The sequence below is a fragment of the Nycticebus coucang genome, chromosome 6, assembly GCF_027406575.1.
Source record: "Nycticebus coucang isolate mNycCou1 chromosome 6, mNycCou1.pri, whole genome shotgun sequence".
NCBI lineage: Eukaryota > Metazoa > Chordata > Mammalia > Primates > Lorisidae > Nycticebus > Nycticebus coucang.
Window position 1 is genome coordinate 100,914,530 of NC_069785.1, and position 72,089 is coordinate 100,986,618.

Here is a 72,089-nt window from a genome sequence, read left to right on the forward strand (position 1 = left end):
GAAGAAAATTAAAGGCTGCTCCTGAGATGAGCACAGTCATTTGGATGAAAGAAAACACATGGTTGCATTTAGAGATCAGATCTCAACAAGACAGGGCACCACCTCCTGCCCAGAGAGGAATGGGCCACAGGACGCAAACTGGGATTTATGTGAGAATGCTTTGCCCTCGTTACAGCACCTCTAGCAGAGAATCTTGATCCGTGTCTCTGGTGCTAATTAGTTCTCACATCTGGGTGCACATTGTGCCCATTTTCCTGACGGGAGAACTGATGAGAGGATTGGCAGAGATGTTCTCAGAGGAGTGGTGCCAAGCCTGCTGAAGAAGTATTTACTCAGGGAGAACTTCACCTTGTTTCTATTACCCGGGGTCATTGTTTGCCTGCCTGCTGAGCTCAGAGTCTCTGCCCTCCAGAGTTTGGTTTCATAATCTGTTTCTCAATTTGGAATAAAAATGGCAAAGCCCAAAGCTAAATGCTCATCAGATAACTGCTTCTGAATAGCAGTTCAGTGGTTAAAAGCATGACCTTCTGAGCCAGGCTGCTTGGGCTTAGGCTCCTACCAGCTGTGTGAACTTGGTGAGATTCTCAAATAAGAAATTGTGCTTCCATTTCTTCAGCTGTAATGTGGACTTGATAATAATAATTCCTTTCTCATAAGGGTCACCAGGAGGATTAGCTGAGTCTGTATACAGCTTTTGAAATAACACCCGACCCATGGGAGGAGTTAATCGTTACGTGGCTCCGTGAGAAATTACCGTCACCTGAATTGCTTTTGACTTACAAAAGCAGAAAGTTCAGATGCCTCCTTCTGATATTTGTTTAATACTAAAAGCATTTTATTTAAATATTTATACATTTATCATATTTATGATAATTTAGCATTTGTATTATTCAATTTATGACTTTATAATAATAAATATATTTATAATATTGGTTTGTAATCTGTTTTACATTCATCTACCTATGCTAATATACTTGGAAAGCAATGTGTAAATTGCCTGTTTTAGAAAAAATAGTTATATATCATAGGACAGTGTTGGGTATCAAGTAGGTAAATCAGTAACCAGAGCCTGCAGCTAAGAAAGGGATCCCTGTTATCTAGGGTCAGGGAATTGTGGCATGAGGATCCTGGGGGAACCACTTTTTAGAACCCGTTGGCATCACCTCACCAGCCCCAACCCCTCAACACTGGCTGTAAGAGGAGGAAGGAGAGAAAACTTGGCCTGTTGGTGTAATGGAGGGAGTTCCTAGGGAGCGACACCTCAGAGGATAGTCTTGTAAAGTTGACAGAATGTGAGTTCCATATATTCCTGGTTCATTTAAGAACAATGAACTCCTCTACTCAGCCTGACACAGCAACGCCCAGGGTATAGGGGAGCAGCCCTGGGGGGGCATGGGGGTAGCTGGGGGTAGAGAAGGGGCAGGATCCATCTTCCCATCCCTGGCCCCTGTCCTGGAATTTTGGTCCTTCCTTCTGCAGATGCCCAGGGGCCTAATAGTTGGCTACTGAGGAAAGGTACATTTGGGAGGCAGTGATCACCCCTGAGTTGGGCATCAGAGTCAAGAAGATATAGCCCAAGAGTCTAAAGGGACCACCAGTGGCTCAGAGAGGCACAGAGAAGGGAGCTCCGGTTGGCATGCACCGTTTTCTGATGTCAAGCCCATGGATGGGTGGGAATGTCTCCTGGTTTGGCCAATTGGGAGGATAGGTGTATTTTACCACTTTCTCCAGGCCTCAATTTTGGCCTCATTCTGGAAAGAGGGAGAGAGAAGAAAGGGTGACTCGGAAGAACACTAGAACCTAGAGCGCCAGAACAGAAGCACAGGTTTGCCCTCGCCTGCGGGAGGGAAGGGGAGGACTATGCCTTGGGGGCAATAACAGCAAACTGGTCTTAGCACTTGCTTCAAGTGCCTGTCCCCCTTCTAAGCACTTTAATCATGTGGACTCACTTAGCCCTAGCAGTGTTCCTATGAGGTAGCTGATATTATCATCTCCATTTCACAGATGAGGAAACTGGGGCACACAGGTTAAGTAACTTAAGATTCTCAGCTAAGCCAGGCAGCCAGCTCCAGAATCTGTAGTTTTTCAATGAATAAGACTTAATCTGAAAAACTGAAATAAGCCTATTTAAAGCAACAACAATAACAACAACCAAATTGAGCAAACGAAAAATAGCTAAGTTATAAACCAGAATGAAATACCATTAAGGGTGCTGCTATCTAATAGGAAAGGGGAGTTGGTAAGCCACTTCCCCACAGCCTTCCTCATTCCCTTCCCGGTCAGTCTGTCCTCATCAGACCCTGGGTCAGCTTCTGAAGCTCCTCCGGATGACCCCCCACCCATCCAGGGCCTGGCCTGCCCATCTCTGCAGCCTCAGTCTCTGCTCTTCTCCCCTGTTTCTTTCCACTCCAGTTCTGCTGTACTTTTTTTTGTTTTAAGTTTTTGAAACTTCATCATAGTGGCTCTCCCTCACAGGATTTTGCATCATGCCTTTCCAGACAGAAGACCCTTTTGATTCTTCCCAGCTGGCTCATGTTACATATCCTTTAAATTAAAGTTTACATGTCTCCTCTTCAGGAAGGTCTTCCTGACCCTGTGGGTTAGGCGTTTGTTCCTTTGTCCTGATGCCCTGCACGTGCCCTATTATACCAGCTGTTTCTTGTTGATGTGTCAACTTATTTAACACATCTTTTCTGTGAAGACCAAGTTGTCCTGCCCACAAGGATACTTAGTGACTGAATGGACATATGAACGGAGAGATGAAGGAAAAGTCTGGAAAGACAAGGTGTCTCTGGGGGCTCTAGCAGGGAATTTGGGGAGGAAAGTGGTGAGAGGGTCTTGAGCAGGATAGGCCTTGGGTGCCCCTTCTTCTCTGGGCCATCCCTGAAGAACAGTGGGGTAGGGAAGGCTGCCACCTTCCCATGGCAAAACTTCAAGCATGCAACTGGTTGTTCACTTTGCCTGGAAGGAGAAATGGCCAGACATGTGTTTACATATGGATTCATGACTATGGTGATGGTTTTGGTGGATGATCAGGGACTTGGAAGAACATGGTTGGAAAACTGGTGACAAGAAAGTCTGGGGAAGAGGTATGTGGATGGACCTCTCGGGGTAAAAGTGTAAAGACACTTGCAATCTATATTAATGCCTATCAAAGGGTGATCTCAGCTGGGGAGGATTTTAATAACTAAGAGGACAGGATGATGCCTTTTTGGATATCAGCCAGCCTCTTTCCCCAGTCACCCTGTCTATGCCCAAAGGCTTATGAATGGATTGGCCACAGTGGCAGGGAGGTGGGGGTTATGCCTGGGCGAGGCTGTCTCGGCTATGGGTGCCACTGAGTGCCCAGCCTGCCAGCAGAAGAGACCAGCACTGAGTCCCCAAGAGGCACAATTCCCCAGACTGGCCAGTCAGGTACCCCGGGGCAAAGTGATTTCACACTGGACTGCTTCCACCACAAAAGGGCAGTGTTTTTCCCTTCTGGAATAGACTCTTACTCTAGATATGGGTTTGTCCTTCCTGTATACAATGCTTTCCACAAAACTACCATCTGTGGACTTACAGGAGGATGCCTTATCCAGTGTCATGTCATGTCACACAGCATTGCTGTGAGATTAAGGGCCTCGAGTCACAAAACAGAATGTGTGGTAATGAGCCCTTTTGTATGGAATTCACCATGTTCCCCACCATCCTGTGACAGGGGCCTTGATGGACCAGCTGGGATGGCCTTGGAAGACCCTTTCAGCAATGAGGTGGCTATTCTTTGTGGCATTGGGGCGAGGTTCTCTAGGAGGTAGGACATGTTCTGAATCAGCACTCAAAATATGGGAACGTAGCTAGAATTCACATGTCTAGGAATCAAGAGGTGGAAATGAGGGTGGCACCATAACTATCACCCCTACTCACCCATAAGCAAAATTTTTCTTCTGTTCCTGTGATTGTATGCTCTGCTGGCCAAAGTGACTGAGTTCCAAAGGGAAGAATGCCTTTATCAGGAGTCACAGAAATGTTTCCATGCAACATAAACACTGCCACACTTTAGGCTCCTCATGCCTCCAAGCTCGAAGGCAAATAAGAGAGTTACTGTGCTTGCTAAGATGGGCAATCTTGATTACCAAGGAGAAATTACACTGCTGCTCCATGATGGAAGCAAGGGAGAGTATGTCAGGGATACATTTCTCCAGGCATCTCTCAGTGGTACCATACCCTGTGATTAAAGTCAACGGGAAATTATAGACAGGCCCTGATTTGTGATGGTTCAACTTATGATTTTTCAACTTTACATTGGTGCAAAAGCAGTTAGTGTTCAGGCACTCCTTAACTTATGGTGGGGCTCCATCCAGATAACCCTGTCATAAATGGGGTTTATCGGAATATAGCCCCTTTATAAGGCGAGGAACATCCATACAAAACCTAATGCAGGCAGGACTACTAATGGCTCAGACCATACAGGAACAAAGGTTGAGTCACAGCCACCAGGTAAAGAACTATGGTCATCTGAGGTGCTTGCTGAGGGCAAAGGGAATATGGAATGGACACTTGAAGAAAGTGGTTATGATTACCAGGTATGACCACTCACCCAGTCAGAGGGAAGGCTTACAATTGTCATGAGTATTTCCTTGTTTCCTGTTATTAATAAGTTTGTGTGTCTGTGCATACAAATATCTTTGTTCCTTTCCTCTCTTATCCATCTATTTTATAACATAAGATATACTGACTTTATAGCACAGTATTTAAGTATTGTTAACTTTACATCATAATATTTAAGTTACAGGATTCCAGGGGGAGGAGTAAATATCGCTCAAATCCTCTTCCGCGGAAAGGGTTAGTGTATTTCAGTTACACATAGGATAGTTGCATCAGTTACAACTGGTAGTTACTGTCTCTATTTGGAGATTAAGTATGGCTTAAGGATATATAGATGGATGCCAAGTTGACAGAAGGTAGATTTTTGTGGTTAATTTTATGTATTTCAATTTGGTTGAGCCATGGGGCCCAAGCATTTGATCAAACATTATTCCAGGTATTTCTGTGAGGGTGTTTTTTGAATGAGATTGACATTTAAATCATACTCTGTAACAAGTGGGACTCATCCAATCCATTGAAGGCCTTAGTAGAACAAAGACGACCCCCACCCCTACCCCCAAGAAGGAATTCTACCAGCAAATGGACCTTGGACTTGAGCTGCAACACTGGCTTTTCGTTCAGTCTCTAGTCTGCCAGCCCACCCTGCAGACTTTGGACTTACCAGCCTCCATAATTCATGAACTGATTCCTTTAAATCTCTCTACTTCCCGTTCATACCTTATGTATTCTGTTTCTCTGGAGAACCCTTAAACTATAGGACAGCTTGACTAAGAGACAAGCTGATCTTTTCCTCACCGTACTGAACTCAGCATTCTCAAGTAGACAAATGGAGTGGGGTGAGGAGGCTTTGGAATTACCTGATGCCACTGCCGCACATGAGGGTATTTACAAGAATATAGAGAGAGGGGTCCTCACACACCCCCAATCTACCCACCTAAGACCAGGGCTCACAAGGGGCCAGCCTAGGGAGTGAGCCCATGCTGCTTCCTCATCAAGAGAGGATGTGCCTCTCAGATGAGGAAACTGAGGCCCAGCAGGGAAGGGACATCCTCAAGTTCACACAGTTAATGTGATATCAATGTAGGAATGGCCAAATGGATGAATAAACAAAACAGGGGGTCCATATCCTCTGTAAAAAGGAACTTATTTTATAATAATTGTGGTAATTGCAATTTGTGGGAGGCAACTGGCTATCAATTTTAGGGGAAAAATGTTATATCCTATCATACACAAAAATTCTAGGAGGTTTAAAGAACAAAATGTTTTTAAAGCCCCTAAGTAAGAAGCAAATATGCAAACGTATTTTAAAGATCTTGAGTTGGGGTAGACCTTTCTAAGGAAGACTAACCCTAAAAGCCAAAGAAAAGCTTCAGGTACTGTACAGATAAGCATTTCTCTATGAGCAACAGATTAACAGATAAACATTTAAATCTTTAGTAGTATTAAAGAAACGTAAATAATAAAAGGCAAATGGCCAACTGAGAGAAATTATTTGCAACTTAAGCAAAGAGCAAAAGATTAATATTCATAATATATAAAGAACTCCCATAAATCAACAACTGAAAGACATAAACCCAATGGAAATAGACCAACTGTAAGATGAAATTGATTCACCAAAGTAAAGATTACAACTTGTTAATAAACACACAAAATGACAACTTCACTAACAACACTGGGAACACAAATTTAAAACAATAAGTTCTTTTTTTGTCTTTTGGTTTGATAGAATTTGATAAAATTTGCTGATTGCTAGTGTTGATAAAAGGGGGTAAAGGGATTCAAACTGGTTCAGAATGGGGGTAAGAGTGAAAATGGATATCAGTTTGTGGTGAGAACAAAAAAGTTCACAGGTGTGCAGAAAAGTATACCTGTGAACTTTAAAGACACTTCAGAACCATTTAGAATTGCAAAGGCAATGGAAATAACTTAAATGTTCATCAATAAAGGATGGTTGGATTAAAAAAAAATAAAACTAAGTTTATGACACAGTAGAACTAAAACCTAATTGCTGGGTTCTCCTCCAGTGTACTCAACACAAATGCACCATCTTGATCACTTATTTTACCTCAGTTCATTTACTATCTGGTTTCCCTCAGAATGGGCAAAACGCTAAAAAGCAGAGAGCTAGAAGGGGCCTGGTACAGTCCTTTTCACTCAAGAGGTGAGCTTTTAAAATATTCAGAGTATGGTTACTGAACTAAAGAGCTTTACATCCCAGCAAGATAAACAGCTGAGTTAACAGTGTGATTATGGGATGTAATTCACAATGTCAGGAGCCTGTTAACAAAAATTTGAGCCATACTCTGTGGCAAGTACTCTTAAAATGGTTATAAATCTAAACACAGTGCTTAGTTTTGTGCTCAAATTGTAGAAGTGTTCAAAATTAGCCACATAGAATAAACAAAATGTGGTCCACATATACCGTGGAGTAGTATCCAGCCGTCAAAGAAATGAAATAATGCCTTTTGCAGCAACTTGGATGGAACTAGAGACCAGTATCTTAAACGAAGTATCTCAGGAATAGAATAAAAAGCACCACATGTTCTCCCTAATAAGTGAGAACTAAAAGATGTGTACACACAGGTACAAAGAGATGTAAGGGACATTGGAAATAAAGAAGATGGGAGAGAGAGAAGGAATAAAAACTTATTTATTTGGTACATTGAATATTATTCTGGTGACAAACTCACTAAAAGCCCTGCCTTCAGCATGATTCAATGTATTCATGTAACAAAAACATTCATACTCCTTTAATATTTTGAAATTAAAAAAAATTAGTCATATAGCACAGCAAAGATTTAATGCTATAGTGGCTATCACTAGAAATACATATGAAAAATTACAAGGCTATACTGACAGTTCAACTGGTGATCAAGGAAGTTTGGAGTTCTATAGCCTCTCCCAAATATTTTCAGGTACAGTTTACCTTAAAGATAAGGTCTAAATAAGAAGTTCTCTTGAGCTTCTTGGGCTTTTATAATGTATAATTTTGGAGATTTTCAATCTTTTATGAAATCTAACTGCTAAAATGCCAAGTTTACCAGATATTATATGCTGTGAGAATTGTATCAAGTTCTTTGTTAAGCCAGGGTTAATGAGGTATAATTAAAATTTATGTGTCTAGGATCCCATCTTAAAAAAAAAAAAAACCTATTGATGTCTTCAAATGATTCTACCATTTTTATTTCTGTTTAAAAAGTTTTGAAATTTAGTATTATTATCCTATATCATTAGATTGAGAAATTCCCTTGTCCAGAAATTTCTGGCCTGTGGGGACTGTAATGATGTATCCTTTTTCATTCCTGATATTGGCTTATTTGTGTCTTTACATTCCTGATTAATCTTGTCAAGGATTTTGCTATTTTATTGTTCTTTGTACAGACCCAACTTGTTCTCATTCTGTTAATCCTCTCAACTCTTGCTTCTTTATTACGTGAATTTCTATTCATATCTTTATTCTTTTCTTTCTTTTTTCTTTTCTTTTTCTTTCTTTCTTTTTTTTGAGACAGGGTTTTACCCTGCTGCCCCAGGCTAGAGTGCCATGCAGTCATAGCTCACAGCAACCTCAAATTCCTGGGCTTAACCATCCCCTGGCCTTAGGCTCTTGAGTAGCTGAGACTATAGGCACCTGCCACAAAACCCCACTATTTTTTCCATTTTTAGTAGAGACAGGGTCTTGCTCTTGCTCAGGCTGATGTTGAACTCCTGAGCTCAGGTGATTTACCTGCCTTGGCCTCCCAGAATGCTAGGAGGCATGAGCCACTGTGTCAGCCTTCATTATTTTCTTTCTTTAGTTTATTTGACCTCACCTCTTTCTAGCTTTGGCCTTTGGAAGGATGGTATTGGTAAGTGCTCACTGTTAAACACTACTGATTTTTTTCTATATTTGACAGAGGTGAGGTCTTGCTTTTGCTAAGGCTGGCAAAGGGCTCCTGCCCTCAAGAGACTCACCCATCCCCATTCCAGCCCCTACCAGAGTCCTGGAATTTCTGATATGGGTAAAATCACCCTGTTGAACAACACTACTACCCTTATCTCTCTCTTTCTGTCCTTCTGCTTGACTTTTTTTCATTTCACACCCCCCTTATCTTTGTCTTTTTCATTCTTTTCTCCCTTCTTGCTCTTTTCTCTTCTTTTTGGCCCTATACCCAAAGGACACTCCAACATCTAAGCCAAGAAACAAGATGACTTAAGAGAAGCAGGAAGTGAGAGGAAAAAGTAGAGGAAGGAAGTGAACAAGAAGAAAACATGCATGAGGAGGAAATAGAAAAATTCTGCCAATGTGAAAAACCAGAACAGATCATACACACCCTGCCTCCCCCATGACAAAGGATCATGAGCTAGCTACCACAGAAGATTCCACCTACAAAGAAGTTATGGAAATGACGAGAAAGGAAATTTAAATATGGATGGCAAAAAACAAAACAAAACAAAACAAAGGGAACTGAAGGGAAAATGGAAAACAACCAAAAGAAAATCTAAAAACGGACCTAAATAATGAATGAAAGACATGAAGAAACTAGAAAGGATATATCAGAGCTTAAGGAATTGAAGGAGTCAGGGCACTAAAGATGCAGTAAAGAGTATCAATAACAGATTAGACCGTAGAGAAGAAAGAACCTCAGAGTTAGAGGACAAGTCTCTTGAGCTAACCCAGGCTGTTAAAGAGGCAGAAAAGAGGAGAGAGAGCAGAGCAATTGCTCAGAAATTTATGGGACTTCACAAAGCACTCATACGAGTTATAGGAATCTGTGAAGGAAGAAGAATGACCCAAAGCAATTGAAGCTCTACTGGAGGATATCATAAACAAAAATTTCCCAAGCATCACCAAAAATTCCAACACACTCCTTTTAGAGGGGTATCCGACACCTGATTTTCTCAACACAAACAGAGCATCTCCTATACCCATTGTAATGAACCAGGCCAACGTCAAGACAAAAGAGAAAATTCTGCAAGCAGACAGAAGTAAGCACCAATTGACCTATGGGGCAGATCCATCAGAGTAACAGCTGACTTTTTGGCTGCAACTTTTCAAGCCAGAGGAGAGTAACCATCTACCTCTGACCTTCTTAAACAAAACAAGTTTCAGTCCAGAATTCTCTGTCCTGCTAAACTAAGCTTCAAATTCAATGGAGAAATCAAATGGTTTACTGACATACAAACATTAAGGAAATTCACCACACCACAACAAGACCAGCTCTGCAGGAAATACTCAGACTTGTTCTCCACACTGACCATCACAATGGACAATCAGCAAAGTAAACATCCAGAAACTTAAGGACAAAACATAGCTTCCACAATGGCACAAAGGATAAAACTAAGCATCGGGCTAAGGAAGCAAAGCTAGCCTATTTCCTTTCTCCCTTTTTCCTAGAGTCATGGTCCTTCAGGGACTCCAGATGAAACCCTGGGTGTTTACTGTGTCCACTCTCTGGTGGGGGGAATGTTAGTTCCTCTTCAGCCCTGAGCCTGCTGTGAGCTCTGCTGGGCTTCTCAGCTGCTCCCTCCCAGGTCTCCATGGAGCACCACAGCCTCCCATCTGCTCCCTTATTTTTTTTATTTTTATTTTTTGTAGAGGCAGTCTCACTTTACTGCCCTCGGTAGAGTGCCATGGCATCACATGGCTCACAGCAACCTCCAGCTCTTGGGCTTATGTGATTCTCTTGCCTCAGCCTCCCAAGTAACTGGGACTACAGGCACCCGCCACAACACCCAGCTATTTTTTGGTTGCAGTTTTGGCCGGGGCTGGGTTTGAACCCGCCACCCTCGGTATATGGGGCCTGCGCCCTACTCACTGAGCCACAGGCGCCGCCCCCAGCTGCTCCCTTATAATTGGCAAATGCCTAAAGGCCAGAGTGGTGTCCCCACCAGGCTGACCCTCTGCCTCCTTCATCTCCGGGATTCTGGTTTCTCCGTCCGCTGCCTACATAGCTCTTGCCTGACTTCAAACAGGTTTTATTTTCCTTAGTATTTATCCAGTTTTTCCAAGTGATTTTGGCATTAGTTGGCAACAAGCTAGTGTCCCCTTATTAGAACTGAAAATCTTTATTCAGAGATTCTTTCTCTGTTAAAAAAAAATGTGATAATTTAAAAATTCAGAAGATTCTGAAAGGATATCGGCCCTAGGTGGAAAGAAGTGTCTTTTTTACCTGGTTCAGCTGAGAGCATAAACCACAGATACGGTCAACTGATAATGCCTTTAGTGAGACTTCTCGCTTGTGTCCCTCCTTCCCAATTTTATTTATTACACAACCAACAGGTAATAAAATAAAAAGCAGTTAATTACCTGTGATCTCATTTTTCCATATAAAAACATACCTTTTTTTAAATTTTTATTTTGGGAGTATGTAGTCTTATAATACATCCTTTGTTCATGCATAAATTCTGCCTATGGTATCACAGTCTGTCTATCTATCTATCTTACTTAGCATCACTTCATAAAAATATTTTGCCAGTCCATGAAATCCTAATTTTAACAGCTATATTATGTAGCCTAATTGCCTTATATATTTGTTTCAAGACTCATATTTCCTATGTAAATTTCTTGTGTATCTACTTATTTGACAGAAGTCTTTTTTTTAAATTGAGCCTATTATAAATGGCTTCATTTTAAAATCCATGCTATTTTATTTCTCAAGGTTTTTTATTCATACAGTAGAATGTCAATCTCTCCTCCTTGTGATTTCTTTGATTATAGAGAAACCAAACCACTGCTGGCTCCTTGCATTTGCTGAGGATGTATTTTAGAGTTCCCACATAGCAAGAAAGTCTATGATTATTGAACTAAACTAGACCTAGTAAGTAAGAGGCAGGGGCAGGGAGGAAACAAAGATGAAAACATGCTCTTGCCATGGGAAGGCTTGTCCTCTAAAGGGAATGATGAATGTTCCTCGCTTCTGTTAATTTAACTGTGATGGGGGAAGTAACAGGGTCATTGAGAAAGGACCAGGCAAAAAGAGTGCACGAAGTCTTTAGGGGAAAACAAAGTGTCCTCCTTCCTAACAAGTCCTTTACATGTGGGGGAATCAAGAAAGACTTTGCTGAGAAGTTGAGTGAATAGGAATTGTTAGTAGAGAAGACAACTCTTGGCAGAGGGAAGAGTGTGTGTCACAGAACAGCAACAGCGCTTGCTCAAAGCACGGGGTGGGGGTGGCATAGAGTGGGGGTAAAGGCGCCAAATGATAGGGTGATGCTTTCTTATTTCTTTGCCCAATCAAAATTCTTATTCTGCAAATGCTGACATCAGCTAAGGATAAACTGAAATGAGGTTTGATTCTGTCTAAGGGCTTTTGAATTTTTGTTCAGATTAACCACCAGCTCCTTTGCTCTGGAGGAAAACCATCTCCATCCTTTCCTTTCTTTTGTAATTTGGATTCAGTAAAAAAAAAAAAAAAAAAAAAAAAAATTATTGCTAAATTGGCACAGAGAACCATGAACATTTTCATCAGCCAGTTAATGAGAACTTCTGAATACCTCTTCATTAAGAGAACTGAAATTATATATTAACTCAGATCAGTGTTCTCAAGTTGCATGTGGCTGTTGCAAGAACTCAAACCTCAGCATTACACTTCTATGCTACATAGTGCGGAGCATATAGAACTCGTTTGATTACTGTCAGTTACAGTAGTGAACTCTAATTTAGAGTTATAATAGCTGAGAATCATTTATTTATTTTGGACAAAATAAATTTATTTTTATAAATCATTTATTTATTATGGACAAAATTTTAAATACAACAACATTGCATTTTTTACCTTAAAGGTGAGCTTTTGTCATCCTTAGTTCTTGCTTCTTTCTCTTCACTGGTATACTACATATGTGTGTTCTCCTTTCCTGTGTTCCTGGAGGACATTACTAGTTGATTTTCAGGACTTCATAGTTGAACCACTGTGGCCTTAAGGGCTCCAGGCATGATGATCTGTGGGTTATATATGTTTGTGAGAGGAAGCCCAATTACGCTATCATTTTTGCATTTTCCTTATTTAATTGATGTTAGACACCTTATGCTTTGAACACAAATCTCCAGCTCTGTGGCATTCATAAATTCCTTCACAGTTGATGCCACATTTATAATCTCATTTTCTTCCCCAATCTTTAGTGGAGGACTCTGCTAACATCCACCTAACAGAAAGATTGGTGGCAAAATAACTAGGTTAGTAATTCCTACACCAGCAATGAATCATCTGCACAGCAGTCTCTTCCAACTCAGGAGAAATTTAAAAAGTAACTTGTAGAAATAAGCCCCTTTCCCAAAACATTTCTTAGATGTGAGATTCCCTGAAAGATCTTTTTAAGTATAAACGACGGTACAGAGATGGCCCTGAAATGCCCCCAGCCTTCTGGCACAGAAAGCTTTACTTTATAAAACTTTCATTTGAGCTCACATAAGACATTTACATTACAAAAATAGTGTCTGCTTGTTTATTATAAAAACATTCACAAAATACAAAGTAAAATGTGGAAGTCCCCACTTTCCTTTCCAACTCCCTAAAGGTAATCAGTGTTGAAAGATCTTTAAGACAGTCTTCTGTGCACATATAAACATATATGTGTCTTTCTCTGCATGTAATAGGGGCATTTTTAAAAAAAACAAGAAGGAGCTTAGATTAGCCTGAGCAACAGTGAGATTCTGTCTAATAAAAATAGAAAAATTGGCCAGGTGTGGCACACACCTGTATCCCAGCTACTTTTGAAGCTGAGGCAGAAAAATCGCTTGAGCCCAGGAGTTTGAGGTTGCTGTGAGCTAGGCCAATCCTTGGCACTCTAGCCTGGAGCAATAAAGTGAGACTATGTCTCAAAAAAACAAAAAGAGATTATACCAGACATACTATTCTGTGATTTGGCTTATTCCCTCCCTGATAAAACACTAGATTTAAGTGCTTACTTTTTTTTTTTGAGACAGAGTTTCACTTTGTCACCCTCGGTAGAGTGCTGTGGCATCTCAGCTTACCGCAACCTCCAACTCCTGGGCTTAGGTGATTCTCTTGCCTCAGCCTCCTGAGTAGCTGGGACTACAAGCCCTCACCATAATGCTTGGCTATTTTTTGTTGCAATTTGGCCAGGGCCAGGTTTGAACCTACCACCCTCGGGATACGGGGCTGGCGCCCTACCCACTGAGCCATAGGCGCTACCCTTAAGTGCTTACTTTTTATTGAAGCAAATTAATTATAGCTTTTTAATATATTTTGGTAGAGAGATACCATATACACCCAATAGCACACGCGTATATGAGCAGCTGTGCACTGGCTAATGCCTGGGTAAGGCCGGGGTATTGTAAAAGTTGTATAGGTGGTGGTCTCACTCTGCTTAGGTCGCCATGATGAAATCCACAGACTGGGTGGCTTAAACAACAAAACTTATTTTCTGACAGTTTCAGAGGCTGAGTTCAAGATCAAAGCCTGGCAGGGTTTGGCTTCCGATAAGGTCCCTCTGCCCAGCATGAAGACCCCTGCCTTCTCACTGTGATCTCACAGCAGAGAGTGCTCAAGTTCTGGCCTCTCTTCCTTTTCTTGTGAGGATACTAATCCTGTTATGGAGGCCCTACTCTCATGACCCCATCTAAACTTAATTTCTTCCCAAAGGTTTCACTTCCAAATACCATCACACTGGGGATTAAGGCTTCAGTATATGAATTTTGGGGAGACACAAACATTCAGTCTGTAGCAGTGGGAGTCCTGCTGTCACTTGCGTGGACTGTCTCTCTGTCTCGACCCTGGCTGGGTTTTGCCCTGGCAATCTTTCCGCTGTTCTGAGTTTTGCTGTGTCATCTTCCCGCTGTTCTGTTCCGTTCTCGTCTGTTCTGCATGTTCGCTTCACTTCTTCTCTGTTTTCATAGTCACATCAAGACACAAGTTCAGAGGGCAGCAAGATCTCATTCTTCCGTGTTTATCCCCAAATTAAGAGTATAAATCCCTCTCTGGTCATTGGAGATTATTGGATAAAATGCTTTTATGCTGTTTATTCATAGGCACTCTCAGTAAGTCTATCCAGTATCTAATTTTTTGGACAATGTTTTGGGGCAGCAAAGATAGGTAGAAACAACCAGTTTTGAACTGGAGGCAGGTGTGCATGCCCTGGAAGCAAAGGACAGCCTCTTATCTGACAAGTGCTTCACAATTTGATCCAAATGCCACAGGCTGAAGGCAAGAAGGCCCAGTGCAGAGGCTACATGGGGAAGTGGTATGCATGCTGCACAGAAAACTGAAGCTGGAGGGTCAGCCCAGCCCAGCCTTGCCACCAACTTGCCAAGGGGCCCTGGGCCAGTGCTGCCTGCCTTGGACTATTGACCGTTCTCACTGGGAATGAAAGGGGCTGTAGGGATCTCTGAAGTTTCTTCCAGCCCAACGTGCCCTTAACCAGGAGAACAAAATTAACCCAAAACTTATATTTGGAATTTAATTGTCCCTCAATATAGTAAAGTTTCCATAGGTATCTACTCCCTAGTTTATAGTTGTTTTTTTCCCTCAATTAAATCCTTCAGTCAGGAGAAGAAAATTAGAAAAATTGGGCCTAATGTATGTAAAGCTTCTACATCTTGATGTCTGTTTGAGGTCCCAGCCGGGAAAAATTTTCCAGAGTAACCACTTTGTTGAATGGTGTTTTACCCTGCAATGGGGTTTAAAGTGCAGAGTGGTTTTTAAATATGAATAGTAAAGGATCTATGATATATACATATGGCATATAGTTTTAGAATATTTAAAGGAAAGAAAGATTTTGTGATACCAAAATTCATTCCTGAATTTCTTGCCTTCCATTCTTCTTTCCCTCCTTTCACAGACACATGAACATTTCCATGTGCCAGTGGGATGACCAGCATCTATGTTGCCGGCTTTAGCACTGGAAGCCCCTGTTCCAGGCACCCTCTAGTTCTCAAGTTTTGTCAGGCATTGTATGAGGTACTGAGTATATAGTGGGAAACAAATAAAAACTGAACTTACAACTGCACATATATTCCAGTTATTATTTTAAAGATAAGATCTGTAAGTGAGAGAAATCATCCTTTACTATATCAAAAGCTTTTCCACAGGACCTTCTAAATTTCACTTCAAATGCCAGTTCCCAGATTACCAAAAGATTATTCTATTATATATGAATGTGGTAAAATAAAAATACTGATAATTAGCTTGGTGCCTGTAGCTCAGCGGCTAGGGCACCAGCCACATATACTGGAGCTGGTGGGTTCAAACCTATCCTGGCCCTGCCAAACAACAATGACAACTACAACCAAAAAGTAGCCGGACATTGTGGCGCCGGTAGTCCCAGCTACCTGGGAGGCTGAGGCAAGAAATCACTTATGCCGAAGAGTAGAAGGTTGCTGTGAGCTGCGACACCAAAGCACTCTACTGAAGGGGACATAGTGAGACTCCGTCTCAAAATAAATAAATAGAACACTGATAATTATGAAGTAGTGATTAATAAAGATGGAGTTGTCTCAATACACCGAAATGGCTAGTTCCTAAAAAGTCAACCTCTATTCAAGACTGTGTTAATAATTAAAGCCAACCTTAAATTATTTTTTCACTTTTTTCTTCAGCAGGCAGTTTAATAACAATACATTTGGAAATGTCTGTAGAAAGCATTAGCTAATAAAAGAATCTTATACCAAAGTATGATATACATACACATCTTAACTGTACAACCCAATAGTTTTCAAACGATGGAAACACTGAACTATTTTCAAGTACTTGAACGTGCGTCATCTCGTTTAAGTGGAGCAGTCACCTTGGAGGTCAGCAGGATGTGTAATTTCCAGTTCCCAGCAGAGTCAACGTCTATGCAGGACCACTCGGCTAGCAAGAGGCATAGCTGGGGTTGAACCCTGGTTTCCGGGCTCTCACTTACTTCTCTCACAAACTTTTAGTCTGTTTTCTATGCTTGAATAATATATAAAATAGAAAGAAAGAGGGAGTAAGGGAAGATGGAAGAACATTACTAAATCTCATTTGTAGGTGAGGGGCACTGAGGAGAATTACTCTGCTTATTTGCCTTCAGTAAAGAAAAAGTTTTGGATTTCAGCACAGTTGGACTTGACATGAACACCTCTTTCATTAGATTTCATCATGTTCTATAGACAGTAATTCGTCCTCAAATATTCTCAGGTTGGTGTAGACACAGAACAGACACATACAGAGTCCCTCTTCAGGCTAAGAAGGCACTGTCTTTCCAGGCAGGACTTTGCAATTTGTAGGTGAGACAATAAATACAGGAATGGAGGGTCATTTCCACCGTGACCCTCTGTAGAGCTATGGCTCTAGAAAGGAGGAGAATTTACTTCCAGAGAACATGTTGAGAGCAGCCCCCACGGAGGTGAGCTGGCAAGTGAGCAGGGCCTAGAGGCATTTCACTGAGTGGGTGGGAAATGGGTGCTCAGAAGGGGCAAGGAAAGGACATTTGGTAGAGAACAGTGACTCCTTAGTGTCACTGGGCAGCTGGGCCGAAGGAAGACCACACTTTGTTTCTTCAGCACTTCATAATCCTTTGCCTAGTGCTCCAGATAAATTGAAGCTGCCACTACACACATCTTTGTTATGGCAATCTACCTTCTCCCAGGAAGCTACCTGGGAGAATCAGGAATTACATACCTGCCAGTTTGAGAACAAAGGTAAACAAAGGGCAGACACAGCCTGAGGTCATAGAGTGAGCTGGCAGTAACATCACACATTCCTAAAGGGAAGGGTAGTCTGGTTGCTGCTCCGAAAGCCTCCAGGGAGGAGGTGGCCACTTATGGGTCCCAGCACACTCCATCTTCTCTGCCCGCTCTGGCCACAGCAGCAGGTCTGGGTTCCAGGTACCCAGGTTTGAGTTCTCAGTCAAGAACTGAAGCTTCTACAAGGAGATTCCTCTCAGGGACCCACAGCACTTATAAATTGTCAAAGTCAGGGGCAAACAGGCTTCTTTCTGCACTTTATATACCCGGAAACAGTTGCTGACTCTGCGTCCCTTTAGCAGATAACAAAGTTTGGGAACCAAATTTGAGGATATCTGTACAGACAGAAATCTAAATAACCATACGTGCAAGAGAGATGATGATGTACATGTGTATCAGACAATGCATATTTAATTTTAAAAACAGAAACTAATACAGAACCCAGAGTTTGGTAATGCGGCCCATAAGAAAATGCTAATGAGTCTAATGGCTAGGGAATTTTAATAGAATAGGAAACCACATGCTATAGCTTAAGCTTCAAGAGCACATTCTTTGCTATATCCCCAAATGCTTAATTCTTGCTTAAACTACTGAATAATTCTAAGTAGTGGAAATGAACACAAGGGCGCTGGGCCTTTCCTGACTCCTGAGGCTTCTCAGAACTTTTTGGTTACGATGGAACACATTCCATTATGCCTTTCACTTCTGTTTTAAAACTCCGTGGTTCACAGGCTTTTCCATGAGAAAACTAGTGTTTTAGGGACGTAAAAAAACATGGTCACATGAGGATACAGATTCACACACTCTCAGGAGTGTTTCAAAGACTGGTGACAATGGAATCACTTTGCTCAGTGGTTCCATCGGATTCTTGACCACTCCTTGAGGGAGTGTGGATGGGATTCGTGCGCACTCCAGCTTCAGACAGCCTGATCCCAGGCTGACAACCAGCAGGTCCTCTGTGCTCTCCTCAGCGAAAGACAAAGGAGCTAGTGCATGCCAATTCCTCATGACAGTCTCCCAGACCCAAGAAGTCCCCCTGCTCCTTATTTTAAAAGTCTAAAAAATATATTTTCCATTATTTTTCTAAAATAAATTTGCAATTTGAGTTTGTGCACATGGCACAGAATAATTAAAACTAACCCAGGCAAGTCACATTGCTCCAAATCATCATCCCAGAACTTCCTCTGGTAAAGAATCCACCACTGAGGAGGGCTGAGGCTGGAAGATGGAGGAGGCAGGTCTGGCGGAGCCTCACAATCAAAGCCTCCTCCAGGATCACCCTCTCTTCCCTCCTCTACCACCCTCTTCTCTGGTAGGGATGCTCTTAAAGCAATCATGTCTTCTATGAAAGGCAAGCCTGTTAGGACATGAACCAGACACAGAAGGTCCTCCAGGCAAGACTTCCCAAAGACAATTTGGCCAAATTCATAAATTAAGCTGAAAATTTGATCTTGCTTGCTGCCAAGTGTGGCTAATTAATTTCTGTAGAGACTGATGAACAGGAAGCACACTATTCATATTATTTCATCAACAATTAATTCACTAAGCTCAGATTCATTAGTTTCCTGGCATTCACCATCCTAAACAGTGTTGGGAAGGTGTTTGTGGAGGGAGCCCTGCTATTTTAAGCCTCCTGGAGAACACAGGCTCAGCTCCCTCCTTGCAGGTGACTTCACCCTCCCCTGGAGACGACTCATTAGGGATTGTTTTGCAGCCTGGGAGGCAGGCCTGGGTGGTGCACCATTCCTCCCTGAGATGTTCTGGAACTTTGTAGCCTCCCTGGCAGGGGCAAGCATGCTCTGGGCCCCACACTGATGGCTGCTCTGCTAATGAGCTTCACAAATGCCCCAGGGCACTCCCAAGGACAGGAAGCTAGAGGGAATGGAGCTCAGTCTACTTCAGCCCAGTCTCCTTAAACCCCTCCTGTCCTCCTCAGATCCCCTCCAGACCAGAGGCCCTGTGTTCTACTGCCCAAGGTTCCAGGTCAGAGTTGTTCATGGACTGGTCAGTCAGCCAGCACCTGATGCAGTCAGGGGCACAGTCAGGGAAGGCTTCCTGAAGGAAGAGCAATATGCACACTCCACCAGGGCAGGGCAGAGACCCTGTGTGCTTTGTTACAACTGCATACCCAGCTCCTAGCACAGGACCTGACACACAGTGACAACAAACGTGAGAGACAGGGAAAAAGGGAAGGAAGAAAGGAGGGAGGACAGAAGGAAAAGTAGTGGCTAAGCTGAAAACTGAGATGATTAGGAGCATCCCCCCGGTAGGAGCAGTGGGGTGGAGGTGGAGGCCTGTAGTTGTACAAGTTGTGTACTGCACATCTCTAAGGACACTATACACATGCATGTAAATAGATCTGGGAATTCTGCAGCATGAAGCTTGCACAGCTGCACACAGCAGTCCTCGCAACAGGGAGCACTTCAGGCTGAAGGCACAGCATGTGTAAAGGCCTGAAAGTAAGCAAGAAAAACGAGGAATGTTCAGTAATTAAAAGAAGCTCAGATAAGCTAGAAATCTAGAGGGAAGAGGCTATATTTTCTATTTCCATGTGTCCTCCAAGAGTTTCCTCCTGTATACCAACTAGGCCTTGAATTCAAGTGAGCCTCAGATGTTCTGCCAGCTCCAAGGGTGCCCAGGCCTCCAGGCTAACATGGGGGCCCGTGAGCACAACCAGCACCAAGGGAACCCAGGTCTCTGTGCTAACGTGGGGGCCCATGAGCACACTCAGCACCAAGGGAGCCCAGGCCTCCAGGCTAACGTGGGGACCCGTGAGCACACCCAGCACTAAGAGAGCCCACACCTCTGTGCTAATGTGGGGGCCCATGAGCACACCCAGCACCAAGGGAACCCAGGTCTCTGTGCTAACTTGGGGGCCCGTGAGTGCACCCAGCACCAAGGGAGCCCAGGCCTCAGGCTAACGTGGGGGCTCGTGAGCACACCCAGCACCAAGAGAGCCCACACCTCTGTGCTAATGTGGGGGCCCATGAGCACACCCAGCACCAAGGGAACCCAGGTCTCTGTGCTAACTTGGGGGCCCGTGAGTGCACCCAGCACCAAGGGAGCCCAGGCCTCCAGGCTAACGTGGGGGCTCGTGAGCACACCCAGCACCACAAGGAAGGTGCTCACTCTGGCGGGGCATGCAGAGGTGGGGGAAGAGATATATGTCACTTCTAGCATTGTGTAAGGGCTCTAGAGGAGAATAAAGACTTTCATCAAGGCCGAGTTTTGACACATCCTCATAGAACATTGATTTTGAGGTAACTGTGGCCCGAATTTATATTCACAATACCATTTCAGTATATTAGAAGCATGAAAGGCCACAGAAATTGTCTGGATCAGTTCCAACTTTACTCTTGAGGAGACTGTGGCCCACACTGTTAGTAAAGCAGTCAGGGCTCCAACATTGTCCTTTGAAAGTAGCCACACAGCAGCCAGGCACAGCAGCTCAGACCCGTAACCCTGCCACTCTGGAGTGGCTGAGGCAGGAGGATCCCTTGAGCTCAGGCGTTGGAGACCAACCTGAGCAAGAACAAGACTCCATCTCTACTAAAAATAGAAAAACTAGCCGAGCATGGTGGCAAGTGCTTGTAGTCCCAACTAGCTTAGGGCAGGAGCATCACTTGAGCCCAGGAGTTTGAGGTTGTTGTGAGCTATGATGCCACAGCACTCCCCCTAGAGCAACAGAGTGAGACTGCCTCAAAAACATACAAATAAACAAAAACAAACAAACCCCTCTCCTAAAGAAAAAAGACATGTTCCTGCACATCGAAAGACCCCCACAAACATTTCTCCTTTCTGGGGCCTGCCTTCCTGCATCAGTGTGTGGTTAGCCTAGAAGTTGGTCCTGCTCAGCTCTGAGTGTAAGGCAAGAGGTGCTGACTGCTCTTGAGCCCTAAGTGGTGCTGTGTGGTGCCACCCAAGTCATGAATCTTCCCCAGCAAGCCTCTTGACCTCAATGAACATATGCAGTGCAGACTGGCTGGCTGAGCATCACAGGGAAAAAGAAGGTAAAATGGTTTGAAAAGAGCCATGTCCAACCTCCTATGCTCTCCCAAGGAAGGCGCATGTATCACGTCTGCACGAGACCAGGACTTTGCCTGCAAATCTGGGTGGGACACAGCATGTTCACAGCTCTGTGACAATGGGTATCCCACAGAGAGGTGGTCAGGTCAGTTCACCTGGCTGGGCTTTGCCCTGGTGAAGGAGGGAGGCCCAGGCCTGATCAGGAGACTCTGGCTCTGAGTCCTGGCAGCAGCCAGACAGCTGATAGTCTCTCTGTTCATGTTCATGAATTTCCTTTTTTGTCTGGGTGTAGTAAACCAGGTGCCTAAGGCGCCTTGGCCCATGAGGCGGGCAAGTCAGGGCCCTTGACGGCAGCCTCTCTCAGAAGCCCCGACTTGCTTGGACCCTGCCTCATGGAGGAGAAGCCCTCAGGAGGGTTTTGCTCGTGACTGCTTTCCCATTTCCCCAGGTATTGCCAGAAACAGGATTTTACTGAGTCTCCAATATTTGATACGTTTGGCAAAAAGTGTTAAATTTTGCACTATCTCACAACTGCACACAGAAAGAGAAGCTGCGTTTCCAAACAGAAATATTTCATGTAATAAAAGTTTCCAGGTTGAATAAGCAAAAATGGTAGACTCCATTTTCAGGGTAATGTGGCCCTTCCTCCCAAAGCTAAATGAAATTATGGAATATACATTAATATAGACTATGCTATAGACTATGTCTAGATTGGTGTCCACAGCTGAATAAGAGTGCCAGGCAAGTATCAGAAGAATTCTGTTAGATTGAAAGGAAGATGCCCATTCACAACTAGTAACTCAACTTCCTGAGAAAGTAGCAAAGACCTTCTTTCTAATCTGTGGGGTTTCCCTTTTATCAAGTCATATACATGGGTCCAGTGAAAAGTCAGATGTGAGGGAGAGTAATGTTTCCAGGAGACAGGACTCTCAGATCTAGCTGCCATTCTTCTTAAAGATAACAGTTGAGTACCCTGCCTTTTCTGCAGGGCCCATGTCTCTCCCACCGTCAGCCCACGTGCTTTGGATGGGCTTCCTTGCACACTCCTTACCTCCGTCTCCGGCTCCCAGGGTGGGCATCGGTTGTCTTCAATTCCCTCTTTATGGTGGGATTTAAGCTGAGCTGCACCAGCCGCCTCCTGACCCCAGGTGGAGATATTGTCTGAGCGCCAAGTCAATACATTGGAAGAACAGAGCCAGGCTGAGTACTAACGACATTGTTTGACACCTGCTGTAAGTTGCAACTGACACTTAGCCCTACTCCAGAACTATCTGGTCATATGAGCCAATAAATTCTCTTTTTGTTTAAGCCAACTTGAGTTGGGTTTTCTGTCATTTATAACCAAGAGAACTCCAACCACTTTGGTTAGGCAGTTTGAAGGCAACATTGCTTCTCTGAGAAGCTGCACGCATCGAAGATAGCATTAATTTTAACATCTGTGCTCACGAGAACTTTCTATCTTTATGACAGTTTAAGAACAACCAACAGAAGGGAAATCGATGAGGTGCACGTAGATGGCCTGTACATAAACAAGTCTTCCCTGGCGAGTGCAGTTAGTATGTTAATCTTCCTGAGACGGCTCACAACCAGGTTACTGACCAGGCCTCAGTGACCAAAGGCAATAGGAGGAAGAACCAACTGAAGGTGATGTGATGTGTTTCCTGCCCATTGACAAGCCCACCCAGTCTGAAGATGAACCTTTTGGTTTCCTGAAGGGCAGAAACACTCCATGTCCCATAAGGCATCCCATGACTGTGTTAAGGGAGGGAGAGAAAAAATGAGAAGACATTTTCTGTTCACTTGACCATGTTCTTCTGCTCTCTCACAGAGGTGCCACACTGCCTCCTTCCAGCTCCTGCCTCCAGCATGCTTTTCGCTTTCTTCACATCTGGTTATTTCATAGCATCTACCACTATAGGTCATAAAATGCTCACAGATATGTTAATTTGTGGACTATCAGACTCTTCTCAACTGTAGGTCCTGCCCGGCAGCAGCCAGGCTGGTTTCAGCCTGTTCCGTGTGCTCAGAGGGCGGCCTGAAGAAATGACTGCTGAGTGTGTGGGCCAGTGCTTGTCACTTCCTTGGGGGTAAGAGGGATGAAGGAGTAGGTTTCTTCATACACTATTCCTGTCTCAGATATTTCTTTCTTCTAAGGCTTTTTCTTTAATAAAAGGATGATATTTTTGTCAATCAATTTTGATCATAATATTTTCAGGGAAGGGGAGGAGAGCCCAGTGGAAGAACGAAAAAGGGTCTTGGTACTACCTAGAAACTGGTCCTGTGAGTTTATCTTTCTTTGGATGTGGGAGTGGGCTCTTTAGAGGAGGAAATGAAAGCTGTGTTGATCCACCTCTGGAAGGGAATTTAACAGCTTCCACCGTGAGTCATGCAGGTAAAGGGTTCTGGCTGATGGTTCAAATTCTGATTTGGGGTAAAAAAACATGAATATATCTGTCTTGTTATAAACAGCCACCTTTCCAGTTTGCTGTTACTTGAAGAACTTAGAGAACTATAAGGGGAGTGAAGTAGAGAAAAACAGGCTTAAAAAAATAGTCTGAGTAGATTCAAGTCAACAAGAGGGGAATACTTAAGTCAAAGAGGCCTCGTCAGTGGAAACATAGTCCTTAAAATACTTTACAGTAATGTAAAACATAACAGTGCCATAGTGTTAAGTTCAGACCCCAAAACAAAATATGACTCAAGACTGAAAAGTTGCAGCTATAGAATAAATAGTAACTGGGTTGATAAGCACCCTGCCTAGGGGGCCTGGTTTATCTGCCCAGAAACATCTCTTATCATCCCGCCTCAGCTCTGCCCTGCAGCCACCCTAAACCCACACCCACTCACACACCCCCACCCTTTCCCTCTCCTTCCTCTTCCTCCTCTCATCTTAGCAGTCTCCTCTTCTGGAAACCCTTCCCTAAAGCCAGAGTCCTCAGAACTGTGCTGAGGTCAAGTCTACATACTTTTCGTACTTCCAGGTCATCCCACAAAACAAAGCACCCTCCCCCACCCCAGGCTGTGAGCTGGGACGGTGGATGGAGTCATTCTACACAGGGTCCCCAGCAGCCCACACAGGGGCTGGTACATGATCTCAACAAGTAAATGTTGGATATGGACCGAAATCGGCCAAAACGTTGCCAGCAGTTGCCTCAAAGTGACACAACTCATGTTGATTTTTTTTTGTATATATATACATAGTTTGAGGCAGAGACTCACGCTGTCACCTTGGGTAGAGTACTATGGCGTCATAGCTCACAGCAACCTCCAACTCTTGTGCTTAAGTGATCCCCTTGCCTAGTTTTTCTCTTTTTAGTAGAGCCTGGGGTCTTGCTTTTGCTCAGATTGGTCTCGAACTTCTGAGCTCAAGCAATACACGCGTCTCAGCCTCCCATATAGCTGGGTTTACAGGTGTGAGCCACCATGTCCAGCCTTCATGTTGATTTTTATTCTCTTATTTCTAGTTTTCTGTATTTTTCAAATTGTCTATAATAAGCTTATATAATGCTTTGATAGAAAATAATAGCAATCCTTTAATTATAAAGTATCTGGAGAGGGCATGGATAGTGGCGACCTCAAACATGTTTCCTTTTTTTCACAAAAAAACATAGGATTTCACCTGTACTTTGTAGGTCTTTATCTGGGGAAAAACATGGACCAAATCCACCAAATCTGCAAGTGAGTACAGGGAAGCCAGCAGGCCCTGGAGGCTGTGTCTGCCATCATCCCTGTGAGCCGTGTACTGGAGACCCTCACTTTGGCAGAGACCAGGCTTTTCATCTCTGTATTTCCGGCAACCCACCCAGGGCTGGAACAGAGCAGGTACCTACTTAATAAAGTGTGCTGAATTCCTCGATTCTGGTTTTAGAAACAAAGCCAATTTAAACTGATGCACAGAAAGGCAGAATGTGTTTTGTGCCATTATTCTGAAAATTTAGGCATGTACAGTAGGGGAAAGTTGCCTCATTCTCAGAAATAGCAGCACAGTGGGCAGGGGTGTGTGTGTGTGTGTGTGTGCGCGCGCGCATTTACAGTCTGTTTACCTAGAGGCGAGGTCTAAAGCAACTTCTATCTTCCAGACTGTAAGTAAAAACAAAAACAAGGAAAGAAAGAAAGAGAAAAGGAAAAGAAGGGAAGAGAGAGGGAGGTGGGAGAGAGACAGAAGGGAAGAAAGAAGGAGGAAGCGAGGGAGGGAGGACAGAAGCCTTTGAGAATCCTAGTAAGTTGACAAAGGCCATGATCTCAAGCTCATGTCTGGGAATCTCCAAGAGCTTTGCAGAACCTCCCTCAGAGCCTATTTACAGGTGCCTTTGGTACAATTCTAACAAGCATGATCTGGAGTCTGACAAAGGTCCCAAGTCATCACATACTAGGGTGTTTTTCACAGGGCACATGCCTTCCACCTTTCCATAGGCACAGGGACTTTACTAACCGTACAATACAGGGAACGAAACACTGAAACTCGGGCAGCCTTTAAAGGGTCTGGTGAGGTGCACAGCTTCCTCTCACAGACGCAGAAGCACAATGAAAGAGATTACGGGGCCTGCCCCAGATCACACAGAAATAAGGATAAAACTGTGACGTACAATAAACAGGCGGATAAACAAAAACTCCCTGGCTTCTGACTCCCTGTACCAGAACAACTGTAACAGGGGCCATGATGGCCAAATGAGAGAAGGAAATGCAGAGGAGTAAGCCCCATATTTTAGAGTGATTTCTTGCAAAAAAATTTTTTTTTAGCCAGGGCTGGGTTTGAACCCACCACCTATGGTATATGATACCGCCTCCCTGCAAAAATTCTTTTACAGTTTTTTAATTGATTCTTAAGAGTGATTATCCTCAGTTCTCTGAAATACTGACTTCTGGGCAAAGTTTCACTGCCCAATATTGTTGGACAGGAAAAAAAAACAAAAACTCCTTAATATTTCTTTCCATCTATGGTTGCAAAACAGGACTCAGTGCTCTAGCTGGCTACACATCCCCCCCTACACACATCACCCCACTGGGTGGACGGTATGCTTTGTGAAGGCAGGCAGGCTTCTCACTGCTGTACAGGGCCTGGGGCAGCAGTCTTTCCAGATGAATGAACAAATGAATGGACAGACGCTGAACCTTGAGGTTTAGTAGTCAAGTTGTCATATTTAACTCTTGACACAGCACGCCCATATCTTGAGGCCAATTCTTAAAATCCATATTGTAGATGCATTTGATATGACGGGAAGTAATTAAAACAAACCATAAAAGCATTGAGGGAACAGTTGTCAACACTTATTTCCATAACCAACAAACAATGTGGAAACTGCCTTTTCCCCTGCAAATGGGGAAAAGCAAACATGTGGAAAAGCAAAAAAAGAGAGAGAGAGAGAGAAACCAACACATTACTCATTATGTAAAACCTAGTAAGGAGGGAAAAAAAGCACACAAAGCAGTGATCTTTCATTTTTGTGATGCAAAATTTACACAGATGTAGCCCCTGTGTTTCTTTTGCTGGGGCACCTTTTCCTCCGTGGATAACTGTTTAAATCATTCTCCCACTTAGTTCCCTTATTTAGCACCTCCTTAAAATTCAAGCTATTATTTCTTTTAATGAGCAAAATTTGGGGATATTATCCTGCCCATCTGAATCTTCTCTGAGACTACAAATTATCAGGATGTACCTCATGTCTAGACACCCACAGGTGTCTGTCATTTGAATCCCTGATTTAAGCTGTTTACAGCCCACGTTGTTTTATTTATCCTTCAACATCAGGTCTCTGTTTAATTAAAATTTAACTTTGGTCCTCCCACCATTCCTGCTGCAGCACAGAAGTGGTTTTACTGTTACTGAATCCCCCTTCGCCTCTGTCCTCTCCAAACCCAGAACACTCTGCTGGCCCAGATCCCCAGCTTGCTTTCCTTGAATGTTGGAGTCAAAACCACAGGCCAGGGCCAAGGATGCCTCCCTCCAAGCTGTTCTCCAGGCTAACGCTGATCTTCCCCAGACGCTAAATCATAATCTTCGTGTTTTTCGTATTTCACATTCTAGCCACAATTTCAACATCCCATCCCCGTGACATTAGGGAATGATAAATCAGCAGGCGGGACAGCTCCCCTGTACAGACTGGTACGGGCAGACCGGGCCCTGCCAACGCCCTCACTCCTGCCAGATGTCTGCGCCCGTGGGGTTAACCCTTTCCTGAGGCTCTGCCTTCCCCAGACCCGCCACGGCATCTCCAGGCAGCAATTTTTAAAAACATCAAATAGCTTTTACTTCTTTCCTTCTTCAGCTTTCCTCCTTTCCCCCTTTCCTCTCTCCCTCCTCATTTCCTTGCCTTGCCAGGCCTGAGAGTACTTTAAGGCAAATAAAAATGATATTTATTCACCAATGGAAATATATTATATTATTAATACTTTTCTTAAACATGTGAGTCTGCATTCATTAAAACCATTTTGGGTCTTCCTCTTCACTGGATATTACTGGAGGAGGATGAGGTGGAGACGTTGTTTTAAAGTGGAGATATATTTAATGTCTTTTTATTATTTTAAAATAGCTTGGAGGTATAATTTACATGTCAATGAATTCATCCATTTCACCAGTACTGTTCAATGGTTTTGCATATATTTATAGAGTTGTGCCACCATGGGAATAATCTAATTTTAGGACATTACTACCCCCCCCCCTTAGTGCCCATTTCTAAGAAAAGAAAAGTCATTTCTTTTCCCCACCCCCCCAGCCCCAGGTATCTGTTAATCTACCTTCTATATCCAGAGATGTGCCTTTTCTGGCCATTTTATACAAATGGATCAGACAATAGGTGGTCTTTCAAACTGGCTTCTTTCACTTAGCCTAATGTCTTTGAAGTTCAGCACTAATGGTTTTCGTTATTATGGCAAAGTCCAGGAGACTGTGGAGCCTAAAGTGTACAAGCTGAGTGGGTGCTCAGAGTACCCACTGCATAGCCCTGTGCCCAGCGACAGGGTGAGAACCATTGAGGGTCAGTTCTGAGATGTGGCTGAGAGCCATAAGCAAATAAACACAAAGCATCTAAATTGGTGTTGCATTGTTTTGGAGAAAAATCCAAAACCTCCAATTCACATGTTATTGAAATGTTACATCAAAGCCATGAAACTTCATTTGAGAAATACAAGGGCATTTAAACTCTCCTTTTCATATTATTTGATAAAATTATATTTTAAAACTGAATAAAACTGATCCTTGCACCACATAGGTATCGCCAGCATCTACTCCAGCATGGTCAAAAATTCGAGTGTATCTCTTGACTGCTCCCAAACTTGACTACTGCTGACCAGAAGCCTTACTGACAACATGAGCAGCTGATTAACACATACTCTGTGTGCTGTCCTCTTACAATAAATTAAGCCAGAGAGAAGAAATTATTATTAAGAAAATTGCAAGGAAAGCCAGACATGATGGCTCACACCTGTAATCCCAACACTCTGGGAGGCCGAGGCTGGAAGATCCCTTGAGCTCAGGAGCTGGGGACCAGCCTGAGCAAGAGAGAGATCCCATCTCTTAAAAATAAGAAAAATTAGTTGGGCATTGTGGTAGGCACCTGTTGCCCCAGCTGCCTGAGGGGCTGAGGCAGACGGACGGCTAGAACCCAGGAGTTGGAGGTTGGTGTGAGCTAGGAAATGCCATGATACTTGCCTGGGGGACAGAGTGAAACTCTGTCTCAAAAAAGGAAAAAAAAAAAAAAGAAAGAAAAAGAAAATGATAAGGAAGACAGAATGCGTTTGCTAGTGGTTAAATGGAGGTGGACCATCATAAAGGTCTCCATCCTCATCATCTTGTGTGTAGGTGAGGAGGAGGAAGAGGAGGGGCTTATTTTGCTATTCAGGGGTGACTGAGGCAGAGGAAAATCTATGCGTGGACCCTCACAGTTCACACTCTTACATAGTTTATGTACTGAAACCATATGCTCATGTGGAAAGTATTTTTTATGTTAACTCATATTGTGATTAATATATAGTTATATAATTACAACTTATTATTATATAATTTTTATATTAACTAATACTTTTATGTTAATTACCATTGTATATTATTAAGAGAGAGAGAAAGGGAAACTAAAAGACAGAATAAGAGGTCTAAGGCAAGGTAAAGGAAGAGATTTGTGAGGTGAGGGGCGAAGCCGAGCTAGGAGAGTAACCTTTCTGCCCCAACCGGCTCTGCTCTCAGCAGTTAGGGTTGACTTGGTCTGCAAAGCACCATACGGTCACCTGGGGAGCTTTGAAACTGCACCCAGGCCCAGGCTTAATCCTGAATCAATTACCTTAAGGAAGGACCTGGGCATAAATATTTTTGAAAAGCCTCTCGAGGTGATTCTAATGCTGGGGTCAGGGCCGAGAACCATGGCCTAGACACAGCTGTGCTCCTCAGACTCACGTGTATGAGGATTGCCTGGAAATTTCAGTAACCCACAGATTCTGGCTCAACAGGTCTGAGGTGGGGGCCTGAGAGTCTGCTTTCTTAACAAGCTCCCAGGAGTGCTGATGCTGCTGCCCTCTGAGATGTATTTGGAAAGGCGAGAAGCCAGAGGAAATCCCAACGTTTTTTATGGCATGGCATAGGTGCAGGGGTCCTCAAACTATGGCCTGTCTGATAGTATTTGTTCCTGTTTTGTTTTTTCACTTCAAAATAAGATAGGTGCAGTGTGCATAGGAATTTGTCCATAGTTTTGTTTTTTTTTTTTTAAACTATAGTCTGGCCCTCCAACGGTTTGAGGGACAGTGAACTGGCCCCCTGTTTAAGAAGTTTGAGGACCTCTGGTAGGGTGTTCCATCATCTACTTCTGTGGTTCTTAAAGTGGGGTCCCTAAACTAGCAGCATCAGCGTCATCTGAGAACTTGTTAGAGCTGCAAATCCATGGATCCTAAGTCAGGTTCTCTGGGGGCAGGGCCCAGCAGCTGGTACTTTGACAAGCCCTGCTGTGATATTGATGTTTGAGAACCACCAGGCTGCTTATATTCCCTAAACAAGCTATGCCTCCATATATGTTCCTTCTGTCTAGCACCCTTTTCTCACTGCTACCTCCCCATCCAAATCTCTGCATCAAACTCCTATCCATCCTTCAAAACTCATCTTTTCTCCGTTGCCTTCTATCCAGTAGTGAGCTGGTGTTCAATAACTGGCCTTTCCAGAGCCCTGAATTACAGCATATGCTGATTTCCATGGTGTGACTATTCCCATCATAGCCATTTTCAAGCTATCAATGTGAAGACACTGACAGTAAAGCTGGGGAGAGATGGTGCTTACTAAAAGAGATGACCTATTGTTAGCTGGTCCCAGCACCTCACTGCTTCTATATTATGTATTTGGATGTGTGTCTGTTTTGTGGTGAGATGGTGAGTTTCTGAGGATGACTCCGTGTCCTTCCTCTCTGCTTTCCACCAATCTAGTGTGGGCTTACACATAGAAAGGACTTCATACGTCTTTACCGAATTGTACCCAACCTCTGTTATGCCAACTGCACTTTGCAAAATGAAAATTGTTCAGTAATAAGTATTTTGGTCTTAAAAATTTCAATTTTGCCTAAGCAAAATAAAATATACCATCTACATTTTATTTCCAGGAATAGGGCACGTGTTAAACTTAATTCTGATGGTATCCATTAAGAGTTAGAAGCACTGGTTTTGTTCAGTTTAAAAACGTACACAGAAATAGAAGGCTCCAGATGGTGGCCTCATGCAGTGAGGAGCAGGCAGCCCAGGCAGGTATTCCCAGCTCTGCCTCTTCCCTGGGTTCACGGTCCCCCAACTCCACTCTGGTCTGTAAAGGAGGGTGCTATACTAGATGGCAAGTCTTAAGCATGTAGTCTATCTTTAACTGTTAAACTACAATATAGGATTCCAAATGCTCTTTTAACTGAGATGAAAGCATGAAGGCAGAAATGTTTTCTCCATTAAGATGCAGCGCATCTATTCTGTGTCTATGAAGCGTTGAGGCCTTGTGTGCCTGGAGAGCCACGGGCTTGTCTTGGCGTCTTGTCCTCTTTTCTCCTGATGAATTGCCCAACACTTCTCTGATCCCATAGCTCTTTTCTTTAGAAAATAACATTTGGTTCTGGTCATGGCAGAAGCCTAGGCTTTGCTGATTTAAGGCCATAAGGAATGTGACGGCAAATTTAAATACTTTCATATCTATAAAAGCAAGGACCCTGAAATATAAATGTTAACATGAAACACTCAGCACTGGCTCTTTATATACAATAGAGTTTTCTTTAATCATCAGTGGTTCAGTTACTATTTATCTCTAATTCTCTTTTGGAACTGTAAACCTTGCATTCAGTTATAATTTTCTATATTGCTGGACTGTGTTGAGACTGAAGTATAATTTAGGGTTCATATTTCAATGGATTAACTTTACAGTATAAACAATTAGGAAACAGATACTTTTTTATAGAAACATTGAATGTTTTTCATAATTCAGCTCATTGATTTATTTCTCATAATTCAGCTTTTATAACAGAATATGATTTTTTAACTGTTTAATGCTTTATTTCTTTTTTCTTTTTTTTAAATTTCACATTATTATGCGGGTACACACAATTAGGTTACATTGTTTGCATTTATAAGGTAAAGTCCAAGCTGCAGTTGTCTCCTTTACCCAGGAGCGTGCCATATACCCACACATTGTTCTCAGTGGGTAAGACCACCCCAAACCTTCCCCCCTTGAATTTAATTGTTTTTTTTTTTTCATATGTGAGCATGTAATTGTTAATGTGCAAGTTTCAAATGAGTATTGAGGACATGTGATGCTTGTTTCCCCATTCTTGTGATACTTAGGAGAGTATTCTCCAATCTTTTTACAAAAGACAGAAAATTTCCATGGTATACATATACCACAGTTTATTAATCCATTTATGTGTTGAAGGGCATTTGGGTTGTTTCCACATCTTGACGACTGTGAATTGAGCTGCTATAAACATTTCAGTGAAATGTCCTTATGGTAAAAATGTCCTTTTTGGGAGAAGGGTAGACACCTACTAATTGGATTGCAGATCAAATCAAAGGTCCTTTTAGTTTTTAGGGACTGTCCATACTTCTTTTCATAAAGACTGTACTAGTTTGCAGTCCCACCAGCAGCACATGTGTGTTCCCTTCTCTGAGGAAACAGACGCTTTTCCCCTAATCTTGTATTTCAGTTATCATTCACACTGATTCTATAGAAGTAGAATTTATTAGTAGATTGGATTGTGTTATTTTAAAATACAAATAAACAGCTGCGTCAATACAAGAGACCATTTTCAACAAACTTGTCAAGAAGGCTTAAATATTTTTGGGAAGTGAGAGGTGAGAGTTCATGGGTAACTATTCCTTTTGCAATTCAGAAATATAAATTAGTATAATTGTTTTAGAGAATATTTTATATGCTGATAAGTTTGTGCTCTAATCAAGTAGCTTCTTTTTCAGTTTGTGCTTTAACTTAAACCCAGACACATTCCTCTTTGCTTGTCAACACTGACATGAACCTATTTACATCAAGATCATTGGTATCATTCCTTCAGGTGTATTTAGAAAGTGAGTTTTAATAGTAGACAAAGGAAAAGAATAAAAGACAGTTTTGAATTTAAACAAATAATTTTAGAAAGGACCTCAGCTGTGCTTTTTATTCATTTCCTACTCAGGCCTCCTTAGCCTGTCAAACTAAAAGTATCACAATTGAAAGTTACTGGTTTTACCCACGAAAATAATTTCAGGGTTCCTATTGTTCACTTGCTGGTATGTCATTCTCCCAGTCTCAGATTCCAGAGGGCTGTTCTTTCTTCCCTGTCTCCCACATTTCATATCCAGACAAATGTACAATCCTGCCACAGTTACTTGTACAGCATTTAGAAGATATCTTCCTTTTCTCTTTGGTTCATTCTCAACTTGAGAGTGCTTTGTAATCACTTACAGGAGCTTTGTAAAAATGTACAATTCCAAAGCCTTTCCCCCCAAATTTGGGCTCAGGATGTTCAGGGTGGGTACCAAGAAATATTCATTTCTAACAAGGAAGATAGGTGATTTTGAGGGCTTTCCGAAAGGATGCCTGAGAGGTTGAGAAATAGAGAGAAAGCATGTTTCCGGCAGTGAGGCCACTAGGTGAGAGCTGAGGGCAAAGAAAGTGGAGGAAGCAGGCTGGAAGGCTGGGGAACAGAGGCCAGAGGAGGCCTGAGGTGCCAATGTGCAGGGCTTCCAGGCCCTGTGAAAAGCTTTGCTTTGGACAGGTGGAATCTGAGGTGCTCATGAGTCTGCTGAAAGTAGGAAATGGGGGTCAACAGCTGAGGAGAGAGATCTGGGCTGGATTTGACCATTAGCTCTCTCAGAAAGTAGCTGCCAGTTGAGATGAGGAGGGACTCGAGATGGAAAGCCCATTTAAACAGGCCAGGCATGGTGGCTCACATCTATAATCCTAGTACTCTGGGAGGCTGAGGCAGGTGGATTGCTTGATCTCAGAAGTTTAAGAGCAAGAGTGAGACCCTGTCTCTACTGAAGAAAAAACAAATAGAAAAATTAACCAGGGATTGTGGTGGTGCCTGTAGACTGGCTACTCAGGAGGCTGGGGCAGGAGGATCACTTGAGCCCAGAGTTTGAGGTTGTGAGCTATGACACTAGGGCACTCTTAGAGCGTAACAAAGTGAAAGTCTGTCTCAGAAGAACAAAAACAAAAACAAAATTAAAAAACCCAGTGACTGGAGAAGATGAGCCAGCCAAAGAGACAGGAGAGAGAAAAGAACGTGCGGAAAACACCAAGAAGAAAGAGAAAGTGGTCGCCCCTGTCACAGTCACCCAGATTTCCTGTGTCCTAAACAGAGCAGGTATATGACAAATATTCTCTGAACTGAACAGAAATGCTGCCCAGGCCACGGCAAGTGAGAGCTGGGTATGGGGAGGCTGTGGGCTCCACCGTGGAGGGTGGGCAGGGAGTGGTTGGTTGAGAGGGGACTACGTGGTGAGGTGTGTAGGGGGCAGGTGTGGGCACTGAATAAACTTCACTGAACTAAGTAAGGGGAGAGACAGGCGGGTACCTGGATGGGGAGGGTGAGTTTGAAGGTGAGCTTGTAGCAAAGAAGACAAATGCAGATTGTTCCATTTTCCTCGTGTCTGTGGCTCCCTCTGTGTGTGGGAGGGACTTGAGCGCAGGAGACAACTTCCCTGCCCGTTAGGGGCGTTCAGAATGTTTCCCTTAGGATTTCCCTTCTCAAGAAACATTTCCTTTTAGGTAAAGCCACGGTTCAACCTGTTGTTTCCAAAGTGTTTGGCATCTGCTTTCCTGACCTACCGTCACCTGAGGTAGGCTCACAGGTGTTTCTGCACGTGTGGCTCATGGGCTGTGTCTCCCGAGGAGCCCTAAGGGAGGCGTTGATATCCTCTGCCTCCAGTGAGGACACCAACCTGCAACGTCTCTCAGCTAAAATCCTCCTCACCCCGCCCAGGCCGCACTTGCTTCCACTGTATAAATTCCACAATGACTTGATTGCTTTCCCCCAAAGTTCCTGACTTTCCCACATTCCAGTTCTTTTTAATTGAGGAGTAGTTTCTTCAGTTGCTGAAGGCAAAACCCTTGTAGTTCTGCCCTAGCTCCCTCTCCTGCCTCACCCTCCTCACATACCACATGAAGATCCAAGGTAAGGTGGGAGGAGCTGCCTGCTACACACCTTCCAGAACCAGTGTCTGCCCACCCCGCGCCATCTGCTGCTCTGCCTCCCCCACACAGAAGTGTACAGCCCCCATGAAGCCCCTTCCAGCTCAGAAAGAAATCATGTCTACTTTGCACCCTTGCTGAATGATGGGCAGTTGGTGGGTGCCAGCAGATGGTGTCTCATGGAAGCCAGACAGGGCTGCGAGGTCCATACTGTCATTCCCACCACACATCTGAAGCCACTGTGCCTCCGAGAGGGGAGGTGACCTTCAGCAAAGCCCACCTGGGGGGAGGGTGTTGGAGCTCAGCAAAGGTCTGCCTGCACCTTAAGGCCACCTTGTTACACCATCTCCCGGTACAAGGGTGAGGTCACAGCAGTGGCCTTTTCAGGCTCACAGCTGGGCTATTTCCAGGGACGATCGGGAAAAGCAACTTGTTCAGAGACTCTGTTGTTGTTTCACATGCTTTGGCAAGCATTTAATGATTCAAACAACCTACTGAACCCACATTCCCAGCAGTAGGTACCCCATTCAGTGGCGTGTCTTCGTGCCTCATTATGTTGGCATTTAGCCAGTTAGGGATTAAAAAATATGTATTTCTAATGGGAAATGTGATTGGTAGCTTTCACTTCCAAACACATTTGGACAGGAAACAAGGAGCAGAAAACTTTGGCTTAAAGAGAGGACAGAAGTGAAACAATTGGAGGAAGAGAAAATTCTACAGGGCAGCACAGCTGGTCCCCTGGACGACCCTCAGCCTGGTTCGTGGTAGATTCAGAGAGCTGCATGGCCCACAGCTTCTGCAGGCACAAACCTAGGTGAAGGTGCAGCTCACAGTGGATTGAAAGTGTGCTCGTGACCCCTTCTTCTGGGGGCTCCAGCATACTTGGTCCTAGGTGCCCTGCCAGCCCAGCAGCCTTCTTTCAGCCAGTGGAGCAGGCGCTACTGAGAGTATACTGAATGCCGGCGGCTGCTGGGGGCCAGAGGGAATCATCTCAGTCCATGTCGCCAGGGCGATGGGGCTGGGGCTCAGCTGTGTCACCCCAGTGTCCAATTGGGAATGAATTCCCAAATTTTTCCTTCCCTAGAAAGTCCAGTGGATTTTAAAATGGAAAGTAGACTAAGTTTGTGGGTTTGATAAAGCTTCCATAGGCTTTTTTCGAGTGGTGAAGTAGTTTCTTAAGAATCTCCCAGACAATGTGTATTAAGTCACCTCTGGAAGCAGGCACTCCAAGACACCCCTTTTCTTGCAGTAGTTCCACAGTCATGAGTGCTAGCCCTGAGGTCAGGGTTCTCTGAGCCCCCTTTGAATATAGGTAACTTGTGCCTCTGGGTTTTGTATCCAATGTTCACTTCTGTCACCAGATTCTCCAGGCAGCCTTGGACAAAGGAACAAAATACCACTTGCCCTTGTGTTTCTAAGTCAGCCAGTTAGGATTGTTTGGTGAGGGGGAAAAGGAAACTTTCAAAAGACATTTAGATTTCAATACAAAGTGTGATACGTTTTTGCTCTGTCTTCCCTCTACTGGGAGCAAGGAGGCTGGCAGAGGGTGCTTTTTCTGGGCACATTTTGATAAGCTGATTTTACTTACATTTTAGGTGCTGGGGAGGGAAGAAGATTAGAAAAATGCCAGTTGCCCCGAGTAATCCTGCTCCCTTTCTCCCTTCACAACAAAGGTGGACCCTTTCCACTTCTGCTCCCTCATTCTCCTCTAACCTGCAGAGATCTGGCCTCTCCTCCCACCAGTCCTGGGAAACTGCCCTCTCCCATGTCGACAGTGACTGCTGTCTGAAATATATCCTAAAGATGCTTTTCAGCTTCTGCCCTGCTTGGCTGTAGTTCTTTACATGGACTTAAATAATTAATCTTGATCTATCTTAGTCAAAGCATGCTTTATCTACAACACTATAAGCTATCATTAATACACTCTCTAGGAAAAGCAAGGAACTGTAACCACTGATTCTGGCACTGCTAAATAAGCTTGATATCAACATTTATAGATTGCTTAAGTATTTATTAAGAAACTGGTGGGTGCCTATCCCCCTGCTGGTTCCTGATGTTGCAAGGCGGGCTGGTCTATGCCAGCACGGTGGCTTTCTATATGCTATAGGAAAGGAAGGCGTGAGGCCCAGGAGCTTTTAGGATAATTACTGTGGTTAGAATTTCAGTTGCTCCTACTGGAAGAACCATATTATTCATCTGGGCTGGCCTAGGGTCCCTGGAGAATTTAGTCCTTCACAAAGTTGAGACAATCAAAAAGTACTTCCCTAACATACACATATAGTCAGCAGCTATTCCAAAGCTAAAATAATCAGCAGGGCAGCAGCAATTTTCTAAAGTGGGGGTTAGCAAACCCTAGGTTCTATATGTATGTATATGTGTATGTGTGTGTGTGTGTGTGTACAGATATACACACACACGCATACACATATTCATATACTTGTATATATATGAAATTTGGCCTCAAGTGCTACAATAATCAGAAAACATAGTTGCCTCTCCAACTTACAAGGTCTCTAATTTGGCAAGGAGAGAAACTGAACGCGTAGCCAGTGAGGGCTGAATATGTACCCACAGGCACAAGGCAATGACAGGGTGAGAGAGGGATTTTCCTGATGCTTGGAAATTCAGTTAGGTTAGTAAGTAGCTCAATTTTGAGAGTCCAAGGGGGCTGCTTACAAGAGTGGCCACTACTGGCAAGGCTTGGTGGGAGGTACAAGAACCAGTCCTCCTCCCAGAGACCCACCTCCTCCATGAGAAGGTTGCTGGCCACAGGGTAGTGTGGCACACAGGGCTATAACTTCCATTCTCCAAGTGGAAGAGGCATTAGTGCCTCCCCACTAATGACAATAGAGAGCCACCAATGTGACTGCAGGTTCCAGGAAAAGGGGAGAGATTGGAGATCCTGGGGCTGAGCTGCAGAAGCAGCAGGGGGCAAGTGGGGAGGAAAGATCCAGGAGTGGAGGGGGAGAAGGTCCTTTGGAAGCATCCTGGGAATCTCAGAGGTTAGAATTTTTCAGATCCTATAAACCCACTTTTTTTTGAGACAGAGTCTCACTTTATCGCCCTTGATTGAGTGCTGTAGCGTCACAGCTCACAGCAACCTTCAACTCCCGGACTTAGGCGATTCTGTTGCCTCAGCCTCCTAAGTAGCTGGGACTACAGGCACCTGCCATAACGCCCAGCCATTTTTTTGTTGCAGTTTGGCTGGGGTCAGGTTTGAACCCGCCATCCTCAGTATATGGGGCCAGAACCCTACCCACTGAGCCACAGGCACCGCACCCATACAACACTTTTCAAAGTCCTCAAGGCTTTAAGACCCCGTTCCCTGTCAGCTAGCCCAGTTGACAGAAATCCATACTACATAACTTCTGAGGTTTTTCTGCACAGACTTTGTGACCTGTATAACATGGTAGCCCTGCCCATTGTGCCGGTTAAGATGTGTTCAGCTGGAAGTAACAGTAAACTCACCAGTGGTTTAATCCAAGGTGACATTTAATCTCAGCACTCTGGGAGGCTGAGAGTGGTGGATCCCTTGAGCTCAGGAGTTCGAGACCAACCTGAGCAAGAATGAGGCCCTGTCTCTACTAAAAATAGAAAAAGTAGCTGGGCATTGTGGTACACACCTATAGTTCCAGCTACTTGGGAGGCTGAGGCAAGAGGATCGCTTCAACCCAGGACTTTGTGGTTGCAGTGAGTTACGCTGAGGTCAGGCACTATAGCCTGGGGCACAGAGTGAGACTCTGTCTCGAAAACAAAGTGTAGAGCTCAGTAGTGCCCTGGACTGATGCAGCTCGGCTGTGCCATCCAGGACCCATCCTCGGCATGTTGGATTTTTGTCCATTGCTTATCTCCTCGTGATTGCAACTGGGCTGCTGCTGTTCCAGATATCATATTTTGACACAATGGCCCAAGTTAGGGGAGAGCAGGCCAAAAAAGCCGTGTCTTTTGCCTGTAAATGGCCAGGCTCTAGAATGTCTCATAGACCAAAATAAAGAACAGGATTACAGGATCTGAAAGGTTTGATCTGAGGTCAAGGGAGCAGTGGGGCCCTCTCCTAGTGAGTAGTAGGCACTGACCAGAGTCTCGGCTCTGTCCCCAGTGGTTCTAGAGCACAGGCTCCCATCATGGTCCCCTTCATTAGTGCAGTCACTAATTATGGGGTGACCCTACATGCCAGACTTTGTGCCAAGGCCTGAAACTGGGGGCCAGTCCCTTTAAAAACACAGGGTTCTCTCTCCTGGTACTGAGGCCTTCTCAGCACCTCCTGACCAGCTCTGCTTCCAGAATAGGCCCATTATCCTATTACTGGCCTCCTTCCTTCACTCCTGATCAGAACATTATCAACTGGCCTATTAAAACATTTGCTTTTTGGCCTAATATTTGGAATCTTGACAGATTCCACTAATTCTTATGCTTTCCTGGGGTTGTTTTCTCTCCCATCTCACCCATTCAAACCTCATATTATTCTCATAGAATATTTTCTCTTCCCTTCCTAGGACACAGGCCATGAATGATATTCTTAGTTACTAAAACGTCACTCATAATCGCCAAAGTTTCTCTCCACCCCATCTTTTAAACCTATGTTGCTTTCTCTTTAAAACCTTAACAATAGTACCATCACTATGATTATTAAATAACTGGCCCTGGGCATCTAACATGAACTGTATCAATTTCATCCTCACACCAAGTCATCTATCTTGTCCATTTGATAGTTAGGAAAGGTTAAGTACCTTTCCAGCCCAGACCTGTTTGGAGCTTACAAAGCCCTGCTCCTAAGCACTGGGTGGTATTTCCCTTCATATAGCCCCTGTCACTTGTGTCCCCCTGTGCGCAACACATCCTCTCCCCAAGGAACTCACCCCATGGATGACATCTGTCTCTTGTTCATTTTCTCCTTTGGACTGGGAGTTCTCAGAGGGCTGAGATTCTGTCTGATTCATGTCCCTCCCCTGCCATTCCTGCTGAGTGGGAGCCCTCAGTGGAGTTTTACTAATGGCTGAAGGGATGAGAAGGAGTGACAGCAGCAGGGAGCCAGGCTGAGGTGGGACTGGTTCACCATGAGGTGGTTACTCTACTGAGATGGAAACTGGCAGGTTTAGAAGTTTGACTCCCTACCTCACTTAATAAATAGTTACTGGGAGTCTTTTATGTGCCAAGCACTATTCCAGCTGCTGAAGACACAGCAGTGGACAAAGTACACAAAACGCCCCACCCTCACCTACCCGCAGCCAAGTGCTGGGTCTGCTCACTTTCTCCAGGCACTAGCGCAGGCCTCTGTCACTGCTGCTTTGTGGGACTCTTACCCATGTTCATTGTCAAAATTTCTTTTAACTCCTAAGAGTTATATTATCTTTACACACCATTCAGGTTAAACATATGAAGAACCACAAACAAAAGCAGGTATGAAACAAATAAAATCTGAAGGCTTAAAAGTCACCTCCTCCAAAAGCCTCTGCCCCAGTACCATCCTTCCCAGGGCTCCTCCTCTAGCCTGAGAAACTCAGTGCTCCAGTTCCCACTTTCCTGTGACTAGAAGTTCTGGGCAGCCTTCCTGAGAGGGTGAGCAGAGAACTCAGACTACCTCCCCTGCCATGTCAGGGCACCGGGGGCTGCCCCTCACACACGCTGCTGGTGGGGTAGGGAATTTGCTCCAGAATACCCTCTGCCCTTCCAGGACAGGGCAAGGTGGGGAGGCCCTTTTGGACCTCTCCAGACCTGGACTGGCAACAGTAAGGAACGTGAGTTCATCAATCCATCCATGTCGTTCAGTCCCTCTGTCTATAGGCTCATTTATACTACATGCAAGCAGAGATCACAAGGAATGGAAGCTCACGCAGGTGTATGAGAAGGCCTGACAATTAAGTTCATGAACCCATTCTAGAAAAAGCACCACATACCTCCTTGTTGAATATCACTGTAGTCACATTGGAAGTGCTCCCCGTGGGAAGCTGTGCACTGACACCAGTGCCTAGTCCACCCTCTAAAGAAATTTTGGAACTCTTTTTCTGAAATAACTATCACAGCTGTTTTTCTAGCACACAAAACCACAACAATAATGAATGCCACCCAGCAAGACACCACCATGCTTCAACATGAACATAGCTGGGAGACACTGATATACCAAGGTTATGAAACCTTACCAAGTTGTTTGTATAGTGCTGCCAGTGTAAGCACACAGTGGCAAGTTTGTGAACTTAATTGTCAGAACTTAATTGTTGTGTGTTTTTGTGTGCCATAAGATGGTAGCTCTGATGGCCATTCCAGAAAGAGAGTCCCAAAATTGCTTTGGAGGGTGCACTAGGCACTGGTGTCATCGCCTAGCTTCCCAAGGGTGACTTTGAAGGGGATCATAGTGATATTCAGCAATAAGGGATGTAGCACTTTTTCTAAGATGAGTCAATTGACTTAATTGTCAACCTTGTATGTCCGCTTAAGCCCAACAAGAAGAAGGAAGGCTCATTTGCTTCCCACAGCTCAGTGAAGCCCCCAAACTTAGCAGCTAGTGGCTTCTTCAACCTGCTGGGGAAGGGACAGAGGAGGGAATACTGGGGAGGGGTGGGAGCAGGGAGGATGGGCATATTTTGTGGGACAGGCCTGGACCATTGCACATGGAGGCACACACATTGCCCATGCCTCTTGCTCGTTAGAGCGGTGAAACCAGGGGTGGGGCCTGCAGCCAGAGGCAACCACCCACCCCCATCCATTTCCAGCTACTCCCAGGATGATTCCACACCCCCTGTCCTATTTCTATGAACTGCAAGTTGCAGGCCAAGCCACACCAAGGACAACATGCAACTCAGCCCGTGGCTCTGGCCCAGGTGTCTGCCTTAGCTCCCAGTCTCCCAAGGGATCTTCCTTTCTGAGCAAATACTGTTTGCCTCCAGAGTTACAGAAAACCGCTTGGTTGGGGTGAGTGTATGGGGTGAACCCTGGTTACCAACATGTGCCCAGAGTCCCCCAGAGGTCACCATGCAGGCCCCTGACCATTCCTCTGGCCTAACTAAGGTCACCCTGTGCCAGATTCTGCTCTCTGCTCCCCATTGCATAGGGAGGCCAACCGGATGAGAACCCTGTCCAGGTGCTGGTCACTCCCGGTCACTCTGGGGAAGGAGCTTGTTTGCAGCCACATGGACTGTGGGATCTGAGTTTTCCTAGGCACTTTGGGAAGACTCAGAAACCCAACGTGAGGGCGTGGATGAGGGAGCCGGATGAGTGGCAGCCTGACAGCCAGGTGCAAGGTCTGGAGTCTGCAAGTAATTTAAGGCTCCAAGACTCTAAGGATGCTCCTGCTTCTTCCTCTAAGGAATCCGCTGGGCGGTGGCCTCTGCCTGCCCTGGGACAGGGCACTGCCTGTCTCTAGATTAAGCCCCGGGCGGGGGTGGGCGCACCCCAGCACTGTCAGCATGATGTCACCCCGCCAATAGGAATTTCCTGTCCCTTAAACACTGACTGGAGATGGGCCAGCTTTCTGATCTGTCCCAGGGCTCCCAACTCACCAAATAACTCGGGTACATTGCCAGGCAGTGCCAGACCCTGCCCTCCAGGCCTCACCCTCGCCGCAGATGTGGGACAGGCTTTGTGATCCATGGCAGAAAGGGCAGCTGTGTCAGCGGGCACGTTCCCCAGATGAGCTGCTTTCCCGAACAGTGGCCCCACCATGTCCCTTCTCATTCCTTCTCCAGTGCACAGCAGGGTAGGTGCAGTAGCTAGACCTCTAGGAGGACTCAGGCATGTGGGTAAGAAGGGGCCCAGGGCACCCTGAGGAGCGCACGGCTTCCTTGGGGGAGGAGGCGTCACATAGCCAAACCCGGACAGCACTGGAGGATGCAATTAGGAGGTGAATCTCAGGCTGAGAATGTGGGTATTCACCACAAAATCTGTCTCTCCCTAATCAGGTGAGGAATGCCACCCAAACCCCTCCCTGCTGGGGTACGAGCCGGGTGGAGGTTCCTGGGTGTGCGGGGTGCTTATCCCCGCTTCCTGCGTCCTCTGCACACAACCACACAATAGGAGCACAGTAAACCTTTGTCCACTGTCAGAGCTGGGAGGGACTAGTCCTAAGACTTTTTCTCGGGCTGTGCCCTATCTTTTCTGGCTATAGGAGGGAGAGTCTTTGGTCAGTGTGGTGGGAGGATTGAGGTGTTCTCAGATGTAGCAGTCTCTGCAGGACTGGACTTCAGGACCCTTGCAGGTTCCTCAAGAGAAGGGTTGAAGGCAGGAGTGAGGGGAGTGCACAGGGAGGAGGGGAGAGACTCTGGGGGTTAACAGGTCCAGGTATGAAAGTGTGACTGGAATGGAAGAGGGTAACCCTGCCTTACTTCTGTCAAGGGCAGGTGCTCTGGGCCTCAAGTAGAGCTACCTGTTTGGAGCTCCAGGAGACAGTGTTCTGGGGCCTGCATCCTGTCTGGGCAGGTCCCTTTGGTCACAGTGTCACAATCACAGGGGAGAGGCACCCTCAAGTGGCTTCACAGCTGCAGACGTGAAGGACGGGTATGGAATTCACGGGGGTTAGCCTCTGTGAACAAATCCCCCCTTCCCAGAATTAACTTGCTGAGGCTTTAGGTAGTCTGGACCAGTGGCTCAGCAGGACTCAGAGGCTTCAAAGCAGCAATGATTATTGGTAATGTGTCCTCATTCATAACTATATGCTCGAGAGAAGTGAGAGAACTGGTATATTTAAGAATATGGTATTTTATTCTTCAAATGTTTGCCTTATCTCCAAACAGATAGTAATTTTTAAAATAGGATTTACTTAGCCCATATCACAAAGTCTCAAAGCTGCTGGCATGGCTGTGGAGAGAAGGGAACACTTTTACCCTGTTATTGGGACTGCAAACTAATGCAACCTTTTGGGAAGGAAGTATGGAGAATCTTCAAAGAACTCTAATTAGACCTTCCATTTGATCCTGCAATCCCATTGCTAGGTATCTGCCCAGAAGAAAAAAAATCCTATCATAAGGACATTTGCACTAGACTGTTTATCGCAGCTCAATTTACAATCACCTAAATGTGGAAACAACCTAAATGCCCACCAACCCAGGAATGGATCAACAAGCTGTGGTATATGTACACCATGGAATACTATTCAGCCATTAAAAAAGATGGAGACTTTACATCTTTTGTATTATCCTGGATGGAAGTGGAACACATTCTTCTTAGTAAAGCATCACAAGAATGGACAAGCAAGAATCCAATGTACTCAATTCTAATATAAAGGCAGTAAATGAGCTAATACAAGGGGCTGGGGTAGGGGAATGAGGGATCAGGGAAAGGGGAGCAGGGAGGAAGATGGGGGGTCACAGTGTATGATACACCTCTCGGGGGGTGGGACACAATTACAAGAGGGACTTTGCCCAACAACCGCAAGCAGTGTAGCCTAATTCTTTGTACCTTCAATGAATCCCAAACAATAAAAAACAAACAAACAAACAGGATTTAGTATGTGCCTTCTGATTGCAAATCAGTGTTTGTTTATGAAAAAAATTAGGACACTATAGAGACAATGCCAAAAAGAAAATAAAAATTACTTGCTCCCTAGATGTAACCACTCTTTTACATTCTATATAATAATTTACTTCATCCATGTAAAAGTATATCATGAATCTTTTCACATGTCAATAAATTTTCCTTTACATTATTTTTTAATGGTAGTTTAGTATTTTTTTCTGTATGTCTGCCAAAAATTATTTAACCAATCCTTCTATTGTACATTAAGTTTGCTTACAACTGTTAGCCATAAAGCAAGGCTGTGAGAAACCCTGTAAAGAAATGCATGGCTCCATGCATAATGAATTTCTGAGGATAAGTTCCTAGAAGATAATTGATGGTCAAACGATGTGCACATTTTTTAAGGCTTTTGATGTCCATTGGCAAGTTGCCCTCTGGCAGGGTTGTTTCAATCTATACTTCCACCCACAAAGTATGAGAATGTCTATTTCCCTATAGCCTTTGCCCAAACTGGGTATTATCAATCTTTTTAATGTTTAATTGTTTAAATTCCCATTTCTTTGATTATTAATAAGGGTTAAAAAAATCTTTTCATTATTGTTTTTATTCTTATATAAACTGACTGCCTATATCATTTATTATATTATAATAAATAATATTATTATTATATTTATTATATTGAATACTTTTTTTTTTTTTCAGTTTTTGGCCAGGGCCGGGTTTGAACCTGCCACCTCCAGTATATGGGGCTGGCGCCCTACCCCTTTGAGCCACAGGTGCCACCTATACTGAATACTTTTTATATACCAGACAGGGAGCAATTACTACTAGGTGCGTTCAGTTTTTTCATATTAATTTTCAGGAACTCATTCATTTCTTTTCTTTCTTTTTTTTTTTTTAATTTGAATAGATTATTATTTTAAAACCATGCATCTCAAAGCAAACTTTATTTTTAACAGTGTTTTATGACTCTAATACACATATTTTTCAAGAAGGAAACCCAGTTTTAAAACATTTTTATTTTAAAAATAAGCCTGTGTTCAGCAACACATCCCCCTTCCAAGAAGTGATCATATTTCTTTTATTTTAATTTGGGAAGAAAATACTGTTTCTGATGGCATGAAATGCAAACTTTTCTTTGAAATGGGAAATGCTTAAGTTGGTTTTCTTTTATCATCCTAGTGCAGAATTTTAAGCACTATTCATGAGAGATTAATTAAGGTCATTAAGTGCACAACACTAATTACTGACCAGTTATTGGAACTGTTTCTTCACTAGTTCTCCCAAGGAAAACTCTTAAATCGAATATTCAGCAGAATAATCCCTAAATATACTTTATAAGCATAATAAGAGCTTTTATCTACATAATTTTTTGGATTTTACTCTTCCTAATTTTATTCTGAAACTCAGTTTTACCCCAAACCATAATTACCATATTAACTTTGTAATGCACAGTTGTATGCAGCTCAGCAAAGCAGCCGTACACCATCAGGCTCTATCCACCCAGAGCTTAGGGAAAATAGGATTGGTCATACAATTGAAAAACAAATCTGTCTCGCACAATTTGCCAAGGTGTAGTTTCAGTCTAAATGCTGACAATGAAATATATGGATATGTAGCTATATATTTCATCTTGATTTTCAAAAGTAGCCAAAGGGAGTTCTTCACAGCTTAGCTTTGCCTGGCTGAAGCTGAAGATTTTGCAACTTCATGGCCAGACCCATGTTGCCAGTGATTTTCAGTTTGCCTTGAAAGAAAGCCGACTGAGGATTCATTTTGCCAGTCATTAAGGCCAGTAAGTCAGAGTCAGCCATTGTAATCGTGCAGTCAGCCTTCTTATCTGAGTTAGGAAGCACTGACCCTTTGCCATTCTTCACATCCACCACCCAGGTGGCCTCTTTACCCCCAGGGCCATCCTTCACCTTGAAGGCAAAAATACCACCGATTTTCTTCACAAACTATTCCCCTTCCTCTTCAAGCTTCTTCTCAGTCTCCTTAAAGACAACATTTGCTTTAAATCCATCACCTGGAGAGCTGGTTGGAGCAGCCTCAATTTGATGAGTTCTAAAAGAACTGGCAGCTTCAGGAAAACCCATCCTGTAGAGCGTTACAACCATAGCTCCCCCAAGGCCTAGATTGTGCTGCAGAGCCACCTTTGCCTCTTTTTTTTTTTTTTTTTTGTAGAGACAGAGTCTCCCTGTACTGCCCTTGGTAGAGTGCCGTGGCGTCACATGGCTCACAGCAAGCTCTAACTCTTGGGCTTACGCGATCCTCTTGCCTCAGCCTCCCGAGCAGCTGGGACTACAGGCGCGCGCCACAATGCCCGGCTATTTTTCTGTTGCAGTTTGGCCGGGGCTGGGTCCGAACCCTCCACCCTCGGCATATGGGGCCGGCGCCCTACTCACTGAGCCACAGGCGCCGCCCTCTCTCTTTTTTTTTAATTCAGTCTCCGTAGAGACTGTCAAAAATTACTAGTGCCGACTATATTGCAAGTCATCATGGCAGGGTATTAGGAAAAGTTTTCAATTAGCAATAATCATGCCTTGGATAAACCTCATTGGTACAACACTGCCACTGCGCAAAGCTCAGGAACTCTTTATATAATAATATTGTCATCTCTTTTCTTGTTATGTTATAAAGATTTTATCTCTATTTGTCTTTTAACTTTAAACCTTTTTATATAGAAGTTTCAAATTTTTACATAGTCAAAATTATGAACCTTGGTGTTACGTCAAGAAAGATTTCCTCCATAACAAGAATAGAAGAACATAATTTTGTATCCTACCATCACTTTCCCCTCCAAATTCCTTTATTGTGGTAAAGTGTACATAACATAAAATTTATCATCTTAACCATTTTTGTGTGTACAGTCAGTGGTATTAAGTACATTTCATAATGTTGTACAACCACCATTTCCCATCTTTAGGACTCTTTTCATCTTGTAGAATTGAAACTTCTGTGCCCATTAAACAATAACTCCCTGTTCCTAACTCCCTCAGCCTCTGGCAATCACCAATCTACTTTCTTTCTCTATGAATTTGACTACTTGAAGTATCTCATATAAATATAATGGAATCATACAGTATCCACCTTTTTGTGGATGGCTTTTTCACTTAGAATAATAATGTCCTCATGGTTCATATTCCCCCTCCATGTTTATAATTTTTTAATTTACATTTAAACTTTACATTTTTCTTGCATTTATTTTGATGTCTGACACAGATAAAGATCTAATTTAATTTTTGCAAAAGTTGAGTGAATTTTTTCAACATTATTGATTGAGGACTCTATTCTTTCCCCAAAGAGTCAAAATGCAGTTGTTTTGATTTTTCATGTTTGTTGGCCATTTGCATTTCTTCTGTAATGCCTGTATAAGTCCCTTGTCTATTTTTACATCAGTGCTTTCACCTCTTATTGATTGAAAAGGACATTTTATATATTCTTTTTTTAATATAGAATTTTTTTGTTTTTACATTTAAATATAAAAATACTACTCTGCTTTTTGTTATAAAGGAGGACCAAGCAATAAGAAACTTTTCTTTTTTTAAGGTAGGAATATCCATCAGTTTACTCTGAGCTTTTTGCTGAGGGGAGGGCATTTAGCCCCAAGCAAGGGAAGTGTGGCCTGAGACGGAGGGCATTTCCCTCCCTGATCTCCAATCTCTATTTTCTCTAATTCCCACATGTTGGTTATAATCTCTTCCAACTTTTCCACTAAGGGACGTCCTAACCTAAGTAAGCCAAGTTTTCCCCTTTCAGTTAACCTGAAGTAAAAGCCCTCCCCCTCCAGCAGACATGCTCCGCCCGGATAGCTATGCCTACTGGACAAGCTTACCCCATTAAGTGGAGGAAGTAGTTACACCCCTTCCTGCCACTAGTGCACTAGAAAGCTTCAGTGATAGGGGGGAAAAAAGGAGGGTGGGTGCAAAGAGATTAAGAACTTGACCCCTCTATCTTGGCCAAAGAAAACAAGATTAACTGGGCATGAGGAATAAAGAAAAGACCTTGATATTCCATCCTTTTGAGTTACAATTGGGGCAATTGGGAGAAGGGGGAAGATTTCGAGTGGGAGGGACAACCAGAAGGGGCTCAATGGCTGGAAGTCTAGTCCATTTAGTTTTTGTACTGGAAGGGCTTATCACCAGTTTCATTGAGAAGACACATGTGGATGAGGGCTTCTGTCACCGAGAAGGGGTTGCAGTTGGCAGAGGGTCGCAGTAGCCCTTCTTCTCCTGGCCAATAGTCCAGGGAATGTGGACGCTGGCACTACAGTTGGCTACACCAGCGGAAAAGTCGTTGATGTTGGAGGTTTTGAGGAATCCAGTTAGGCACTGGGCATCGTCCAGGCCCCCCTTGGGATCGTAGGCACGAAGGTGGTACTGGTGCTGCTTGGTGCTGCTTGCTTAGTTTCTCAATGGCCTCCTCAATATACTTCAAACCATTCTCCTCCCGCATGGCCTTGGTGCTGAAGGTGGTATGGCAGCCTGCCCCGTTCCAGTTCCCAGGAATGGGCTTGGGATCAAAGGTTGCTATCACTCCAAAGTCTTCACACACTCGATGCAAGATGAAACGAGCCCCCAGAGATGATCTCCTATGCTGATTCCTTCACAGGGTCCAATTTGAATTCCCACTGGGCAGACATGACCTCGCCATTAGTCCCAGCAATCTTGACTCCAGCATACAAGCAGGCTCGGTAGTGAGCCTCCACCATATCCTTGCCATAGGCTCTGTCTGCTCCCACACCACAGTAATAAGGACCCTGGGGCCCAGGGAAGCCATTGGAGGGCCAACCGAAGGGGTGCTCATCTGTCCCTATCAGTGTGTATTCCTGCTCCATTCCAAACCAGGGATGCTGGGTGCTCACCATGCCCATTATCTGCTTACGGGTGTGCCTCAAATTGGTCTCTGCAGGCTTTCGATTATACTTGAAAACTTCACAGAACACCAGCTTATTGGGGTCCTTGCGGAAGGGGTCCTGGAACATGGCAGCAGGTTCGAGATACATGTCACTGTTGGAGCCTTCAGACTGTAAAGTACTAAAGCATCAAAATTGCACTCAGGTAACTCTTCTACACAGTTGGGCTCGCAGTGGAGGGTGTGGGTCTAACAGTGTAGACCTTCTCCGGTACCATCGATCCGGATATACATGGCTTGGACTTTCTCACCCTGAGGCAGGGACACACACACCTGCCTGATGCCTTTGTTTAAGTGGGAACTTGCTGAGGTGGCCATGGTGGAAGATGTTCTGGGCGGTGAGTAGGCCAGCGGGCCGGCCGCGAGAGCGAGGTGAAGAGAGGAGAGGAGGCCGGTTCACTGCTTAGACGCCCTACTCTTCTCCCATCCTCGACTCTCGACATTTTATATGTTCAAGCTACAGACCTGTTTTTGCTTATTCATGTTCATGTTCAAATGTTTTCCCTCTTAGAATTAATTTCATAAGTTTTATTTTTGTTCTTACATAGAGAGGCTTTAGGTTTTCTTTGGTCACATTGTTTTCTATTTATGGTTTCTGACTTTGTTATTGTGCTCGGAAAGGTCTTCCCCATGCCAAAGTTACACACGTTAGCACCTAAAGTTTGTTTCACTTTCCTCCTTCTTTCCTTCCCTCTTCCACTCTAATTTATCCATAGCTTATTTTGGTATGTTATATTAGGTGAAAATCTAATTTTACCTTTTCCCAGGAGAGTTACCCAAGGGCCTCCTATTATTTATTGAATACTCTTTTACTTTCTTATTTGAAATGTCACCTTCACCATATGCTAAATTCTTACATGTACCAGATCCTATTCCTTGCCAATATCCTGCCCTTGCCCTCTTTTTAATCTGAGATTTCCTAAAAACCCCAGTCTTGGACCAAGCCCACTCTCTCCTCTCCCTGATACTCCTATTTGGGTGCTGAGAGCTACTGGTTGATACTGTTCCAAATTCATTATCTTCAGCTTCAGCTTGGCCTTAAGAGCCAGAAATTGACCAAACAGAACACCACATTCCAAATAAAAGTTCTCAAGGAAAAGGAGTGTAGGTCTATGGCAGAGGTAAGGGTGTTGGGGAGAGCCTTCCTGAGAAAATAATGAGCTAATAACCTGAGATTCAAGGATGAGGAGGAGTTGACCAGCAAGGCAGAGGGGCTGCATGCATAGGGAAAGTTGGGGGGGTTGCTAGGCAAGTGCTCAGAGTCACAAGACCTCTCTGGGTCCCTACCCAGGATCAGCCTGTAGCTCAGTGGTCACTGAGTAATGACCTTTCACCTGAATGACGTGAAGCAGAGAGAGGTGAGTTCTCCATCAGTAGTGCCAGGAGTCCCTGCAGCTCTTCTGCCCCATGACCTGCTCTGCCCACATACAATGCCAAAGTGACAGCATTTGACCCTGGATTCCCCTGACTTTCTAAATATTAACAGCCCTTGTTGGAAGAGTCATTATGATTCTATGTGGTGGACGGGAGGGATGTCAGTTTACCAGGCAAACCTGGCTTCCACATGTGTTTTCAGGTACAGGGACTTGCATTTGAGCAGCACCCCAGCGAGCTGCCATGCATTGGCCCACATTTCTGAAGTGGAAGGAGCTAATCCATCAAAAGCCTGTCGCTCTCCTCCTCTCCCTTCTGGGACAGGCGCAGACTTTCACCCTGAGGATGTGTCTCTTCCCAGCCTCTTCCCAGCCTGGGCTGTCCTAAGGTCTGGCCAGGGGCAACACGGAGGGGGCATACACTACGTACAAGCGGTGCCAGCAAGCACTTCTGACCGCAAATCTAGAGACATGTTCTCCAACCAGCATGCCAGTGGTGGAGCTGCTGGGTTAAATCTCTGCCTATCTGTTTCCTGTGTCTTATTTTTGTTAATTTGTTCTGTACTTGGGAGAGAAAAAATAGTATTTTGTATTGATAACTCCAAAACCCATAGGACATGTACTCAGGCTTTGGGCGCTAAATCAACTTTCTAATGCAGGTGGGGACAACTTAGGATACAAGGGTCAATGCCTGCCCCCTTTGTCCAGCCCTTTGCTTAGGAAGCATTAGGGGAAGCTGGATGGAAAACTCGGAGACCTCAGTTCCATGTTGCAACATTGTATCTGAAGTTAATTTCAAATGTAGAAACAACATACTTTAGCAGCTCACAGAAGTTCTGTCATTTATCCAAGATTCTGTATCATCCACACCTCTCAGCCCTCCTTCAGGACAGGTGGGTGGGAGCTGGTACCTGTGCAAACATTTCAGAATTCATGTCAGTCACAAAAGGCCTGGACTCATTTTGACTCGGGACACAGCCTCTCCACGCTCTGTGCAGTGTGTCCTCAAAGACATGACAGAGCTAGTCCCTCAAGGGAACTGAAGAGGTGGAAAGGTCCTTCCTTGCCACAGGCAGGTGCCCACCTGGTCCTGCCTCAGTGTTTGTCTTCAGACCTGCAGGGTTTTCACAGCTCCTCTGATGGGGCAGCTGCAGAAGAGAAGACTGCGCTGGAACAGAGCCTTCAGAATCGCCATGGAGAGATGGCACCTGCCGGCCAGGAGGTGGAGAATAACAGGAGTTTGAGGGTTCTGGTTCAGGCTGGCTCACATCGTTGTCTTCAGTCCCCTTACCAGTCTGCATTTTGGCGATTCATTGTCTTTGGGAGAGAGCGAGGAAGGAGCTGAAGATGACTGACAGGTGTTGAGGCCACATCCTTAGGAAAGATGATCTGCGTGGGCGTAGACTGCTGGTGATCTTTCCACTGTGCTAGTCCGGCTGGCTAGGGCATGTGGGCAGGATGCAGGAATGGCTGGCATTTTTTGGACAGTAAAAGAGCACTCAGTATCATGCTAAGCCATTGAATTCCAGGTAGCTTGGACTGTGGAATAGGGAGGAAGATGGAGCTGAGGCTGAGGTCTGGCTGAAAATGTATTTTCAGGAAGCATGGTCCTGGCCTCTGGCTGGAGCAGCCCACCACCAATTCTGTATAAATGCCACCATCCTGAGGCCGCATGAAGGATGGGACACCAGAGGCCATCAGGCAGGGATGTGTGACTGAAGCCAGTTAGGTGGACGGTAAAGACTCACCTGAAGCCCACCAGGCCTGCACTGTCCTGGGCCGTCTGAGTTTCTCCTCCACCTTTGGTCCTCCCAGACAGAACCAGGGGACCCATGGGCTGTGGCCTGACAGAGGCGAGGCAGCACCTTCCCTCAGCTTGCTGCAGAGGCACCCCATCCCAAGGGAAGCACCTGGAGGCTCCAGTTTGCAAGTGTGGACTTGGGAAGTACAGAGTTTACTACGACTGTCTTGATACCTTCTCTGCTGAGGCCTTGTGCTAATCTTAGGATTCCCACAGGATACCCCAGACTCTTTTTATTTTTATTTTTTGCAAGAAAAACACCCCTACTCTCATGCTCTGGAGGAAATGTGACCCAGTGTTTCTGGAACTGTAACAAGCACATTTAAGTTCAGATTCAGGTTTGGGATTCAGCTCCTCCTTGCAGCTAGAGAAGATAAAGAACCAAGGCAGAGGGGAAATGTCTGTGTGGGCTGTCACGTCTTCGCTTATCTTTATTTGTTTTAAAAATAGTTATCTGGGATCACAGGGTATGCATTTTTTGAATTTGCTGTAGGGCTCTGGCATGGGCCTAGTGTGCAAAATACTTGTGCTGGGAGCTTGAGAGAGTTTGAGAAGGGCTGATTCAGAAGAATAGAGAAGTGGGAAATCATCTTCAGAAATGTGGGGAAAGGTGGGCCATCTCTGGGACTTGGACGTGCTGCTGAGCAAGAATAAATTCATAAGCAAATGGTTATTGCTGCCGCACTGTCATCAAACACAGGAAATGGGCATCACTGAGGCACTGTCAGACACAGGAAATGGGCATCGCTGATGCATTGTCAGACACAGGAAATGAGCATTGCTGAGGCACTGTTGTCATACACAGAAAATGGGTATCACTGAGGCACTGTCAGACACAGAAAATGGGCATCTCTGAGGTACTGTCGTCAAACACAGGAAATGGGCATCGCTGAGGCACTGTCAGACACAGGAAATGGGCATCGCTGAGGCAGTGTCAGACACAGGAAATGGGCATCACTGAGGCACTGTCAGACACAGGAAATGGGCAACGCTGAGGCACTGTCAGACACAGGAAATGGGCATCGCTGAGGCACTGTCAGACACAGGAAATGGGCATCGCTGAGGCACTGTCAGACACAGGAAATGGGTAGCGCTGAGGCACTGTCACACACAGGAAATAGGCATCGCTGATGCATTGTCAGACACAGGAAATGAGCATTGCTGAGGCATTGTCGTCAAATATAGAAAATGAGTGTCACTGAGGTACTGTCAGACACAGAAAATGGGCATCTCTGAGGCACTGTCGTCAAACACAGGAAATGGGCAACGCTGAGGCACTGTCAGACACAGGAAACGGGCATCGCTGAGGCACTGTCAGACACAGGAAATGGGCATCTCTGAGGCACTGTCGTCAAACACAGGAAATGGGCAACGCTGAGGCACTGTCAGACACAGGAAACGGGCATCGCTGAGGCACTGTCAGACACAGGAAATGGGCATCTCTGAGGCACTGTCGTCAAACACAGGAAATGGGCAACGCTGAGGCACTGTCAGACACAGGAAACGGGCATCGCTGAGGCACTGTCAGACACTGGAAATGGGCAATGCTGAGGCACTGTCAGACACAGGAAATGGGCATGGCTGCGGCACTGTCAGACACAGGAAATGGGCATCGCTGAGGCACTGTCAGACACAGGAAATGGGCATCGCTGAGGCACTGTCAGACACAGGAAATGGGCATCTCTGAGGCACTGTCGTCAAACACAGGAAATGGGCAACGCTGAGGCACTGTCAGACACAGGAAATGGGCATCGCTGAGGCACTGTCAGACACTGGAAATGGGCATCGCTGAGGCACTGTCAGACACAGGAAATGGGCATCGCTGAGGCACTGTCAGACACAGGAAATGGGCATCGCTGAGGCACTGTCAGACACAGGAAATGGGCATCGCTGCACATTGTCAAACACAGGAAAGTATTGTTAAGTATCAGATATCACAGGCCTTAGCCAAGCCTCACCTTCCTTACATCTGTGTTTAGACAGACCCTATTTAGTCCTTACAATATGTTTTTATTTGGGTAGAAAGCACCCCTAATATCCATAAGGTCTGAGTATACATCTTAGCTTCTTGAATTCAGAGTTAAATATGTAGTTTGTTTGCTCAGGCATGATCTTTGATGGTGATGTTCACCTTCCCTGTAAAATATGTGAAGGTATAAAATGTCCTCAGAAGTCAACTGGTCCTGTTTCTTTTCCAGGAAAGAAATCCCCTCTGTGTACTGTTCAAGGTCAAGAAACAAAAAGTCCAATTCAAAAAAGCTCAAATCATAAACGGATTATTTGGCTTTTGTAACTTGAAGACAGAAGTAGGAGAATGGGCTCCAGGGCTGGCATCATCAAGGGGCTGAGCGAGGAAATGAAGGACACCATTGTTTCTGTACTCTTGACTCCATCCTCTCTGAAAGCTTCATCCCAAACTCACTGTGTCCCTCCTGGTGGCATAATGGCTGCAGTAGTTCCTGGCTTCAGGTATGTTCACCATGCCCTCCAAAAGATGAGACAGTATCCTTTCCTAAAGTGCTCTCAGAAAGGGTAGCAAGAACTTTTATTTTTCCAAAGCTCCTCATCTTTGGCCCAGAGACCTGAATTGGGTCATATGCTCCCCTGAGGGAGGGCTGGGAGCTGACTGGCTCAGGCAACCACCATGGCAAAGGATTTGGGATTGTCCTGGTTGGCTTAGGCCAAAAGGATCCAACTTTGGAGCATTTCAGTCATGTGTCTGTTGCACCAGAGGGCGTGGCTGAGAAGTGGGTGTTGGGGACATTGCCACCTCGCCTACCATGCTCTCTCTGCCATGCTGGGCAAGTGGGCACCCAGCTTTCAGTCCATGGAGGGAAAGTTGTTGTAGGTCACTTGTGACTGGTGGCATGGTCCCTTCTTACATGAGATTGAGCTGTTTCAAGACTCTGCTCCCATCTCCACCCACTGACAACTTCCAGAACAAGGCCAGTGCCTCCTTTAGGAGATGGCTCTTCTGATGGAGGCAGGAGGAAGTTAGTATCTTTCTTCCCTCTGCACCTTCCTCAGGCATTCACTGTGAGGTGGCCACTGTCAGAGCAGTGTTTTAGATCAGTAGCTGTGACAAAAAGAGGAAGAGTGATGACACCCTCAAAGAAGGTGCAGGAGGAGCAGGTGGGGTGTCCCTTGTTCCAGCATAGGCTGTCCTATTGGATGTGACACGTCTCACATGTGCTCAGCTTTGGGATGGAGCTGGTGTAGGATGTATGGGATTGTGGTGTGTTTAGAGATTAAAAACTACCCCTGAAGGTTGAGTCTCCCCTGGACTCACGTGTGCCTTAGGAACAGAGACTTCTGAAACACAAGCACTGTTTATGACAAAATTGACAAAATAAGCCACTTCTCGCCCCAGATATCAACACTCTGGCCTAAATTTGCGCCTTATCCCATATGCAGCATTCTACCAACGTATGCGATTCAGCTGCCTGAAAATAACAATATGGGTCAACTTTCATTCCAGTCTTCACTCTTCATTTCTTTTTCATGCTTACTGCACTAGAAAAAGCTTCTTCCTAAATTGATAACAATAGTAACTGCTAGACGGTAAACTCCTTGTGAGGAGAGACCATTTCTGTGCAAATATGCATCTTAGCACTCAGCGTCTGAGACAGAGTAGATGCTCAATATCCGCTGAAGAGAAGAAGAAAAGAATGAAGGAGGAAGGAGGGAATTTCTGTTTGTTGATTGCTGAGAGTGACTGGGAGCTTTTTGCCCTTTAACATGATTTTGGCTTTTGTTTTAAAGTAGCAGCTCTTCAAAGTGTTAAAGAAATAGTTTTCATCAATATTTATTTCCTCCCCCCCCCCTTATAAAGACAGTTCCTTATTTTCTTTCTTGTTTTTTAATTTTTGGGGATTCATCGAGGGTACAAAGAACTAGGTTACTCTGATTGCACTTGTTAGGTAAAGTCCCTCTTACAATTGTGTCCCACTCCCAAAGGGTGTGTCACACATGTGACCCCCACCCCCTCCCTCCTTCCATCTCTCTGCTCTCCCTTCCCTCTCACCCCTTCCCCTCTCCTCCTTCCTTCTCTCTCTCTCTCTGCTCTCCCATCCCCCACCCCCACCGTGTAGTAGGTCACCAATTGTCCTCATATCAGGATTGAATACACAGGATTCCTGCTTTTCTAGTCTTGTGATGCTTTACTAAGATCTTTCCTTTATTTTTTTTGACCTTGCAGCAATTGACAGAGTGGAGTGAAAGCCCATAGGCTTCCTCGCCCCTATTTCTATTAAACATCCATGGAGACACCTAAATAGAGAAAGATCGCCCCTGGCTTCAGGATAAAATTAAGCACATTTCAGAATCTGGGAGGAGCTGGTACTAACACAATTGCAGTGGGGCTGTGTCAGGGAAAATCAACCCTGACCAAGTGAGAAGCAGCCTTGGCTGGTCCCCAGCCAGCGGCCCCTGACTTGCGGCCCTGTCAGCAGCACTAACCATTCGTCTCCAGCAGCTCCCGGCCTCTGGCTGCCCCTGCCAAGGAACTGGGAGCTTCTCTTTAGCAGAGGACACCAGGGCTTAGATAAAGGAGGCAGCTAGAATCTACCTGTGAAGCTTCCTTGTGCTTCATGCACAGACAAGACTCAAAATCCAGAACAGTGTCCTGCTTTCCAAACCCATTTTTTCCTGAAACAATATCCATACTTGCTGGGGGTGTTTCTCCCCAGCTGAGCTGAGTTGGGGCTCTCAGTGCCTGGAGACCTGGGAGGGGCCCTTTAGACAACAAACAGCAGCAAACTTGCCCTCAGCCTGGGGCATGAAAGGGAGCTCCTCCAAGGGGCCAGGGACAACGGGCACACTGGCCACTCCCCACCTTGAAAACAGCACACACGCAGGCAGTGTTAGAAGACGCACAATGCGGAAGACAGGAAAAATCCCAAAAGGCTTCCTCTAAACTACGCACGTCCCTCTACTGTCATAGAAATTAGTGCCAAGGGGGCGGATCCTTTTTCACTCACTCTTTTGGTCCTAACACCTAGTACTGGGGTTGACCCATATTTGTTTACTAAATATGTTTTGAATAAAGAATGTCACATAAAAACAGTTTGCAAAGTACCTGCTTTGTCTTTTTAACAAATCATCTATTGGCGCCTGTGGCTCAGTGAGTAGGGCGCCAGCCCCATATGCCGAGGGTGGCGGGTTCAGACCCAGCCCCGGCCAAACTGCAACCAAAAAATAGCCGGGCGTTGTGGCGGGCGCCTGTGGTCCCAGCTGCTCGGGAGGCTGAGGCAGGAGAATCGCGTAAGCCCAAGGGTTAAGAGGTTGCTGTGAGCCGTGTGACGCCATGGCACTCTACCCGAGGGCGGTACAGTGAGACTCTGTCTCTACAAAAAAAAAAAAAAAAAGATGAGGCCACGAAAAGTGAAGAATGTTATGTCTGAAAAAGTCTTTGGACCTACAAAGAGAGTCTCCTTAACCACGAAGTTCAACGTGGGTTCTGATTCAGTGGGCCTGGGGTGGGGGCCTGAGACTCTGCTTTTCTAGCAAGTTTCCACAGGAAACTTAGGAACTCACACTTTAAATAGAGAGGACTGAGAACTTTCAGAAGTGGAGCCTTTTTGGGAGGCATTATTTCTGCTCCCATCCCTCTGAACCAAGATGGACAGCCGACATCCCCCGAGATACAGAAAGTATAGGTGACATGCCAGGGTGGAGGCCAAATGTATGCTTAAAAATGTCTATTTTCTTTCAAATACAAAGGAAATGATATTGTTAGGCAGCTTTGCTATTCAGAAACAAAAGCTTTTCATCACACTTTGATTAAAAGTCAGGCACTTTCTTAATCCAGATCCAGCCACTGAGCAGCTGGACAAATCCCAGTTTGGAAAATTATTGCCAAATGTTGTGGGATCTCCCTTGCCATGCTGGTTCCGCAGTTTGGTTGGAGTTCTGTACTTGGGACAGATGGATGTTTGAGAAATTAGTTTGCTTCACTGAATGTTGCAGACCCTGGGACTTATGCGTGATTATTACCAAAACCACGGCTAACAAGTGCTTCTCCAAATTATGACTCATTCCCGAGCCGACTTGATTCTTCACAGCGTCTGCTCCGCCGTACCCACCCTCATCACTCCTTGTGTCACCTGACTTGCAGATGGATGCCTGATCTCCTTTGATATACTGTACATGACATCCTAACAAACCCTTCTCTTTAATCAAAGGAATCAGACATACGCCACCGTCAGAAGTCGGGGTGGGCGAACGCAGAGCAGATGTGTTCCTGCAGGTCAGATGGAATGAGTGGATTTGGAACATACACTTGGCAAATCTTTAAATTAACGCAGGATCTAATTTGAAAATAAAACCCTACATTTCAGAGGACAGACACCATAGCTAGCAGCTTTTAGCAGCAGCAAGAAAGCAAAAGTTCTGAGACAACTTTCCATAAATCCATTTAGAAGTATAGCACGATGTGTGGAAATTCTCAGGCCGAAGGCTCTCATCTATTTAGATATCTGAAGAAAAAAACATTTCCATTTTCAAATATCAGAAGAGATACAGATGTATGGATGTTAAAGCAGTGTGTGAATAAAAACACAAAGATGCTACTTGCCTGCACACATTAGTGTTAAAATCATGTTGCCAGATGCACATTTGCAGGGGGACAGGAATGAGTCAGTGTTCTTTTCCTAACACTTCAGCAGGACTATTTTCTTTCCAATAGGTGCTCACAAAGGGTCTGTAATTATGGACGTGCTCAAGAAGTGCTGGGACAAGGTGCAGATGTTGAGCTAGAGATTGGACTAATTATCTAGGAGGGATTCTTTTAAGCCTGAGACGTCTGAGGTTCTGTGTCTGACATGTCCGCCCATTTCCTGCACTCCAGCTCCAGGCTGCTACAAATGCTGAGGAAGGCTGTGCTGAATGTGGCTGTCTGGGTCCGCTGCCCTCCTGTGTGACCTGCCTGCTCTGGACCTCTGATGCTGCTGCCCAGCCTGCTCATAGCCAATGCCCTTTATTGGCTTGTCACCACGGCCATCATTCCTGGCAAACAACACCTGCCTCCTCCCAGCCCTTTCCTTGTACTGTCCAGTGTCAGTTCTGGGCAGGAAGAGGCCGATGGAACTGCTCTCCTAGAATGTCTCTCCCTTATCCATAAATTGGCTCCTTATTTTCATTATTTTCTCCTCTAGGAGATAGGGTGAGGTAATACAAAAGACATATTCTTTGTTTCTACAGATTTGAGTGTAGCTCTTCCACTTTCTGTCCGGTGACATTGAAAAGAGCTGGGCACCTCTGTGAACCTCTTTATTAGCCCTGTGATTTATGTGTCTATTCAATGTATATTGAATAGACTGTGTGTCAAGCCCTGAGCTAGGTTTGGAGGATGTGACAGTGAATAAGATGTCATTTCTGCCCCCCCTCCCCGAACTTATAATCTAGTGGGAGAGAAGGAAATAAACAGAAAATACCAATGCAAGGCGTGGGAGATAACAGGGTTAGTATGGGGTTCAAGACAGCACGCAGCAGAGCACATGCCCAGCTGCGTCTGGCAGGAGGTGGCCTCAGGGAGAATGAGGGACTAGCAGGCATTGGCTGGGTGAAGGATGGGCCGCAGCGGACAGAGAGAGCATCGGGGGGAGCAGGGACCTGCACTTGTTCATTGTGGCTACAGCCTGAACTTGGGGTGTGAGTAAAAGGGAAGAAAGCCAGGAGGTGGGAAATGAGGCTTTCGAGGCAATCAGGAGTCAGAGCAGGAAGGCCTTTGTGAGCCTTGATGTGGGAATTTGGACAGAGGGGACTTGAGGGGAGAGCAAGGGCTCTTGACCATTCCCCTTCTCCATCTGGACTCACCTTCTTCCCCAGCAGACCCCGTTGTTCTGCTACCACAGACACCTCATTCTTCCACCCTCCCCACCTTACTCTGATCCCAACCCAAAAAAGCCAAGTCTTGGTTTCTTTGGCATAAGTGAGAGAAGGTGCTGATCTGAAATGAGGAAAAGTAGATCTATCTGAGCACTAGGAAGAGAGGGTCTTCCCAGACCCAGCCGGTGGAGACGAGGGGAAGCAGGCACAGACTCTGCTCTCATGGAAGTCGTTGTCCTGTGGGGGACAGATGATCACACGCCAAGGCAAAGGCAGCAGAGAAAGTGTAGCCAGGGGACAGACAGCTGGTCCCACCAGAGCCTTTCATGGGAGGAGAGAGCCCAGTGAAGATGGCAGGAGAGCTTTCCTGGGAAGGCTGTGCTCTGGGAAATCTAAGGATACACAGTGGGTGTCTCAGCTTAAATAGGAAGTGGAGCAAGATGAGGCTGGGAGGAAGGTGTGGAGACTGTCAGGCTTCAGGAGCCGTCAGAAGGGGTTTTATTTTCCTTCAGGGAGCAACAAAAAGTCCCAAAGTGTGTTGAAGTTAGCAACATGGTGATGGGTTTGTATTTTGAAAGGCATGCTTTGTTCCTACGCAGAGATGGCATTAATCAACTTGAATGAATGACAGAGTAAATGACATGAGTTGAACAATTTTCCAGAGACAGAGCACTCACAGCTCTGACTTGGCCTGTAAGACTGGAATGCACAGCCTGTGCCATGTAGTTTTGGTAGAAATGGAAAGAGAAGGAGCTGGCTCAGAGCAGAGCCTTTGCTGCATTCACTTGGCATAATGTGCAAATTAGCTGTGAAGTGCATATTCTTGCTTCCTCCTTAAGCAAAATGAAGGGGAATCACTTCTACCTCACGGAAGCATTTCTGGATTACAAAATTATTTCAAGAAAATACAAAATGGTTAGCTAACGTGGTAAAATGCAATGTAGATTTCCATAAAACCCATCTGAAATTAAGAAGCATGTGAATGATTTAAAAAAGAAAAGCCATTCAGAATGGAAGCGAGAGGGCAGAGAAAGGACAGCCATCTTTTTGTTACTCTTAATCCAAAGCCTTCTGCTCCTGTGGTTTCTGTCAGTAGCAGCAGCGTGAGGAATTGTCCAGTAAGCATTCCCTTGGGATCAAAACTGCAAATAAGTGAATACAAACTATCAATGCTCAATTATTTTGTTTGTAGACAAGATGACACCTGAAGGTTTGGAATGGGGTGGGGGACCCAACCATACTCATACAAAAGGAACATACGTTTTCCAGAAGACCACGGTCAATAGTGGGAAATGCCTGCTGGCAGGAAGCTTTTAAATTACTGAGACCATTAGACACAGCAGACATGATGTGAGCAAACATCTCTTAGAGTCAAAATATGAATGGATAATGGAATCTAGGAGAGGAAGGATCAATGAAGCATTGCAATTTGCAGATATGGAGTGATGGGCAGATGCCTGGGAGACCGTTGAACACTGGGATTACACCTCATCCAGATTCTTACAAAAGCCTTGACCTGGGAGAAAGAGACTGGCTATAAAGGGTAACATTTATAAAATATTAAAAAAAATTGTTTTGAGTCAGAAGATACAAATTTAAAGTCTTGCAGAATTTTATCCCTTCGGGGGGAAAAACAATTAAAAAATTCAGAATATTTATAGGAGTGTACACATTTTGGTTACATAATTTGCTTTTGTGCATTTTACGTCAAAGTTATAAGCATGTCCTTCACCCAGAATATGTGCCTTGTCCCACCTACTTCATTCCCATTGAATTTTACCTCCACATGTGCACGTTGAGGGCACGGTACACAGGTTCCAGTTGAGTACTGACTACACATGGTGTTTGTTTTTCCATTCTTGTGATACTTAGAAGAATGGTATCTAGTCCATCTAGGTTGTTACAAGAGATACTAGATCACCATTTTTTTAATGGCTGAGTAGTACTCCTTGGTATGTATATACTGCGTTTTATGAATCCATTCATGTGATAAGCCCTTGGGTTGTTTCCACATCTCTGTGATGGTGAGCTGTGCTGCTATGAACATTTGAGTTTATAAGTGTCTTTCGATAAAATGTCTTTTTTTTTTTTCATTTGGGTAAATACCTAATAGTGGGATTGCTGGATCAAATGGTAATCCGCTTTTAGTTCCTGAAGGTATTACCGTACAACTTTCCATAGAGGCTGTACCAGTCTGCAGTCCCACCAATGGTGTGGAAGTGCTCTTTTCTCTCCACACCAACAACCAAACGTTTTGGAACTTCTCCATAAGAGCCATTCTCACTGGAGTTAGGTGACACCCCATTGTGGTTTTGGTTTGTGTTTTCCTGATTAGAGATGCTGAACATTTGGGGATGTGTTTGTTGGCCATGACACCATCTTCATTTGAAAAGTTTCTGTTCATGTGTTTTTAACGGGGTTGTTTGATTTTTTTTTTTTTTGCAGTTTTTGGCTGGGGCTGCGTTTGAACCTGCCACCTCTGGTATATGGGGCTGGTGCCCTACTCCTTGAGCCACAGGCACCACCAAAATGGTTTGATTGTTTTTCTTGCTGATTTGCTGAAGTTCTTTGTAGATTCTGATTATCAGCCCTTTTTGGATGTATAGCATACAAATATTTTCTCCCATTTTGTAGGTTGTCTTTTGTAAGTTTTCAGTTTAAGGCAGTAGTTCTCATCCAGAGGCAACTTTGTCCCAGGAGCCATCTGGCACTGCCTAGAGACATGTCTGGTCGTCATGACTGGTGGGGAGTGATGTCCCATCTCTGTACAGTGGAGGAAGCCAGATACGCTACAATGGGCAGAGCCCCTTCCTCTCCCTGCCCCAGATGTCAGTAGTGTCAGGTCGAGAAACCCTGTAATAAAAGGAAAAATGCACGAAAGATAAAAAAAAAGCAGCCAAAATTCACAACTCCTTGAAATAAAATTTATACTGGGCAGCATGAAGGTGGGCTCTCCTAAGAAAGAAGGAGAGACTGTACTCCAGCTGTAAATCTTACCTTTAAGATGAAGTAAGAAAAAGTCTGAGACCTTGGTCACACTTTTTGTTGCTAGCTGGCTCTGATAAAATCAATTAGTTTTTAGAATCTTGAGTTGCACAGTAAAGTAACTGAGAAAAGTATATTAATAAAACATGAAGAATGCTGTTGTCAGTGTATGTGGGCTGCTATAAATCTCCTGGATCCAGGTTCAAAGGCAGACTGGAAAGTGACAACAGCCAAACTACTATTACATTGTCCTGATTCCAAGACAAGCCTCCCGCGGCACCATGCTATTGGAAAGGTGCGCTGCTCCTGGGGGTTCTGGAGCCCTGCCCGGACTTGTGACAAGCCCATATTCACCAATACATGTCAGGGAATCTGCCAGCGCCACCTCTGACACCTTCAGCTTTTCACCATGTGTACTGTACCTGTGAAAAAGATTCGCCTAGGTTCACAAGTCACAAAATAAATTAGGATTTCGAACAGCAGAGAATTCTGTCTCTATTCAAACGTATTTTAAAGTTTTTAGATGCCTGTGAATAAGAAGATTCTCAAAGAATCTTTTCATGATGGTGACATTTACTTTTGGGAAAATACATACCCTGCTCGTTCAGAGGCCTCAGGGGCATGTTGTAATGGATGTGCTCAGGCGATTTCCCTCAGGACTAATGGGTTCATTTGTACAATTGCTAGGAATGCTGCCAGCAAACACCCCTCAGCTGTCAGCTTTCTTTGGGATGACTTGTTTGGAGAGAATCTTGTCACACAGGTCATGCCTTTTTCCCAGGGAAGCTAAAGTGATTGGTTGGTACAGGGATGCAAAGGTACAGCCCCTTGCCTGATCTCAGGACTCTCTGAAGGGACATTCCCACTGCCCAGATCCAGGTGGGGAGGACTGAGGTCTTTGTCAATACAGCATTACAGTTCAGTTCCTCTCTCTGCCCAATTCTTCAATCCTGGTTCCTTTCCTTCCCTCCCCAGGTGTTGATCTATATCACACACACTCCCTAAGAAAGGTCCTGCATTTGTAACTCGGTCTCATGTTCTGCTTCCCTGCAGACCCAACCAGAGAGTCTCATGTGCTTGAGCCGTATGTTGGGTCTGAGAAGGTTCACTTGTCTCCATTCTCAAATGTGTATTATAGCTTTGATTCATTAAAGATGTTGCTTCTCTATTTTTCCATGAGTTTGGAGGCATGCAAGTGGCATAAGTTTTATTCTCGCTATTTTTAAGAAGAATCCAGAGTCAAAAGAACTAATTAAATTTTTTTTTATTTTTATATAATTTCAAGAGATTTGCAAAATAGTACAGACAATAGTACACAGAACTTCTCATGTGCCCTTTATTCAGATTCATCACTAGGCTGTGTCCTGCTTTTATCATTCTCTCTCTCACCCTTATTATTTGAACTATTTGAGCATAAATAGCAGGCATTGGCCTCCTTATAAAGACTTGAGTGTGTACTTCTAAGAACCAGGACATTCTCTTACATAGTCACAATATAATGATGACAATTAAGAAATTTAACACTGATACACTATTATCTGCCAATTCATGGTCCATGTTCCATCTTGTCAATTGTGCCAATTTTTTCTTTATAGACAAGGAATAGACATAGCTATTCCTTTCTGTTCTAGAATCTGATCCTGAATCATTCTTTACATTTAGCGCTCATGAATCTTTGGTCTCTATTTTTTTTTTTTTGAGACAGAGTCTCACTTTGTTGCCCTCAGCAAAGTGTCATGGCATCATAGCTCACAGCAACTTCTAACTCTTGGGCCCAAGCAATTCTCTTGCCTCAGCCTCTTTAGTAGCTGGGACTACAGGTGCCTACCACAATGCCTGGCTATTTTTAGAGATGGGGTCTCACTCTTGCTCAGGCTGGTCTTGAACCCGTGAGCTCAGGCAATCCACCCGCCTCGGCCTCCCAGAGTGCTGGGATTACAGGTGTGAGCCGCCGCACCCGGCAATCTTTGGTCTCTTTAATTGGTATTATTATTACAGAAGGCATTAATTCACGACATCTTTTATGAATGAGTAGTACTCCATGGTATGAACACATATACCTCATTTTATTAATCCACTAATGAACTGAAGGACACTTGGGTTGGTTCCACATCTTTGTGATTGTGAATTGTACTGCAATAAACATTAAAGTGCAAGTGTCTTTTTGATAAAGTGACAGAACTATTTAACACAGTTCTGATAGTCCTGTCCAGATCAGTCAGATAAGATAAGGAAATCAAGAGCATCCAAATGAGGTTGGAGGAGTTCAAACCATTACTCTTTGCCGATGATGAGCTTACATTTAGAAAACATAAAAGATTTTGCCAAGGGACTCCTGGAATTGATAAATAAATTCAGCATAGTCTCAGGTTACAAAATTAATGTACACAAATCAGTAGTATTCCTATACACCAACAACAGTCAAGCTATGTGTATATGACTTAATAAAAAAAAAGTTAATCTCATCCAAAAACAAAAACAAAAATAAAGACTCAATACCTTTCATGATAACAACAAAAAAATAAAGTATCTAGGAATATATTTAACCAAGAAAGTAAAAGACCACTAGAGGGGAGGCGGAGCATGATGGCGGACAGGACAGACGTGTAGCCCACCTCTCCCAAGCCACCAGGTGAGAGGAAAGGCGGTCTGGACCTTCCCTGTGTGTGGATTATTGGAGTGGACAGACACCTGGAGACGCCCAGCGAACTGGCGGTTTGCTATATATGAGGGGTAATTTAAAATCACAGACTCTGTTGTAGAGATTCTTCCCTGCTCAGCTGTGCCGGCCAGCAGGCCCCTCCCCTACGGAGGTCAGCAGCTTGTAAATGCTGACAAAATCCAATTGACAAATAATTAATCCTGAACTGAGGGAGGCATCTGAAAGGAGAGCACTCAAAACCAACGGGGAGCTGGGCAAACTGTTGGACAATTGAAGGGAAGGGATCCTGCCCAGGAAACAGACATTTTGAACTACCCAAAAGGACGGGCACCTTTCCCCGGGGTGTTGGAGGGGGCTGGCGGTTCAGGCTGCATGGTGAACTGGCAGGTGCCCATCCAAAAGGGAAACGCTGAACCATAAAACTCAGAATAAGTCCCCCGAGCGCTCCAACCATGGGAACCGGCTTGAAGCCTAGGACCCGGCTTGGCTTCTGAAGCCCCGAAGCTACTGAAGCCGCGGGAACCAGCTACAGGAGATAGAGCCGCGAGCCCGCCAACAACCGCGCGAAGTCAGCACCGCTCCCCTTATGGCCCATTGCAGTTGCCAGTTTGCGGGGGAACCTGGGAGCAGAGTGGAGGGACTTAGAAAGCATGGACACCTGCACTGAGTGGGAAGGTCGGTCGCAAGTGCTGTCTGGAAAAGAACAGCTGAGGTTGCACAATTCTTAGGCGACAAACTTTTACGGAAACTCCAAAATGGCGATTGGCCATGGAAGGTGGTTAGCATGGTAACAGTATAAACTGTAAATCAGGTATAAGTCTCGGAACCACTCACAGCGCCACCTGGTGTCCGGAAAGTATATTGCAGTATGAATATATTCCTATGAAAGTTGATTCCCTACAGCAGACATATAGATATTTATAGTATATTTCTACACACAAAAATATTTTTGTAGTTGGTGCCTTTTTCTTTTGTTTTGTTTTGGTTTTCGTGGTTTTTTTTGTTGTTGTTGTTTTGTTTTTGTCTGTTTTTTTTTTTTTAATTTTTTTATTAAATCATAACTGTATACAATGATATGATTATGGGGCATCATACACTCACTTCATAAACCATTTGACACATTTTTATCACAGTGGTTAACATAGCCTTTCCGGCGTTATCTCAGTTACTGTGCCAAAACATTTATATTCTACATTTACCAAGTTTCGCAAATACCCCTGTAATATGCACCACGGGTGTGATCCCACGGATTCCCCTCCCTCTACCCACCCCCCCTTTCCCACTTCCCCCTATTGTTAAGTTGTAGCTGGGTTATAGCTTTCATGTGAGAGTCCCAAATTAGTTTCATAGTAGGGCTGTGTACATTGGGTATTTTTTCTTCCATTCTTGGGATACTTTACTAAGAAGAATATGTTCCAGCTCCATCCATGTAAACATGAAAGAGGTAAAGTCTCCGTCTTTCTTTAAGGCTGCATAGTATTCCATGGTATACATATACCACAATTTATTAATCCATTCGTGGATCGATGGGCACTTCGGCTTTTTCCATGACTTAGCAATTATGAATTGGGCTGCAATAAACATTCTGGTACAAATATCTTTGTTATGTTGTGATTTTTGGTCTTCTGGGTATATGCCCAGCAGAGGAATTACAGGATTGAATGGCAGATCTATTTTTAGATCTCTGAGTGTTCTCCATATATCTTTCCAAAAGGAATGTATTAATTTGCATTCCCACCAGCAGTGCAGAAGTGTTCCCTTTTCTCCGCATCCACGCCAACATCTCTGGTCTTGAGATTTTGTGATATAGGCTAGTCTCATTGGAGTTAGATGATATCTCAAAGTAGTTTTGATTTGCATTTCTCTGATGATTAAAGATGATGAGCATTTTTTCATATGTCTGAAGGCCGTGCGCCTGTCTTCTTCAGAGAAGTTTCTCTTCAAATCCCTTGCCCAGCCTGCAATGGGATCCCTTGTTTTTTTCTTGCTGATGCGTTTGAGTTCTCTGTGGATTCTGGTTATTAAACCTTTGTCAGAGTTATACCCTGCAAATATCTTCTCCCATTCTGAGGGCTGTCTGCTTGCTCTGCTTACTGTGTTCTTAGCTGTGCAGAAGCTTTTTAGTTTGATCAAGTCCCAGTAGTGTATTTTTGAAGCTGCTTCAATTGCCCGGGGGGTTCTCCTCATGAAATACTCACCCAGACCAATTTCTTCAAGGGTTTTCCCTGCATTCTCCTCTAGTATTTTTATAGTTTCATGTCTTAAGTTTAAATCTTTAATCCAATGAGAGTCTATCTTAGTTAATGGTGAAAGGTGTGGGTCCAATTTCAGTCTTCTGCAGGTTGCCAGCCAGTTCACCCAGCACCATTTGTTAAATAGGGAATCTTTTCCCCACTGAATGTTTTTAATTGGCTTGTCAAAAATCAAATAGCGGTAAGTAGCTGGATTCATCTCTTGGTTCTCTATTCTATTCCAGATATCTACTTCTCTGTTTTTGTGCCAATACCATGCTGTTTTGATCACTATCGATTTGTAGTAAAGTCTGAGGTCTGGTAGTGTGATTCCTCCTGTTTTGTTTTTATTTCTGAGTAATGTCTTGGCTATTCGAGGTTTTTTCTGATTCCATATAAAACGAAGTAATGTTTTTTCAAGATCTTTAAAATATGACAGTGGAGCTTTAATAGGGAGTGCGTTGAAATTATATATTGCTTTGGGTAGTATGGACATTTTGATAATGTTGATTCTTCCTAGCCATGAGCATGGTATGTTTTTCCATTTGTTAACATTTTCAGCTATTTCTTTTCTTAGAGTTTCATAGTTCTCTTTATAGAGATCTTTCACGTCTTTTGTTAGGTAAATTCCCAAATATTTCATCTTCTTTGGCACTACTGTGAATGGGATAGAGTCCTTAACTGCTTTTTCAATTTGACTGTTGTTGGTGTATATAAAGGCTACCGATTTATGAATGTTGATTTTGTAACCTGAGACGCTGCTGTATTCCTTGATCACTTCTAGGAGTTTTGTAGTAGAGTCCCTAGTGTTTTCCAGATACACAATCATATCATCTGCGAAGAGTGAGAGTTTGATCTCTTCTGACCCTATATGGATACCCTTGATCGCCTTTTCTTCCCTAATTGTGGTGGCTAAAACTTCCATTACAATGTTGAAAAGCAATGGAGACTATGGGCAGCCTTGTCTGGTTCCTGATCTGAGTGGAAATGATTCCAATTTAACTCCATTCAATATGATATTGGCTGTGGGTTTGCTGTAGATAGCCTCTATCAGTTTAAGAAAAGTCCCTTCTAGACCAATTTTCTTGAGTGTTCTGATCATGAAGGGATGCTGGATATTATCAAAAGCTTTTTCTGCATCAATTGAGAGAATCATATGGTCTTTGTTTTTTAATTTGTTTATGTGCTGAATTACATTTATAGATTTACGTATATTGAACCAGCCTTGAGATCCTGGGATAAAACCAACTTGGTCATGATGTATAATTTGTTTGATGTGTTGTTGGATTCTGTTTGTTAGGATCTTGTTGAATATTTTTGCATCTATATTCATTAGTGATATTGGTCTATAATTTTCTTTTCTTGTTGGGTCTTTTCCTGGTTTGGGGATCAGGGTGATATTTGCTTCATAGAACGTGTTGGGTAGTCTTCCTTCTTTTTCTTTTTTTTTTTTTTTAATTTTTTTATTAAATCATAACTGTATACAATGATATGATTATGGGGCATCATACACTCACTTCATAAACCATTTGACACATTTTTATCACAGTGGTTAACATAGCCTTTCCGGCGTTATCTCAGTTACTGTGCCAAAACATTTATATTCTACATTTACCAAGTTTCGCAAATACCCCTGTAATATGCACCACAGGTGTGATCCCACCGATTCCCCTCCCTCTACCCACCCTCCCCTTTCCCACTTCCCCCTGTTGTTAAGTTGTAGCTGGGTTATAGCTTTCATGTGAGAGTCCCAAATTAGTTTCATAGTAGGGCTGTGTACATTGGGTATTTTTTCTTCCATTCTTGGGATACTTTACTAAGAAGAATATGTTCCAGCTCCATCCATGTAAACATGAAAGAGGTAAAGTCTCCATCTTTCTTTAAGGCTGCATAGTATTCCATGGTATACATATACCACAATTTATTAATCCATTCGTGGATCGATGGGCACTTCGGCTTTTTCCATGACTTAGCAATTATGAATTGGGCTGCAATAAACATTCTGGTACAAATATCTTTGTTATGTTGTGATTTTTGGTCTTCTGGGTATATGCCCAGCAGAGGAATTACAGGATTGAATGGCAGATCTATTTTTAGATCTCTGAGTGTTCTCCATATATCTTTCCAAAAGGAATGTATTAATTTGCATTCCCACCAGCAGTGCAGAAGTGTCCCCTTTTCTCCGCATCCACGCCAACATCTCTGGTCTTGAGATTTTGTGATATAGGCTAGTCTCATTGGAGTTAGATGATATCTCAAAGTAGTTTTGATTTGCATTTCTCTGATGATTAAAGATGATGAGCATTTTTTCATATGTCTGAAGGCCGTGCGCCTGTCTTCTTCAGAGAAGTTTCTCTTCAAATCCCTTGCCCAGCCTGCGATGGGATCCCTTGTTTTTTTCTTGCTGATGCGTTTGAGTTCTCTGTGGATTCTGGTTAGTAAACCTTTGTCAGAGTTATACCCTGCAAATATCTTCTCCCATTCTGAGGGCTGTCTGCTTGCTCTGCTTACTGTGTTCTTAGCTGTGCAGAAGCTTTTTAGTTTGATCAAGTCCCAGTAGTGTATTTTTGAAGCTGCTTCAATTGCCCGGGGGGTTCTCCTCATGAAATACTCACCCAGACCAATTTCTTCAAGGGTTTTCCTTGCACTCTCCTCTAGTATTTTTATAGTTTCATGTCTTAAGTTTAAATCTTTAATCCAATGAGAGTCTATCTTAGTTAATGGTGAAAGGTGTGGGTCCAATTTCAGTCTTCTGCAGGTTGCCAGCCAGTTCACCCAGCACCATTTGTTAAATAGGGAATCTTTTCCCCACTGAATGTTTTTAATTGGCTTGTCAAAAATCAAATAGCGGTAAGTAGCTGGATTCATCTCTTGGTTCTCTATTCTATTCCAGATATCTACTTCTCTGTTTTTGTGCCAATACCATGCTGTTTTGATCACTATCGATTTGTAGTAAAGTCTGAGGTCTGGTAGTGTGATTCCTCCTGTTTTGTTTTTATTTCTGAGTAATGTCTTGGCTATTCGAGGTTTTTTCTGATTCCATATAAAACGAAGTAATGTTTTTTCAAGATCTTTAAAATATGACAGTGGAGCTTTAATAGGGAGTGCGTTGAAATTATATATTGCTTTGGGTAGTATGGACATTTTGATAATGTTGATTCTTCCTAGCCATGAGCATGGTATGTTTTTCCATTTGTTAACATTTTCAGCTATTTCTTTTCTTAGAGTTTCATAGTTCTCTTTATAGAGATCTTTCACGTCTTTTGTTAGGTAAATTCCCAAATATTTCATCTTCTTTGGCACTACTGTGAATGGGATAGAGTCCTTAACTGCTTTTTCAGTTTGACTGTTGTTGGTGTATATAAAGGCTACCGATTTATGAATGTTGATTTTGTAACCTGAGACGCTGCTGTATTCCTTGATCACTTCTAGGAGTTTTGTAGTAGAGTCCCTAGTGTTTTCCAGATACACAATCATATCATCTGCGAAGAGCGAGAGTTTGATCTCTTCTGACCCTATATGGATACCCTTAATCGCCTTTTCTTCCCTAATTGCGGTGGCTAAAACTTCCATTACAATGTTGAAAAGCAATGGAGACAATGGGCAGCCTTGTCTGGTTCCTGATCTGAGTGGAAATGATTCCAATTTAACTCCATTCAATATGATATTGGCTGTGGGTTTGCTGTAGATAGCCTCTATCAGTTTAAGAAAAGTCCCTTCTAGACCAATTTTCTTGAGTGTTCTGATCATGAAGGGATGCTGGATATTATCAAAAGCTTTTTCTGCATCAATTGAGAGAATCATATGGTCTTTGTTTTTTAATTTGTTTATGTGCTGAATTACATTTATAGATTTACGTATATTGAACCAGCCTTGAGACCCTGGGATAAAACCAACTTGGTCATGATGTATAATTTGTTTGATGTGTTGCTGGATTCTGTTTGTTAGGATCTTGTTGAATAT

At 44.1% G+C, this 72,089-nt stretch overlaps 1 non-coding gene and 2 pseudogenes across 2 annotated transcripts; all 3 read right to left on the reverse strand.

Moving 5' to 3' along the window:
- Positions 1-45,333: 45,333 nt before the first annotated feature.
- LOC128588520 (sterol carrier protein 2-like) lies at positions 45,334-46,486 on the reverse strand (annotated as a pseudogene). The gene has a single exon (XR_008380794.1). The product of XR_008380794.1 is annotated as a sterol carrier protein 2-like (transcript).
- A 293-nt stretch (positions 46,487-46,779) lies between these two features.
- Positions 46,780-46,919, reverse strand: LOC128589283 (U4 spliceosomal RNA). The gene has a single exon (XR_008380885.1). It is a non-coding gene; the product is annotated as a U4 spliceosomal RNA (small nuclear RNA).
- A 1,527-nt stretch (positions 46,920-48,446) lies between these two features.
- On the reverse strand, positions 48,447-49,634 carry LOC128588184 (glutamine synthetase-like; annotated as a pseudogene).
- Positions 49,635-72,089: the final 22,455 nt, after the last annotated feature.